Source organism: Macaca fascicularis, chromosome 12, assembly GCF_037993035.2.
Source record: "Macaca fascicularis isolate 582-1 chromosome 12, T2T-MFA8v1.1".
In the NCBI taxonomy this organism is placed as follows: Eukaryota; Metazoa; Chordata; class Mammalia; order Primates; family Cercopithecidae; genus Macaca; species Macaca fascicularis.
In genome coordinates, this window is record NC_088386.1 from 133,756,304 (window position 1) to 133,824,832 (window position 68,529).

At 52.1% G+C, this 68,529-nt stretch overlaps 1 protein-coding gene and 1 non-coding gene across 5 annotated transcripts; both read left to right on the plus strand.

Annotated features, from left to right (window-relative positions):
* Positions 1–2,405: 2,405 nt before the first annotated feature.
* Positions 2,406–57,743, plus strand: RAMP1 (receptor activity modifying protein 1). Of its 4 annotated transcripts, none has more exons than XM_065526343.2 (3): positions 2,406–2,447; positions 21,169–21,307; positions 57,160–57,743. In XM_065526343.2, the coding sequence occupies exons 2-3, from the start codon at positions 21,183–21,185 to the stop codon at positions 57,413–57,415; spliced, it is 381 nt and encodes a 126-aa protein (XP_065382415.1). In that variant the 5' UTR covers positions 2,406–2,447; positions 21,169–21,182; the 3' UTR covers positions 57,416–57,743. The 4 variants fall into 4 exon arrangements, with proteins under 4 accessions (XP_065382415.1, XP_073866716.1, XP_005574826.1 ...); XM_074010615.1 differs by lacking the exon at positions 2,406–2,447 and adding an exon at positions 2,943–3,047 and having other exon boundaries at positions 21,136–21,307; XM_005574769.4 differs by lacking the exon at positions 2,406–2,447 and adding an exon at positions 2,943–3,047.
* Positions 13,838–13,916, plus strand: LOC135966688 (small nucleolar RNA SNORD55/SNORD39). Its single transcript, XR_010580233.1, has one exon. It is a non-coding gene; the product is annotated as a small nucleolar RNA SNORD55/SNORD39 (small nucleolar RNA).
* Positions 57,744–68,529: the final 10,786 nt, after the last annotated feature.

Here is a 68,529-nt window from a genome sequence, read left to right on the forward strand (position 1 = left end):
TCCTGTTATTTCTTGCTTTTAAGTTTTGTTAGGCAGCACCAGAATAGCCTTTGTAATTTTTACTGACTACAGAGAGGGCCTTACCCTTCTAATTATGCTCTGATGTTCTGTGTATTTCAAGATTTTTCCACTATGGTTGGTGGGAACTGGAACTATTCCCAGTCAGGTGTGAGCTCTTAGGCTGTTTTCCCTTGGGTAGCGTCCTTAGATGTGTGGGCTGAGACTCAAGTGGGACCCTCTGTGATCTCTCACGTGCATTCTTTGCGCAGCTCTTTCCTCTCTGGTACTACGCCCTGCCAGCGTTAACTGCCTGGCTTCCCCAAACTCTCTTTGGGTTTCCTTTCTCTCTCTGTGGTCTGCAAACTCCAGGCAGTGAGCAGTTCTCGCACTCTATTTGTTACCCTGCTATCAGGGGTCCCTGCACTTCTTGTGGTCCACTGTGACAACCATTGTTTCATACATTTTATCCAGTTTTTTAGTTTAAGATGGGAAGGTAAGTCCAGTCCCTGTAACTTCATCTTGGCTGGAAGCAGGAGTCTTATGTTAATAGTGAATTTTTAGCAGTGTTGACCAGGCTTTGATTGTTATCTTTAGCCCTACTGTGTATGCAGTAAAGCATTTGGCCATTTTCTAATCTCTTCCGTTGTTTAACCTAATGTCCCTCTAGATTGAGGTACCCTGGGAGAGGAATGATTTTCCATGCTACCTATGACAAATTAGAAATACAGATACATTGAGGAATACAGATACATTGAGAAATACAGAACTTTTGAAAAAGGGAAGCCCATAGTAGTTGCTAAGGAATCTCTTACTTAGACCCAAGGTACAGACAGGAAAATCATGAGGAGAGAACCTGCCTCTAGGTGTGTGCCTCACTTCAGCATTCTCCAGAGAACCATGAATTTCTAAAGCACGTGAACTTGAGAAACAGGCTTTGTCTTCTTAGGAAAATGTATCCTTTAGGGAGTGTTGAGAAAATGGCGGTGGCCTCTGGCCCTGCCTCCTTGCAGTCAAGCTTCAAAGAGAAAACGTTGGGAAGACAGACTCCTGCTGAGCCTGATGAAAGAGGCGTCCCAGTTGCCAACCACAAACATGCAGCCGAAGTCCACAAGCTACAGTAGAAAGGGTGGCTCAAGCCAGAGAGTCCCTGGGTATGGAGTGCGGGTGATGGTTGCAGAAAGATGCAGGCTCTTCTCCCCCACTGTGACTGGCTGTCACCTAGTGCAGGATGCACGGTGGCCCTGTCCCAGGGCTGTGCTGGCATCCACCCTTCCCACTAGCTGTGCTGCTCTCACATGGCACGGCCTCTGGCTGCCAGGCCTGTGCTTGGGCCTGCATTCCCCTTGTGCACTTCTCTCCACCCAGCCCTCAGGACTGCCTGGGCTGTATTTTGTCCAGAGTCCTTTGTCTCCTTACTTGCACTGCAGCTGAGGCAAGTGTCCCTTGTTCTGTATGGCTCCTGTATTGTGGCGCTCATGTTATTGAGAGTTTTAGAGGTCACCCCTAGATTCACCAATTGAAGGGCAGGGCTTGTTGATCTAACACTGTCTTGCACATAGGGACACAAATGTCTGTTAAATGAAGAAAGTAGGGAGGCCAGGCCACCCAATGGGGTGTATCTCCTAGGGTTCAAGAAGAGGGGCTAATCAAGTCAAGAGAATGTGTGCCCTCCCCCACCATCTCACCCAGACCCCTCACTCTCAGAACACTTGGGGCCCCCGCGCAGGTGGTAGGCATGCTGGCCCTGAGTGCCCTCTCAGCCTGTGTTAGAAGAACCGGTGGATGACCTCGCTGTCGGCTGTCTCCCCTTCTCTGAGCTTACTGCAGGTGGCAGCAGCCTCTCAGCCACAGACTGTTCCCTTTCCTAGGAGGAAACGTTGGTCACTCAGCAATGCTGTGTGCTTGCAGCTTCCACCACAAAAGAGACAGCTGTGGCTGCAGCACCAGGGTGGTGATTCTTCCCCCTCCAAGGGCAATGGTGCATTCCTTAGCGCAAGTATAAATGTACTGTTGCTAAGAGTTATTGGAACAGGATAATACAAGAAGGAACCATTGCAAGTGAAATCCAGCCACCAGTAATGCCCTGAGAGGCCAGGCCTGTGCCTCCCAGAACCTGCTCCTCCCCAGGCTTCCCCAGCCCATCTCCAGAGCGCCCTTCTCTCACCACTTTACATAAACGAATGTACCCAAGATCCCCCATCAGTTCTCCATGCAGCTGCCAGAGTGACTGCCCCCAAAGCAAACCACGTCTCTAAGGACTCTGGCCAGGCCCTCACAGCCTCCTGCCAGCCTCTTGCTATCCATCAACAGCAAGACCCCTAGGCCATCTCAATCCCCGCAAACAGCTCTGTTCCCTCCAGCCCCACGGCTTCTGTTCACCTGCCGTGCTGTCCCCGCCTCTGCCCACCCACTCATCCTGCAGATCTGGAGCAGCATTCCAGGGCCTGGTAAGTGTGCGCCATTTTGGGTTACTACGAGTCTCGTCAGGCGCGGCGGCGAGTTTTGCCCCCACCGCTCCCCAGAGCCTGCACCTGGGCGGAGAGGTAGATACAGCTGGGAGATCTTAGCCTTTTGCAAGGCAAACACCAGGCAGGAATGCCGAGAACCTCGGAGGAGGAGGAGGGGAAGATCCCCAGGTGGAGACCAAGATGCTGCTCACGCTGAGTCGTCTAGGAGACCCTTCCTAGTTTAAAAAGTGTTTATTTGCTCGGAGAACATTTCAGCAGTCATCCCTCGGAGCCCAAGTGTGCCGCCCCCCGGGAGGGGCCTGGAGACGCCCGCGCGGCCCCCCTGCAAGGTTTTCCCAGCCCTGGGCGTCCCCAGCCCTGGCACCCACCCGGGGAGCCGCAGTGGGCCGGTCCGCGCGGCCGCCGCCTCCCACCGCTCCCGCGCCCGCTCCCGCCCCCGGCGCGTCTCCTCCTGGCCCGCGCGGCGGCGGGCTCAGTCCTCAGCGGGGCGCGTGGCGAGCGGACTCGGCTTGGCACCGCTGTGCACCATGGCCCGGGCCCTGTGCCGTCTCCCGCAGCGCGGCCTCTGGCTGCTCCTGGGTGAGTAGGGCCGGGGGTCCCGGTCGAGCTCCCTTCCCCCGGCCAGCCGGTGTCCTCTAGGGGAGAGGAGGGGAGCGGCGGGGGGACGGGGAGCGGCAGGGGGACGGGGAGCGGCAGGGGGGCGGGGAGGGCGGGCGCCGCGGGCGCACGGATCTGCTGCCCTTGAACGCGAGCCGCCCGGGTTCCAGGCTGGAGGCCCCAGGGCACAGGAGAGGCGGAGGGCGCGGACCGGGGTTGCGCTTCTCGCTGGGGAAGGGACGGCTTTGGGGACGTCGGGGAGCGGGCGTTCTGAAAAGCTTGGGGCAAGTCAGCCCTGCACACTGGAGAACTTGTTTTCAGAAGGAAAAAAAGGACGCGGGGTTCCCCAGCCCCGCTCCTCCGTTTCTCAGGCTGTGCGCCGCGGTGACCGCCAGCGCAGGCTCCCTTCCCTAGGGTCCCGCGTTGCAAAACCTGCAGGCAGGCACCTTGCAGAAGACGCAGTGTTTGGGAATCAGAACCACAGCCCGTTTGTATGGAAATTAGTCAACACTGACAATCTGTCGCATGCAGCAGTTGCTTGTTTGCAAATCATGTCTTTTCGGGACATTTCCATCGCTTTTTTTTCTTTTTTCTTTTGGTTTGCTTGTTAACTTGGCACTTTTGGCTAATAGAAATTTAAAGAAGGACGGGTCCCTTGGTGAAGTGGTGGAACATGTTTGGCTTTCCACTTGGAGGGAGAAGTGGAGATTATCAACAGCCCAATGGCCACAGGAACTGGCCAGACACTCAGCAAGAAACGGTCCTGTTCACTTCCCTTGTCTGTAACGTGTTTCTAAAATGCTAACTCAAGCCCCTTCTAAGCCGCTTTGGTTATTGCATTATTCCGTGTATTTAGCTCCCTTTTAATGGCAACAGAATAGGTTCTTGGCGTGGGAGAACCCAGTGCCCCTGGGAAGGCCGGAGCAGTTGTTTCTGGTATGTGTGGCCTTTCCCCAGAAACAGTGATGTTGGTCAGAGGCACCTGCCGCACAAGACTCCTTGGCACTGGCACTGAGCAAGCAGTGACCACCGGCGCTGTTTTTGTAGCTGGGGGAGCAGTTCGTGGCCCAGCAAGGAGAGGGGCCAGGGCTTCTTGGGAGCCATGGATTTCTGGTCCCTATTTGTAAACCTCTCCAAGGGGTGGCAGATCTGCATAGAATCCTCAGAGGCCAATATAATATAATCTGAAAGCGGGTCTTGCCACTTTAGAGTTTTGGCTGAAGTTGCGTGGAAAGCAAAATCTCAGAGTAATTTTATTCTCTCCATTTGGCTTGACATGGCCTTCACTGTTTTCGTTTCCTAAGAAACAAACATTTCTTTGTTAGCAAGGCAGAGAGCTGGCTTGTGGAATATTTTTTATATAAATAACCAGATAAATAAATGTTCTTTACTAGTGTCCAGAGGCTGCACCCTCTAAAGCTTGTGTAAATAAAACACTATGTCACGATCATATATAAAGACCTTACTTGTTTATCAAGAAAACTAGTCATGTTCTGCCGAAAGTCCAAAGTCCTGTAATTTTAACATTATTTTGAGTGGCCTGGCTAATGTTATGTCTTGGAAGAACAAGCACAACTTTATGAGGTTATCAGTAAATGAATGTCATTGGAGCCCAGCTGTAATTAGTAGAATTACTGAGCACAGGCTGTTTCCTTCCCAAGCTGCAGCACTAGCCAGATCTCCTTGGTGATGAAGATTTTGCTATCCAGAATGGCAACATGGAATTTTTTTTAAAGTACTCTAGTTTACAGGTTTGAGAACTTATCTGTGACAATTTTACAATCAAGTTATTTGTCTTAGGTAGTTATTAAGAATCTCACCATCTGACCAGGCATGGTGGCTCACGCCTGTAATCCTAGCACTTTGGGAGGCTGAGGTGGGTGAATCACCTGAGGTGAGGAATTCCAGACCAGCCTGGCCAACATGGTGAAACCCCGTCTCTACTAAAAATACAAAAAAATTAGCCAGGCGTGGTGGCGGGCGCCTCTAGTCCCAGCTACTTGGGAGGCTGAGGCAGGAGAATCACTTGAACTCAGAAGGCAGAGGTTGCAGTGAGCTGAGATGCCACTGCACTCCAGCCTAAGAGTGAAACTCCGTCTCAGAAAAAAAAAAAAAAAAAAAACTTAGGATCCATATATAGTTCTTTTCCCTCTGAGCATCCTGTGTACTCTTGTGTTTACAGGAGACTCTACATGCATTCTTAAAGGTTTGTGTATAGACACCGAAAAGCTGTTCGTTAATCAGGAAAGAAGGATGCGTCAGAAGCCCCTGGTTTTTTGAGTCCATCTTCACTCAGGGAGTGCTGGCTGGTGCTGTCACACATGAACTCAGTCATCTGTCCTGGGAAACGCATGCCCTCCTTGTCTGTCGTGTAGGAGCTAGGGGTTTTTTAATGGCTGCAACATTAATTGAAATATATGACTTTATATAAATACAAGTAGAATTGGAATGACGGGGACATCACAGGAAATGCTATGTGACTGCTTCAGATGCCATGTGGTTTTAAATCTGGACACAGTTCTCATGCCAAAGTCCAAATCTGAAGGATTCTTATTTGCTAATCAACCCAGTGTGTTTGTTTACCCTGTGTGTTTAGCTGCAGGAGGAAATTTCTGGATTTTTGTCTTCCTTCCATAGGCGCATGCCTGTCAGTGTGCTTATTGCCAGTCTGAGGCCGGGGCTGTTGAGAAACATTTCTATCCGCAGTGCGAATGGTAGATTCAGCTCCGGGAAGTGTTTGAGGTGGAATCTTTACTTAAGGCTAGTTGGAAAAGTCTGTCCTGATTTTTTTCCCCAGAATGCACCCATTTCTTAGCTTCTAATCAGTTACAACTGGCGTCTGGCTGACTGTGTGATGCAGGTGCCGTGTGTAGTGTGAATTCCAGGGGAAATGATGAGCCCAGAGAGTGAAGCCCCTCGGGCTTGCCCGCCAGTGCCCCCACCCCCAACTCAGGCCTAGAACCCCTCTTTCCTGATGGTCCTTGTGGTATGGTGGGCTGGCCCTCAGTGGGCCCTGAGCCAGGCCTGGCCATCCAGATGGTCCCAGGGAGGAGACTGGCCGCAGGCTGGACAGTCAGTGTTCTGCTGGAACCACGGGGAAAAACTGCGTCCTTCCTCCAGGCTGGATCTGAGTGGGGCTGCCACAGTCTACCCTGTGAGTCACGGGAGAGCACCTGTCCATGACACAGACAGAGCCCTCCTGACACCTTTTGAGCCCCTAGATCGAGCTCATGCGGTACACATTTCCATCATGTGACCCATAACGTTTGAGATGGGTGTCTGTCCCTTGCAGGGATGGTGTCTGGTAGACAGCAGGCTCAGGGGGCTCCCAGAATGGCGTACCTGGGGGACTGTGGGAATCCTGCCTAACAGCCTCCTCCTCCACTGGGGACCCAGGGGGGCCTCCTGAAGGAGGAGGCGCTGCAGCCAGGAAGACAGTGGGAGCTGGGAAGGGGACAGGGGAGCCTGGGCTGCAGTGGCCCTGGTGGCTCCAGCACTTGCTGGACCGTGTGCCCACTGCCCCTGCCCATCAGTTTCTTGGTGACAAATGAAGAGGCAGAGATGGTACTGCCAGGGCACTGTCCAGTTCCCAGCCTGCCATACCCCCTGCTTACCTCTGACACATCCCACAGCAGACACACGAAGCCCCGGAGGGATGTCCTTGTCCCCAGCCCTCTCCGCTCCGGAACAGGAGGACCCCCAGCTGGGTGATGTTCCTGGAGGACCTGTTTCTCCTTGTTGAGGAGGGTGCATCAACACGGCCACCATAGGAGAGCTCCCAGCCCAAACAAAATCGTGCTCACTTCACCGAATGATGTTCTTGTGTTCAGGAAAAATATTTTTTTCCTAAGATGTTTTATTTCAGTAATTTCTGCAGCATCCAAAAGGCATCATTTTAACCATCTTTTAAATCACGGGTTCTGGGTGGCTTTGTTGGAGCAGGGTCCACGGGGACACACTAGCCAGACGTGGCAGGGGTGCAGGGCTATGGGCCTGAGTCGCAGCCCCCGAGACGTGGCAGGGGTGCAGGGCTATGGGCCTGAGTCGCAGCCCTCTAGACGTGGCAGGGTGCAGGGCTATGGGCCTGAGTCGCAGCTCCACTGACTCTGCGTTCTCAGCTGTCTCAGTGACTCCTCACTGTGCTTCGAGAGTGCTTCACTGCCTCCCACAGGCAGTCACACGGTGGATTTTCTGGGACCAAGAACCAGAACCCCGAAACCCCAGGCCCTGGCCATCCACTCTGCCCTCCGCCAGGGTTAGCACCACCTCCATCCCTCACAGGGGCAATGCCCAGCCTCCCAGAACCCCCACCCCACCCACCACCCCAGGGACAGGGGGTCCTCCTCTGTGCCCCCAACAGACCCTCAGGGTACATTAGTGTCACCCCCATACATGCCATGTTCAGGCCCCCACGGCTTGGCTCCAAGGAAGCAGCTCCTGAATTAGCTGAGAGTTCTGGAAAACCATGGGGGAAGGAGGGGAGGCAGAGTGACCTGGCCCATGGCCTGGGCCAGCTCACTCCAGGGGGTGGGGTACAGCTGGCCCAGGAAGCCCTGCCCCCTGTTCTCCCGGACCACGTACCCCCACACGGGTCTCAGGAAGGACTGTCTTGAGTCTGACACCACCTGGGAGGAGAAAAGTCAGTGATTTGCCCAACCATGCAAGTGTTTGCCTCTTAAGGCCTGCCGCTGTCGGGTACCCTGGCCCCAGGCCGGGAGGGGAAGAGGCCTAGAAAGCACTGCCTCTTCAACAGACACTTGGTGACTGACAGCCGGCTGGGCTCTCTCTGCAGGGATTTTCTTGCCTCTGGAGGAGACAGTTGTGAGAGGGAAGCAGGAGAGATGGACAGATGAGGGAGTGCCAGGAAAGCGCTGCACCATTTCTCCTGGAAACACCCATCTGCCACCTCACACACGTGGGACGCACAGGGTCAGGACTCTCACACATGTGGGACACATGGGGTCAGGAGTCTCACACGCGTGGGATGCACAGGGTCAGGACTCACACACACATGGGATACGCAGGGTGAGGACTCTCACATGGGACGCACAGGTCAGTACTCAGAAGGGCAGAGGCCAGGGGTGCAGAGCAGCCTGCTACAGTAGGGTGTCCTACACACAACCCAGGGCAACCCCCCAGAGGATGATCCCACATCAAATGTCCACAGTGCCAAGGTGGGGCAGCCCTGCTGCGTGTCAACCATCTAGACATGTGGTGCCACTTAAATGCAGCAGGAAATAAACAGGAGACCATGGAGCAGAGCCCTGAGGAGCAGCAGCAGCAGCACAGTCCAAGCCCTGAGGAGCAGCAGCAGCACAGTCCAAGCCCTGAGGAGCAGCAGCAGCACAGTCCAGAGGGCAGAGGGCAAGGACAGTTGTGCAGAGGCCCTGCTTTTTGGAAGTTCCTAGAAGCCTTTTTGACTGAAGCATGGTGGGGAAGAGGGCTTTGAGCCGAAGCTGGTGCTGGAGGAAGGATCCATTCTCTAAGGATTCAGATCTCATTCCTAGGGCAGTGGGAAAACCTTGAAGGGCATTCAAGGGGGTGACAGGACTGAAGGTGTGGTTTAAAGGAACCCTCAGCTGTGGACCCCAGCATGGGCAGGAGGCCAGGCAAGGATAAGAGTGGGAGGGTTCCAGGGAGTCCCAGAGGCAAAAGCGATGGACTCCAGTCCCTGGGCCTGGATGCAGGAAGTGAGCACTGAGGAATGAAGAACAGCACTTGGCAGAGCTCCTGGGGGAGGAGGGAGGGCAGGGCAGGGGAGAAGAGAGGAGAGGAGGGGAGGGGAGATGACATCCCGGGCCACAGCCAGGGCTGCCAGGAAACATGGGAGCCCCAGGCAAACTGGAATTTCAGATAAATAAGGAGTATAAGCCTGTCTCATACAGTATCAGGGACATACATCAAAAACCACCGTTTCTCTGAGATGCAGATTTCACAAGGCATCCTATCATTTGCTGCACCTGGCAGACCCGTCCTCAGCAGCCACATGGGGTTCAGTGTTCCCCTTGGATGCTGAGGGATGATGGTACATAGGCAGGAGTCTGTGCAAATCTAGGGCTCAGAAAGAGGTATGGCCAAGATAGGTGTTTCTGGCAGCAGCAGGGCCTGGACGATGTCAAATCCTTGCTTGGAGGGATGGCCAGTAAGAGTGGGTGGAGACAGGCCCAGGCTCCTGGTGACTGGCCAGGGAGGACAGAGAAGGAAATGGGCCCCAGGCACCACTGGGTACCTTGACATGATTGGTGGTTGGGCGAGGCAGATGGCAGGGTCCTTTGGGTGGCTGGGCGAGGCAGATGGCAGGGTCCTTTGGGTGGCTGGGCGAGGCAGATGGCAGGGTCCTTTGCGGAAGAGGCAGCAGCAAAAGCTGCCCTTAGGAGGCAGCGAGGAGGTGAAACCAGAGAGCATGCCTGTGGAGGTTTCCTCCAGTGCCTTATGGTTTTAAATACGCAAACCTTTGATGCATCTGGAATTTACCTTCATTTCCTAGCAATTTTTCTCAATGGCTAAATATTTGGGGGATTTTCATGGTAGTTGCACTGAAAGTATTAACTGGTCAGGGAGAGTTAAATCAAGACCACCGGCTCAAGAAACAGCGGTCTGTTTTTCCACCCCCACATCTGCATCCAGGCCCTTCCAGAGATTTCGTTCTCCTGCAGATGACTCATTCAGTGTCTAGGAATCTGGTGCTTTTTGGCCATGACCGTGAGTGGGATATTTTCCCCCAGTTTATTTTCTAGCTGGTCGTCGCCAGCTAGGAGGAAGCTCCCCTTCTGCGTGTTTGTTTGGTGACTGTTGTTGCCCTCTGCCTGTTTTTTTTATTTCAGTTGTTTTGCTTCCTGCTTGGCTTTTTCAGGCTGGTCATAAGGTCGCCCGTAACCTAGGGTGGTCCTGCCGCCTCCTCACAATTTTCTGTGTTTTGTTCTTCAGTCTTACTGTGTTGGAGAGCAACTCACTGCCGAGTAGGGGAGTGACAGCAGCTGCCTTCCTTTGCTACTGGTGATGACAATACAAGTGACCCTTGAACAATGCAGAGGTGGGGCGCCAACCCCCCACATGGTCAGAAATTCGAGTGTAGCTCTTGACTCCCTGAAAGCTTAACTACTAATAGCCTACTATTGCACAGAAGCCTTACTGACAACATTGTCAGTCAATTAACCCATATTTTGTATGTTACAAGTATGTATACTGTATTCTTTTTTTTTTTTCTTTCTTTTTTTGAGACTGAGTCTCCCTGTTTTGCCCAGGCTGTAGCACAATGGTGCGATCTTGGCTCACCACAACCTCTGACTCCCGGGTTCAAGCAATTCTCCTACCTCAGCCTCTCCAGTAGCTCAGATTATAGGTGCCCGCTACCATGCCCGGCTAATTTTGTATTTTTGGTGGAGATGGGGTTTCACTATGTTGGCCAGGCTGGTCTCAAACTCCCAACCTCAAGTGATCCACCCGTCTTGGCTTCCCGAAGTGCTGGGATTACAGGCGTGAGCCACTGTGCCCGGCCTATACTGTATTCTTAGAATAAAGTAAGCTAAAGAAAAGAAAGTGTTATTAAGAAAATTAGACCCAGCATGGTGGCTCACGCCTGTAATCCTTGCACTTTGGGAGGCCAAGGTAGGAGGATTGCTTGAGCCCAGGGAGTGGAGGTTGCAATGAACCAAGATCACACCACTGCAATCAGCATGGGCGATAGAGTGAGATCCCATCTCAAAAAGGAAAAACCCACAGAAAATATATATACTTTTCATGAAGTGTAAGTGGATCATCATAAGGTCTTCATGTTGAGGAGGCCAAGAAGAAGGAGGAAGAGGAGGGGTTGGTCTTGCTGTCTCAGTGGCAGCAGAGGCAGAAGAGAAGCTTAATATAGGTGACCCACAGTTCAGAACCATGTGGTCAAGAGTTAACACCTTAAACCTTCTGTCTTTCTCCTTTGGGGCCAGATGCTTTTATTTTTATTTTATTTTTTTTTTTTTCCTGAGATGGTGTCTTGCTCTGTCACCCAGGCTGGAGTGCGATGGTGCAATCTCAGTTCACTGCAAGCTCCGCCTCCTGGGTTCTTGCCATTCTCCCGCCTCAGCCTCCCAAGTAACTGGGACTACAGGCATCCACCACCGCACCCAGCTAATTTTTTGTATTTTTTTTTTAGTAGAGACGGGGTTTCACCGTGTTAGCCAGGATGGTCTTGATCTCCTGACCTTGTGATCCGCCCACCTCAGCCTCCCAAAGAGCTGGGATTACGGGCGTGAGCCACCGCACCCAGCGGGCCAGATGCTTTTTCATTGTATTTTTGCAGGGGGAGGGGTGGGAGAGGGATGGAGAATGCGTCTTCTTCCCATGTATAAAGTAAGCTTCTGTCATGTGAAGGAAGAACCATTCGATGTGACACAGCAACCTGCCCAGCTGGGCATTGCCTCGGTGCTGGCAGGCCGCTGGCACTGGTGAGGCTGTGACACAGGAGAATTGGTCAGAGACTGCAAACCTACCGTGTTTCTGGGATGAATGGAGTGTTCCTTCATTCCTGTGCAGCCTTTCCGCAGCCTCGGGTGTCTGTTGGCCGCTGTTTGTTCTGAGTGTGGCTTCGTTCTTCCTGAGTGAGCTTGCTCTGTACTTTCCCTTGGGAGTTTTATTACCAGCTTTGGGTTTTCTTCCCAAGATATGGGTTGTGGACCTTTATTCTTTTCCTGTGTGCTAGGACAGTCAGGATGATGGAAATAAGCAGTTCCTTGAAGATCTAGAGGGTCTTCATTTTCACCTGCAAAACCACCGCGGCCAGGCTCCTTTTCATGGTATAGATAATTGGCAACCTTTTCAGAATCTTTCTGGTGTTATTGGTCCCTTTGGGTTTTCCTTTTTTTTTTTTTTTTTTTTTTTTTTTTTTGGACGGAGTCTTGCTCTGTCGCCCAGGCTGGAGTGCAGTGGTGTGATCTCGGCTCACTGCAACCTCCATCTCCCAAGTTCAAACGATTCTCCTGCCTCAGTCTCTCAGGTAGCTGGGATTACAGGTGCCTGCCACCACGCCCAGCTAATTTTTGTATTTTTAGTAGAGATAGGGTTTCGCCATGTTGGCCAGGCTGGTCTCAAACTCCTGATCTCAGGTGATCCACCTGCCTCGGCCTCCCAAAGTGCTGGGATTACAGGCGTGAGTCACCGCACCCGGCTAGGGTTTTCTGTGTCTTGTAGCAATGATGTTGTTTTACATTTTCCTCTGAAATTGTTCATTTTATCCAACATATCATTATGTGGACGATTATTTTTCTAATTCCCTCTACATCTGTGAACATTTGTCCTTTTCAGTGCAATTTTGTGACTTTGTATTTTCATGTTATTTCTTGATCAGAATGGACAGTGGTTCATCTGTGATTAGTCTCTTCCCCACTGATTCCTGCCCGCCTCCCCCGCAAAACAAAACCAGTTCTTGAGTTTACTTATCCTACACTTTCTTGAATGCCTAACACATTTGTTTCTGTTCTTTCTGGCGTGGGAATGAAACGTCATCAGTTCTCTGCTTGGCAGCTTGGCTGGATCCCTCGAGTTTTCCTCTGCCTTGTGCTCCGTGTTGATATTTTCTGGATTCTCTATATTTGTGGTTTCTGTCTCCTCTGTAGCACGTGAATTGTTTGGAAGCAAGTTTTGGCAAATCTCAGGGGCTCGGGCTTTTTGGTTTCTCTCCCGATACTCATTGCTGGTTTTATTGCACTGTGGTTGGGGCAGAACAGGAACCACAACCACAACTTAGTGTGCATTGCGGGTTCTTTCTTGTCTTGCAGATTTTTCCTGTTGTAAATTACCCATAAGCCCATGGGAGGACTGTGGTGTTTTTATGCATCCATCCCAGTCATCATATAAATTTAATACTTAGGGCCTCCGTATCCTTGTTTTCATCTTCCCCATCTGTGCACATTGTGTGAAAACCCTGCACTGTGTTCGTGATCCTGCCTGCTTTCCCTGGGCACATGTCGCTGCGTGTTCTGTGCAGGGGAGAAGATGGGGAATTCCATATGTGACCCTGACAGTCACAGCTTCGTAGTGACTTCTTATAGCCTAACCTCTGTCCCAGTCAGGCTTTGTTAATTGCAGTAAAGTATACACAACATAAAATGTACCATCTTACCTATTTTTAAGTGTACAGTTCTGTGCCACTAAGCACACTCATGTTGCTGTACAACCATCGCCACTATCCATCTCCAGAACTTTTCTCATTTTGCAAAACTGAGACTTGTCCCAGTTAAACCCTAACCTCCTGCTGATTTACCACCTCCCCCAGCCCCTGGACCCACGATTCTACTTTCTGTCTGTGAATCCGACTACTCTAGGAACCTGTATAAGTGGAATCATACAGCATTTGTTCCTTTGTAACTGGCTCATTTCACTTAGCCTGATGTCCTTAAAGTTCTTCTGTGTTGTAGTGTGAGTCGGAATTTCCTTCCTTTTGAAGGCCAAGTAATATTCCACTGTTATGGATAGACTACATTGTGTTTGTCCATTCATCTGTTATTCCACTGTTATGGATAGACCACATTGTGTTTGTGCATTCATCCATGGACACCTGGGTTACTCCCACCTCTGGCTGTTGTGAATCAGGCTGCTGTGAACATGGGTGTGCAGATATCTCTTTGAGATCCTGCTTCCAATTCCTTTGGGCATATGCCCAGAAGTGGGATTGCTGGATCATCAGGTGGTTCTGTGTTTAATGTTTTGAGGAGCTGCCACCGCGTTTCCCTCGTGGCTGTGGCATTGTGCGTTCCCACCAGCAGTGCACAAGGCTCTGGTTCTCAGGGGCTGTGTGAGGCTGCCTCTGCCACGCTGCCAGCTCCCTGACACGCGGTGGGGGAGCCAACCTTGGAGCGCCGAGCCGGCAAAGAAAAACCGTCTCCACAGCCTTGGCAAAGCTTGTGATTTTGTTTTCGATGGTGGCCGTTCTAACAGGAATGAAGAGCCATTCGTTACTTCATACGTGGACAGCGGCAGCTTTGTCAGGGACAACATGGTAGTTTCTCATTGTCTAGTCTTTTTTCTGTGTCATGTCCTGCCACCCATCTTTTGAATGTTCCCCTGAGTCACTTAGCTCTTTGACCTGGTTTAGCATCCGGTTTTCTTGTGGATTTTAGGGACACGTTAATGTTGTTTACCAAATCCCGGCGCCTGCCCTGAGGGCCTGGTGACCCTGGGCAGGCCGCTTCCTGTCCCGTGCAGCTCTGATCTACAGGACAGGGCGGTGTGGGAGCACCCATGTCCCGGCCTGAGGACTCTCCAGGCCTCGGTGGGGGTGGTGGCAGGGCCTGGCCCACGCGGCTCCCTGATGCTGCTCACCCGCCCTTCTGGATTTAAGAAGTGGAGCTCTTCTAACATCTTATTTTCCATTTTCTTTCCTTAATACTTACAGGGGCTTCCTAATTTTTCTCCAGGTCAGTATTTTCTTATTCTTCTCTGGTAATTTGAAAGGTAGACAGTATGTTTTTAGTTCAACCTGTGTTTTATTTTATGACTTAAAAAAAAAATGAGGATTTCTTGACTTCTCAACTTCAGAAATGAGGAGTGCCTGTTGACAATGCATAGAATTTTACTGAGTGGCAGTTGTGGACAGGACCAAGGCTGGGGAGGAGGATGGAGGGTGCTGTGTGCAGTCAGGGGTCTGCCACCAGGTTCCTGAGGTGAGGCTGGAGGCTGCCACAGTTATCCGAGTGAGGACTTGGAAGGGCCTGGGCATTCCCAGTAAGAGTGGGCAACACAGACCAAGACGGGGACAAAGAACTGTGCACAGCACCCCCATCCGGCACAAAGCAGGCACTTCGTGGGGGTACAGGCTCTGAGCCCAAGAGAGGGGACGGTGGGCTGGAATGCAGTGCTTTGCTGTCTTTGAGGCCCAAAATCAGGTGACAGGTGGAGGAGAATCTACTTGGTGGAGGCTTTGGTGGGGTAAGCAGCTGTGTGGGTGGGAGGGGAACGGCCCGGCCCTGGCCCACGGCCCCAAGGACCTTTCCTCTTCTGGCAACCGCCCCGGCACTGGATGCTCAGAGGTGTCCACGGATGGCGGGGAGTTTCTCAGCCTGGGCTTGAGAAGTTGGAATGAGAGGGTCTTGCTGGAGGAAGGAGAGTACCAAGGTGACCCCTGGAGAGACAGGACTTTAGACAGAGCAGGGCAGGGAGAGGGGGAGCTCAGACTGCTGAGTGCTTTCACTCTAGAGGATGTCAAGTTTGAGCCGGAGGGAAGCACTGGGGAGATATCCTGGCCACGCGGGAAATGCCAGGCTGTGATTGACACCTCACGCGGGCACTCGCATGCCTGAAACGGACCAGGCCATGCAGGGAGCAGACACTCACCAGGGGAAGAGGCCTCGCAACCCACCAGGGACAGATCGTGGCAACTGAAGGGGCCCTGTTCGGGAGAGCCAGCCATCAGGGAGCCAGGAGCAGGCGTTCCTGTGACATCAGGGACGCAGGAGCAGGCGTTCCTGTGGGCTGGGGAGCTCCGGGTTCCTCCACCACACCCCTGCCCCAACTCCCTTGGGCCCTGGGTACTTTCGCCCTTTGGAACAGTCGTCCCCAACTCTCTTGGTCCTGCCCCTGCCAGTAAAATAATCTGGACATGCTCCTCCAGGATTTGCTTATAAGTTAGACCCCTGTGCCACTGCGCTATGTGTTATAAAATATTTGCAAAAACAGGCCAGGAAGTCAAGGCTGCGGTGAGCCGAGAAAGCACCAGTGCACTCCAACCTGGGCAGCAGAATGACACCCTGTCTCAAAAAAAATAAAGAAAACCACTAGATATGGTGATGGTTGTGCAACTTCGTGAATTTACTAAAAATCATTGAATTGTCTATATAAAAGGGGTGAATCTGTGGTATATAAACTATACTTCAATAAAGGTGTGTTTTAGAAGAGAAAAAACATAGGCTTCTTTGAAAGGAGAGATGCTGAGAATAGTGTACTACAGTCATGACCATCTTTCCGCCCTCCTGCGAGGGTATCGTCCATGTCTTAAGGACGGTAGCGGTTCTTAGCAGGGGCTTCAGGATTGAGTGTGGATCGAGCCTGTGTTTAGATGGACGATGCCAGCCCCTCCGCCCAGGAGGTTCTCGCATGGGGAGGAGAGGCAGCTCGGCAGCCTGTTCTCAGCCTGCCCTGGTGCTGCCAGAGGCACCTCGTGCTCTCTTCAGTTCATGCCCCTTCGCAAAAGTCGCCCACTCAGTGGCGGTGACGATGGCCACACACCCACTCTCCCAGGGCCCCTGTACTGCTGGGCACTAGTGTGGAGTGGCCAGGTGACTGTCCAGGTCGTGGACTCACGCATGCCCAGTGAGAGCCCCCGAAGCCACTCCTGGGAAGCCTGAGGGAGGCAGACACCCTGAGGAAGCCCGCCTTCAGCCGGGGCTCCTGGCCCAGGGTCTCAGGGCCTCCACAGACATGGGTCACCCATAGCCTTTGGGGCTGCTGTTGGGGTCTCCGCAAGAGGTCACTGACCTCATCATGCCTCCCACGTGTTCTGAGATAAGCGTGCCAGGGATTGCATCTGGGCTCTACCATTCCTGGGCTGTGTGACTCTTAACCTGTCTGAGCCCCTCTGTCCCTGCCGTAAGGGTTATTTGCGAGGATTAAATAGGCTAATAGTGGCCGGGCACCGTGGCTCACACCTGTAATCCCAGCACTTTGTGAGACTGAGGTGGGACGATGCCCAGGAGTTCAAGACCAGCCTGGGCAACGTGGGGAAACCCCATCTCTACAAAAAATAGAAAAATTAGCCGGGTGTGGTGGCATGTGCCTCTGGTCCCAGCTACTCAGGAGGCTGAGGCAGAAGGATCGCCTAAGCCCAAGGAGGTCAAGACTGCAGTAAGCCATGATTGTGCTGCTGCACTCCAGCCTGGGCAACAGAGCAAGACCCTGTCTCAAAATAAATAGGCTAATGGATGTAAGGGACTTAGGCCAGGACGTGGCCTGTGAGCTGAAGCTATCAGCATCCTGGACTGGCTGCTGGGAGGGGAGCAGGCAGGCTTCAGGAATTTGCATGAACTTGTCCTAGAACCCGACCTGCACTCTCCATTTAGCCACCACCCCAGCTGGGAGGAGGACAGTGATGGGTTCTGAGCTTCTCTCTCTACAAATCTAAAATACACAGCTGCAGAACTGGCCTTTCCTGCCCCGTGTGGCACAGACCAAACACGGACGTCAAGTGCATTGGCTGAGTCTGAGACCCATCAGCTCTGTGCCCCTGGTCTCCTTTGTCCAAACATCTGATGAGCTGAGTCCAGGGGTCCCCTATGGGGGGCCCGGCTGCCCTGTAGTTCTGTCCCCACTCTCTCACTTTGCTTGAGGGGCCCTCACCTTTGGGGTGCCTGCTATGTATGCTCTTTTCAGGGACGCTGGCCTGCTATGGGGAGGGAGGCCATTGCTCTGAACTCCCCCAAGCAACACTGAGTTCCTAACTTATGCACAGCTCGAGGAAAGGTTCCTGTCTTAACACGCCGAGTGCGGAGTGAGGAATGCAGCCGTCTACCCAGCAACCTCTGCACACGGCTTTTTAAAGACATGATTTATGAATGATTACATTTGCAGTCACACAGAGGAATGGAAGCTATTTGGCCCTGAATGGCTTGTTTTAAAACTTTGGCAATTTATTCTGTTTTAAAACTTTGATGTTACCTCTCTCTCCAAGGAAAGAAACCACATCAGTCTCGTTTAAGAAAAACCCAAGCATTCTTCGCCTGTACCTAAAAAATGAAACAGGTTTCCAGATTTGCCTGAACGGCTGCCCCTGGCCTCATCCCAGCTGTGGGACTCTGGGCTCGCATAGGGCGGGAAAGAACGGGCAGCATTGGTCGGGGAGGGCTCTGTCCCTAAGGAGCAAGGGACATGGGCTGGGCATGGTAGCCCCGACCCTTGAGAGGCACAGTGGCTCTTTAAGAGAGGTGGGGGATGCATCCAGGAGAGACCAGCCCAGAGCCAGGCCAGGGTCAAGGCCACCGGACCAGCCCTGCAGCCAGACCAGGACAGGGGGCTGCATGGGTGGTGGAAGCTAGAACTGGCTGGGCTGCAGGACAGGAAGGCCCAGTAGGTTGGGGGCAGGCAGCTGCTCTGGACAGCCCAGGGGACTGCAGGAGACTGACCTGAATATGACAGGGAAGGACACCCTGTGGCCTGGGGTGAAGGGATCACTGTCATTGTTTCTGGCCCCTGCACCTGCACTCCTCTCGCCTGTTGGGGACCCCGCCAGAAGGAGCAGCTCGGCCTCCCCACGGGGACTGGCTCTGCAGGGCAATTGTGCAGACCCCACTTCCCAGACCCTCCTGGGGACTTGGGAGCCACCAGCGTCCCTTTACCAGATCCTCCACCGCTCACACCAGCCCCAGTTGGTTTCTGCTGCGTGCAGCCGAGGATCCTGACTGAGGCACAGACGTGTCTGTTCATCTTCATTCGTCCTAACAGCGGCTCTTCCAGAGGAGGAGGGGAGTCCGCAGTGGTTTGTGACCCTGGCACCCAATCTGTCCACTCCACGCAGGACAGCGTGAGGCACACTTGCTTCACTCCCAGGCAGAATGGCCACTGAGAAAGCCGGATATGGCTGTCTTACTTATTTGCTGCTTCATTTGACAAATATTAATGTGCAAAGCCACTGGGTGCCAGGGAGGATGTATGCATGAGTCAGAAAGGAGTGGGAGATGAGAGGGCGGCCAAGAGAGTTCTGAGAAAAGAAAGAGACCTTCCACCAGCCCTGAGAGAGGCTCTGAGGAAATGGGCTGGGGGACAGGGTGGGGGAATGGCTTCCCACAGGTAGGGTCAGCCGCGGGCCTCTTGGAGGACAGGGCAGTGGAGGAGGGCAGCGGAGGAGGACAGGGGCCTGGGATTCACCAGAGAAAGGCAGTGAAGCGGGGATGGGATGCCAGGAGCAGTGAGGGGTGGGGGACAAACAGAGGGACGATTCTCCAAGTGCAGCTGGACAGGCAGCCTGGAATTCTTTCCATGAGTTATCGAGTCAGTGTCTGAGTCCTCCTGAGCTCCTAGGAGCCCCTGGGGCATCACTGTCCCCATTAGGTGGGCTTTCCTAGGGGGCATTGTGATGGGGCAGGTGTCAGAAATAGCTCTTTCTCCAAGGCTGCCCTGACTGTGGGTGAAAGAAGCCCCCAGGGTGGGGGTGCATCCACAGTGGGACCAGCCGGCCCCAGGGTGCACTCACGGTGCTGGTGTGGACACCTGTGCTGTCAGGAAGCAGCATGCCCTCAGGTGGGTACAGAGACTCCTGAGGGGTCCCTGGGGTGCTGGGGGGAGACTGTTCTGCCCTCAGCTTTCCCAGGGGCAGGTGCAGCTCCCTCTGTGGCCACAAACTCCAGTGCTGGGCGCTCATGCCAGGGGTCAAGGGTGGGTGACCTGCTGGAGTGGGGGGTGGGGGGACTCCATCTTGCTTGCCAGCAGGTCCTGTCCTGAGCTCCTCCAAGGGGCTTTTTCCAATCCCAGCCTTTCATGCAGGCCCAACCACACCCACATTCCTCCCTGGCTTCCTGGGCTAAATGTCCCTGATCCAACACACCTGGCTCTTTGGGACCCACTCATGGCCTCGGCCCAAATGTCCCTGATCCAACACACCTGGCTCTTTGGGACCCACTCATGGCCTCGGCCCAGGCCAGGGCTCAGCCTCCCTGGTCAGCATTCTGCTCTCTCTAGCAGCTGTGGGCCAGGTCAGTGCCCAGGTGTGCAGTGTGTGGGATCTGTTCACCCTGACACCAGCCACTGGGCCTGGAGTGGTGCTCTGCGACAGCACCCCCGCCCCACCCCACCCTCGCATGGCCGCCTGCTCGCCCTCCCTCAGGTGCACCTCCAGGGACCTCAGGCCCTTCCCTGTGCTTCCCGCCTCCCACCTGGTGCCCAGACCACTTGGTCTGCTCTCTGGTCCACACCACTTCCGGCCATGGGACCTGGGGCCCGGTTCTGAACCCCAAAGCCTCAGTTCCCACATCTGTAAACTGCCGATCGCAGCCAGATCCACTCTGAGGTGGCTGCCGGTGAAGAGCTCCAGGGCACCCAGTGCATCAGGACAGCTCCAGCTCCTCTGCGTTCTACTCCGCAGCCTGAGGGGCCTCTCAAGCTCACACCCCTCCCTGGGCCACGTGCCAGAGACTGGTACTGCAGAACCCCCCCAATCTGCCTGCCCAAGGGCGGCCACCTCTCCTTGGGTGGGCTCCCTGGGCCCAAGGCCGCAAGGGGCAGTTTGGTGTCCTCACTCATGGGGCCCAGGGTGGGGCCAGGTGGCGGGCTGCAGGGGCTGGGTGCCCCCAGCGTCTCCCAGGGCAGCCCTGGCCTCCCAGCACCAAGCTCCTTCCAGGAATTGGGAAGGGCCAGGCCAGTAGGGGTGGGGCTGGGGGTCACCCCGGGCAGAGGATACGCAGCATGGCCTGGGGGGAAAAGGAGGGGGACCTGGGGACGGTGGGAGGGCCAGGAGCCAAGCTCTAAACAGGGAATGCAAAGCCCCTGCGCCCAGCTGCCCTACAGATTGGCCAAGAAAGCTGGGCTCAGCCTGAGGGGGAAGAAGAGGCCTGGTGGGTGGGGGACCAAGGTCCATGCTCTCCCCGCCCACCCCCAGCCAGTAGCAAGCTACAGGGTAAATGAGTGAATTCTGATTCTGTGCGCGGCACCACTGGGCAAGTCACTTTTGCTCTGGTGTATGGCTTGAGGCAGGAGGAGGGAGCACAGTTCGTGATTCCGTTTGTCAGCTCGGTTCATAGCCCGCAGATATTCAGACAGGAGACGTGTCTGCAGCTCCTGGGCTGGGGGGGCACAGCACAGCCCATGCCCAGGTACCAGCGGAACAGGGGCAGCCAGGCCCCTCTCATGCCGCCCATGCCTGGGGCAGCCCAGTGGCATTGTGGGATGGGAAGTGCCCTGGCCCAAGCTGGCATGGGCACTGAGGGCCAAGCCACCTTTAGCAGGCAGGGAGGGCCTTTGCCAGGTCACAGAACAATTGATGAAGAGTGTCCGCTTGGAGCCACAGTTGCTCTCTCCAGGGGTCTCTCAGAGGCACCATTCTCATGGAGCCTGGGCCGTGGGCAGCGGGTGGGCCAGCGGTGATGCCCTTAGGCCTCTGCTGCAGCCCATCACCTCTTCATGGTCATGTCTGTTACAGCCCATCACCTCTTCATGGCCACTGCCTGCCAGGAGGCTAACTACGGTGCCCTCCTCCAGGAGCTCTGCCTCACCCAGTTCCAGGTAGACATGGAGGCCGTCGGGGAGACGCTGTGGTGTGACTGGGGCAGGACCATCGGGTGAGTCCCATGGCCGCTGGTGGGCAGGACATGGTTGGGGAGGGAGGGGTGCAAGCGGGGGAGGGGTGGACCACATGGGGGCCATGGAGGATCCTCTCTAGACCCCAGAAGGGTTCTTCCCCGGGGGGTGCCGGGATGAAGACAGAGGAGGGGGCCGGTGGCAGGTGGATGTGAAGAGTGGCGGTGGGAGGAGGCCGCGGCCTCAATAATCTCCTCTGGGTGGATGGTGGAGCCCTAAGGCAGGGAACGCGGAGGGTTCAGACTGGGCCATGTCCAGCCAGAGATGCCCATGGCCTCTCCAACGGCAGGCACCTGGGGAATGACTGACAGTAGGGTCTCGTGCCCGGGTGGCCAGGTCTCTGACTGGAGCCTGGCTTCAGGGACATCCCTGCTGGTTCCCTCCGTCCCCGTGGTCAGGCCAAAGCTGTCCTTCCTGGCCCCACCCTGTCCAGGGCTAAGAGCTTCTGGTAATGGAGCAGGCTGTCACCACCCACAGCCCCCAGCAGGACGACTTCAGCCAAACCCTTCCCCACCTGGCCCGGTCCTCCTGCCCAAGGGCCCTTCTTCCCACTTGAGGGACTCCCTCATTGCCTCCCTCAGCCTCCTGGGTACTGGGCCCCCATCAGCAGGCCTGGGGGTTCTCCCCAGCAGGCCCAGGCTCCTCTGCCTCCAGAGCAGGGATCAGAACTCGGCATGTCCGCGATCAACTTTCAAGTCCTTGTTTCTGCCTCCGTGGGAGGTGCCGGGGTGTCCTGGGGCTGCAGTGGGTGAGTAGTGGGGTCCACAGAGGGTGTGTGGAGCTGACGGCCACCGCCTCCCTGCCACGCGAAATTCACATAGAAATCTGTCTATCGGTTCACAGCGCAGTGCAAGTCCTGGTGCCCCACTGATGACAAGCGCTTTCCCCAGTGCCTGAGAGAAAGGGAGCCCTGGGGACCAGTAGGGAGGGCCAGGGGCAGGGAGGAGGCCCTGGGGAGGGTCTTCACGGAGGAAAGGTTGCACCAAAGTCCCACACCAAGAGTACATGTGGCTGTGGTGTACCCTGAGGGTCCAGGACACACCTGGCACATGTCTGTGGGATTGAAGATCCCTGGTTGGGCTCATCACCCCTCCCCTGTGGGCTGCGGGCTGGTGTGAGCACAGGGAGAAAGCCCATGGCTGGGTAGCTCCCACTAACCCTCTGGGCCTGGGTTTGGGCCTCCCTGTACCCTCAGAGCCCCGCTGGCCACAGCCTGCCCTCTTCTCTCTGAGGCTGGCAGATGAGTGGCCTCTGTTTTCTCCCGTCGGCTGTGTGCCCTCTACCTGCTTCGTCCACCTCAGGGGACTCCTTTGGTCCCAGCAGAGTCCATGCTCAATGCACTGTTGTTGAGGCAACTCTCTACCTTGGGAGCCCAAACTTTTTAAAAAGTAGGAAGGCATGGGGTATATGCAGGTGTGCATCCTGGGATTTAAACAGCGGAAACTCCACAGCCTCTGCCCCGGTTCGGGTGGGAGAGTTGGCGCTCCCAAAGGTGGGAGGGCCGAAGTCACGGCTCCAGCCTCAGAGGCCCCTGATGAGACACAGTGAACCAGGGAGCCCACCCCAACCCTCTGGGGTCTCTGGGGGCCTGCCTGTGCCCTCAGCAGGGTCTCCTCACTCTGGGGTCTCTGGGGGCCTCCCTGTGCCCTCAGCAGGGTCTCCTCACTCTACTGTACTCAAGGCTTCTCCAAGATTTCAGGGTCTGCTTTTCTAAGCTGAAAAATGAGTTGAGCAGGGAGAGGTTGTTAAAAATCAGAACAGCCTGTTCTTTAGGCTAACTGGCTTTCTGCCACAGCTGAGTCATTTGTATTTAAATTAAGATTGCATTTTATTACGATCCAGGGAAGGCACAGTGGGGGGCCCCTGGAGAAAATCACTCTCCCCGGCCAGCTCTGTGGAAGTGATGGTTGATTTGTGTAGATTGATTGTGAACCAGAGGCCTGGCAGAAGACAGCAGGGTAACGCACGAGTGTTCTACAAGCAGCCGTGGTGGGGCGTCCTTAGAAATGGAAGCCACCACAGATGGCTTCCGACAGTGCCAGAGCGCAAACAGGAATAATTAGCCCTGAGGCCAGAGAGTTCGCCATCCTCGGAGGAGCCGAGTGGCAATAGCTGGAACTAGAGAAATTTTCTTTCTTTCTTTCTTTTTATTATTATTATACATGTGCACCCATAATGGGTGCAGCACACCAACATGGCATGTGTATACATATGTAACACACCTGCACGTTGTACACATGTACCCTAGAACTTAAAGTATAATAATAATTTTTTAAAAAATCTAGCCAGGCACTGTGGCTCACACCTGTGATCCCAGCGCTTTGGGAGGCCAAGGCAGGTGGATCAGCTGAGGTCAGGAGTTCCAGACCAGCCTGGCCAACATGGTGAAACCCCGTCTTTACTAAAAATATAAAAATTAGCTGGGCGTGGTGGCACACACCTGTAATCCCAGCTACTCGGGAGGCTGAGGCAGGAGAATTGCTTGAACCCAAGAGGTGGAGGTTGCAGTGACATGAGATCATGCCACTGCACTCCAGCCTGGGCGACAGTGAGACTCCATCTCAAAAAAAAAAGCTGGGCGTGGTGGCGAGCACCTGTAGTCCCAGCTACTGGGGAGGTTGAGGCAGGAGAATGGCGTGAACCTGGGAGGCGGAGCTTGCAGTGAGCCGAGATAGCGCCACTGCACTTCAGCCTGGGTGACAGAGCGAGACTCAGTCTAAAAAAAAAAAAATCAAGATATTTTAGGAACCAGGAAGGAAAAGTCCACATCACAACAGCATCTCAGCAGGTCGGCCCAGGCCTGCCAGCCCCTGGGGTCTGCATTTGGCAGAATGATGCCCCCCAGAGATGTCCATGCCTAATTCCTGGAACTGTGAGTGTGTCACATTACACAGCAAAGGGGAATGAAGGCACAGATGGAACTGGCGACACTAATCAGGTGGCTTTGAGATGCGAGAATTCGGATCGTCTGGGGGGCCCAGTGCTATCACAAGGCCCCTTAAGTTGGTCCCAGGCTTGGCTATTGGAGAGCCTTTTTTGTGTCTTTTTGACATTGCCCCTGGCTTTTTTTGAGCACTTTCTTTCTTCTGGTACCACAAGATGTTCCAGGCTTATCTTATACATTTTGTGCCCCAGCCCTGAAGTCAGTCATTTCTCCAAGAAACCCTAGTTCCTTTTGTTGGAGAATGGTATCTAGAGACCAAGCCATATATGTATATGTGTGGGTATACACACACACCAGGGATTTAGATGGAACCCATGGAACCATGTAGGTGCTAGAATAAAACATGGGTGAATCTCTGTTTAAGCCATGGTATTGAGAAAGGCTGGGTAAAACAATATTGTTTCAAAAAATTGGCTTGCCTGATCACGGGGCCCAGCAGGCCAGCAGGCTGGAGACTCTTGGGAGCTCATGCAGGATTCTTGAGGCAGAATTTCCGAACGTGCTGGTAAGGCCTTCCCGTTGGCTGGGCGAGGCCCCACCCCCAGCATCAAGGATTATCCCCTTAAAGACAGCTGATGATAGATGTTAACCACATCTCCCAAATACTCCCACAGTGACATCTAAATGTGTGTTTGACTGAGTCACTGGGTACTGTACTCTGGCCAAGTTGGCACATAAAGCTAATCATCACACTGGTTCCAGGGGCAGAGCTCTCTGCGCAAAGGTGTGTTCGGACAACTGGCACCATCCCTCCTCCTACTGCCCCTTCCCATTTCTCTCATTCCTTTCACCCTGTTCCCACCCAATTCCTGTGGGCAACTTATCTCATCAGTTTCTGGTCTCTCTTTCCTGTATATCTTTTGCACAAATGAGCAGATGCCTGCATTTTTTCTTATATCCCCTTCTTTCTTGTATAAAGGGTTGTATACTAATGACACTCCTTTGTACTTTGGTTTTTCTTCACTTAACAGCATAATCTGGAAATCTCTCCTTGTCAGTGCAGAGGGAGCCTCCTCCCTCATTTTTACAGCTGTATAGTACTCCACCGTGCAGAGTTTTTCAGCCATTTTCCTTTCAGCCGGGGCAGAAGCCAAGCGAGCGGAGGCACTTAGGTTGTGGCCAGTGTTTTCCCATTTCAGCATCGATGTGAGTGGCCTCGTGCATCCGTGTTTTCCCAGCACCAGAGCTGACTGTTCAGAATAGATACCAGAAGTGGAGTCGCAGGACCAGAGGTGAGAGCAGGAGGAACGTGTTAGGTTTTGCAGCATCCCTCTAGAAGGCTTATGCCAGTTTGCGTTCCCACCAGCAGCGTGTGGGGTGCCCGTTTCCCCAGACCCACCAACAGACTGTGTTGTCGTACAGTAGAAGTGTCGCTGTCTGATAAGTGAGGAACAATGTCTCAGCAGCATGTGAATTTGCATTTCTGTACTTAGGAGTGAATCTGAACATCTTTCGTATGTTTACAGGTCGTTCTTTTATCTTTTTGGCAAATTGTGTCTTTTCCTATTTTCTCTCAGGTCCTTCTTAAGGAGTTCTTTGGATGTGAGATGAGGGTTAGGCCCCTGCCCCTCATGTGCAGTAGATATTTTCTCCTAGTTTGTTGGTTGTCTTTCAACTTTGACTTTTGGTGTTTTTGTTGCCACACAATTTTTTTAATGTGGTCAAAACCATCCATCTTTGATCACCTCTGGAGTAGAGTCATAACGGAAAAGCCGCTCCCCACATTCAGGGGAAAGAGGAATTTGCCAGGTTGTCTCTATCCTGTGTGATCCCACTGCTTCCATCCAAATCTTTGGCCCGTCGGAGTTTATTCCAGTTTATTCTTGTGTATGGTGTGAACTGTGAATCAAATGTTACCTGTTTCTGGATGGGCTACCCACTTGTCCCATTTATGCAAACGTCCATCTGTGCTCCCGGTGACCTGAGATGACACCTTCGTCATGCACTAAGTTTCCCTGTGCACTTGGCCCGTGCCTTCTTAAATCGTCCCTTTCCCAAACCTTCCTCATCTCACCTGAATCTCATATTGATTTATTCTCCAAACTATCAGTGAGTCCTCACTGCCTGCTGAATGTTTACCTAATTATCCCTTAACTTATTCCAAGAAACACGTTTACTGTAGCTGGCGTTTATTACCACGTGCCGGGCTTTGTGTCGAGCACGTAACTTCCATTGACTTATTCAGGTCAGCAGCAGCCTGGCGGAGGCGGAGCTGTTGTGATTGCTGCCTCACCTGCCTAGGCTCGCACAGCTGGTACCCATGGCTCCCTCCTGGTTCCCAGCGGAGGTGGAGGGATGCCCTGCTGCCATATAACTGTGGCCTCCTGAGATGGGGATGCCAGCCTTCAGGTGCTGCCTCCACCCTGGCAACGTCCCCACCAACCTGGTACGGTCCATCACATTGAGACACCAAGCCTGGCAGTGGGCCAAGGGCAGCCTTCCAGGGGTCTCCTATAGCAGTGAGGGTCTGGGGTTCTAGGGTGGGCACATTTGTGCAAGTGATTGGTGGAGAAGAGGGCCCTGGAGAGAACACAAAGGCACAAATAGGGTGAGAGGCGCTAGGCTGCCTGCAGGCAGGCCATCACCAGGTGTGGGCCATCGCCAGGTGTGGGTAGGTGGCACTGTGTCTGCTGGATGAGCGGGACCCCAAAGTGAGGCCAACCGGCAGGCAGCCAGACAGCCGGCTGCTCTCAGGGGCTGCTCCTGACCGAGCAGGGTCCCAGCTGGTCTCAAGGACTGTGAGCCAGGCAAGTGACCTGATGGGGGACGTAGGCTCTGGGAAAGGCCCCTCTCTAAGCCAAGTGCAGTTGAGGCTTGGCAGCTGGGGCAGAAGGCAAGCAAGCAAAACCAGGCAATTATTAGGGTCTGGTATCCAAAACCAGGCTGACATAGAGGGCAGGGGACTCTGAAGGCAGGAGCCTCGGGGCCAGAGCCGCCACATGCCTGCTGCCCAAAGTCACAGCTGTCCCGGGGCCCTGGGCTGGGCCTGCAGGTATCTTGGTATATGGCAGAGGGAAGCTTCCAGACTCTTCTGAAATCAGAGATCTCATTTAACAACAACTGTGTGTCAAAGGGGACTCACCTTCCCATGAGTGACACAGACAAATGCGGCCGGCCAGCCTTTTGTGGGATACACACACAGTAGTAAGTGGGGACTGAGACATGCTCGTGCCAGCTCCTGGTGCCGGCCTGGCAGGCTTGCCTCCTCTATCAAAGCAGATGGGAAGGAGGGCCCCTGTGACCCCTGCTTTACTCGGGACATTGAATAGAAGTAAAAAATGAATAGGCCGGGCGCGGTGGCTCAAGCCTGTAATCCCAGCACTTTGGGAGGCCGAGACGGGCGGATCACGAGGTCAGGAGATCGAGACCATCCTGGCTAACACGGTGAAACCCCGTCTCTACTAAAAAAATACAAAAAACTAGCCGGGCGAGGTGGCGGGCGCCTGTAGTCCCAGCTACGTGGGAGGCTGAGGCAGGAGAATGGCGTGAACCCGGGAGGCGGAGCTTGCAGTGAGCTGAGATCCGGCCACTGAACTCCAGCCTGGGTGACAGAGCGAGACTCCGTCTCAAAAAAAAAAAAAAATGAATGGAAGACTCCTCATGGCCTGGTGCAGTGGCTCTCGCCTATAATCCCAACACTTTGGGAGGCCAAGGCAGAAGAATTACTTGAGCCCAGGAGTTTGGGAACAGCCTGGACAACAAAGTGAGACTCCATCTCTATAAAAAAAGTAAGGCCGGGCGCGGTGGCTCACGCCTGTAATCCCAGCACTTTGGGAGGCCGAGGCGGGCGGATCACAAGGTCAGGAGATCGAGACCATGGTGAAACCCCGTCTCTACTAAAAATACAAAAATTAGCCGGGTGCGGTTGTGGGCGCCTGTAGTCCCAGCTACTCGGGAGGCTGAGGCAGGAGAATGGCGTGAACCTGGGAGGCGGAGCTTGCAGTGAGCCGAGATCGCGCCACTGCACTCCAGCCTGGGCGACAGAGCGAGACTCCGTCTCAAAAAAAAAATAAAATAAATAAAATAAAAATTAGTTGTACATCTTGTTGCACACCTGTAGGCCCAGCTGCTTGGGAGGCTGAGGCAGGAGGATCACTCAAGCTTGGGAGGTCAAGGCTGCCGTGAGCCACGATGGCGCCACTGCACTCCAGCCTGGGTGACAGAACCAGACCAGAGCCTGTCGTGGGGTAGGGGGAGGGGGGAGGGATAGCATTAGGAGAGATACCTAATGTAAATGACGAGTTGATGGGTGCAGCACACCAACATGGCACATGTATACATATGTAACAAACCTGCAGGTTGTGCACATGTACCCTAGAACTAAAGTATAATTTAAAAAAAAAAGAGAGAGAGAGACTCCTCTGCACAGAGTCATTCTTGGGTCCCTGCCCTGGCTGTGGGTCTGCTTTTTTTTTTTTTTCCTCATTTAGGGTTTGTAGCCACCACACTTGCCCTTGGACCTTAGGTGCCCGGCGTGGGTCTGCACGCAGGTGCTTGCTGGGCTCTGACAGCCCTTGCCCTGACCGTGACCCCGCTCCTTTGCTCATCCTGTTGCTTTATTACCTGGTTGGTGGTTTTTGTCAGGTTGTTTGTTGTGAGCAAGGCTTGGGGGTGATTCCTGAGCCCTCTCTAACATGTGTGGGGTGTCTTCCACACAGCTGCATGAAACGGGTCCCTGAAAAGTGGCCGAATAAGCTCAGCGGGGCCAGGCTCCCTGCAAGCTGGTTGGTGTGTCATTTACCAGGGGTTATCATCTTATTAAGCTGCAGCCTTGGTTTGCTGATGGAGGCATGATGTGATTTAATGTATTAACTGGGGCTGCAATCTAATTTGAGGAGGTATGGAAAACATGACAAATGTGTCATCGGGAACTCTCAGTTCCAGAGACCTTCCTGTGGGTGCAGGGGAGGGAGAGAGAAGGCAGAACAGACAAGAGAAGAATCTGGAATGTGCTGGACTCAGCTATAAAACACGGGTTTTAAAAAGCCTCACATCAGATTTCCTCACCCAAACAAGAAATGCTGGTTGATTTAAGAGGGAAGTGGCCACACCTATCCCACCCCACCCAATACAGCTTCAGGGTCTGAGTGCCATCTTAGGCAGGGGAAAGGTGTCCTGGGGGAAGATGCCAGAGGGATGGGGCCACAGCCTGCCCTGCTAGGCTTCCGAGGTCACTGGGCCCCAGAGAACCAGACTTCACTTCCATACCAGCTGGGATGCCCCCATCCCTCTGCCCTAAAGCTTCCAGGTTTGTAAATACTGACCATGGCAGCCTCAGGTCACCTCAGCTTCGGTTACCTGAGGCTGCCACTGTGGATCCTGCCCTGCCCTGCCCTGCTGACCCCGTGCTGGGCAATGATGGGCCCTCCCCCAGCCCCAGGAGCTGCCCAGAGGATGGGGCTCCAGGCCCCTGGAAGTGGGGCTGCAGCCCGGCGTGGTAATTGCGGGACGGGAGACAAATGTCTGCTGTGGTACTGCGGCTCAGCATGGCCAGCGCCAGGCATGACATTCTGGGTCTACACGATGTTGACTTGGGCAGGGTGCACCAACATCTCGGGGTTCTTCCCAGCCTGCTGCATCTCCCTCCTGCTGCCTTCTTTGTGTCTCCTGCTAAAAGAGTCAAGTCAGGAAATTCTTCAGAACTCAGCAGCAACATGGGAACAGCTGCTTGTGTTTTGAATTTGAGCAGGAACTGAGACGCAGGCTTCTTCTGAAATCACGAGGGCTCTCTGGACCGAGGGCGTGGCGTCCTCCTGGATTCCTGCTGAGCTCGATACCCCACGAGGTCTCGGGATGGGCTGTTCACAGAGTCCTGCCCGCCGCCTGCCCCTGCCCCTGCCCCTGCCCGGCCTGGCACTGGAGCCCCCCCACCTCCCTGAGGCCTGTCTTGCGCATCAGGAGCTCCCAGCACAGCATGTGGGGCTGCCTCGGTGCCCTCGTGGGTTTGTTCATGGAGGTGTCCGCCCTGGAACTTGCTATGTGCCCACGAGCACTGGGGCTCCTCTGTGCTCTGCTGGTGGCTGTGGTGCTGTTGTCCCTGTGTGTGCTGATGGAATAGCGTGGGCTCCATGAAAGGCCCGCAGGCACGGACAGGACAAATGGCAGTGCCCAGCACAGCCAGGTCTCAGAGGATCCAAAGGTGAGCACTGCCCAGGCCGAGGCTGCCCTTCTTGCCCACCACCCTCCCTGCCCACCTCCACACCATCTCCTGCCGTGCCCCTCTCTGTGTGGTCTGCACTGGGCGTGAAGCCAGTTCTTGTGAGGAAAGGCCTGGCTGGATGCCTGTTCCCCCACCCTCTGCGCCCCCTGGGTGGGAGAATCTTTCCAGGCATCTCCAGAGCACACCCCAGGGACACACAAACCCGGCTGCTGACCCCTGACCTCCTGGGGCCTTCAGCGCTGACAGCCAGCCCAGCGGGAGGTGGAGGAGCAGGAAGAGCCCCTGGGAGCCGGGTCCTCGAAGACTCCAGGCTGTGGCTTATAGAGAAGGGGGCGGAGGAGGAGAGATGGAGGTGGCTGTGCCAGGAAAGCCATCCAGCTCGCACAGTCTGGCTCCCCTGAGGACGCCACTCCCGAGGCCTGCACAGGCATCAGCTGGGGTGCCCGGTCCCCATGGGGAAGGGCTGTAGACACAGCTGTCCAGAGCTGGGCAGGGTGGGGCAGTGGCTGGGGATATGCCGGCCCTGCTCAGGCCGCCCCTTGGGGGTGTCATTCCACCTTCCCCGAGTCTCCTTGGCACGAGTGGCCGCGGTTGTGCAGGGAGCACCTTCTGCTGGCTTTCAGCACTGGGGAAATAAACCAGGGCTCAGAGTCCTTGGCAGCCGCCCCTGGAATGTGTTCAGGTCAGGGTCGCCTCACTTAACATGTGTGCTCCGTGGCGGGTTCTGATGAGGATCCCCAGAGGATCTGATGACACCTGCCTGCTGGGCTGGGGGTCTCTGGGATGGGGAGGAGGAGCCCCGTTTCCCTTCTCGGAAAGCTCTGGGAGAAATGCATCTGTGAGGACCCACAGCAGAGGAGCCCTCATGTTGGGGGAGCTTGGAGGCTGCGGCTGGGGCGGGCGACTGCTGGCCTCACCCCTCCACACCCAGGGACCACTGTGTCGTCCTCAGCACCTTTTTATCTGAAGTCTTCTGGCCCTGGGGGGAGGCACAGATGGAGAGACCTTCTCCAGACCCTGGGGTGACTTAGTGCTGAGTGTGGCACTGAGCCCACCATGGCGTCTTTCCCATCAGGTGATTAACTGCCTGGTTTCACATCCTCCTGAGTTTGGGGATGAAATCAGGCCTGTGCGTCAACATGAAAGGTCAGACATGGGGTGACGCTAAGCAGATCCCGGCAGTGAGTGAAAGGGTGGGCAGGTGGAACGTGTCTGGTGGTGGGGGCTCGTTGCAGCTCAGCATCCACCCCTGCCTCCCCTGTGGACACTCCACTGCGGCAGCCATGCCCCCAGAAAGCCCTAGAACCATCCAGGCTGTGCAAACGGGACTTGGCTATCCTGGGACACAGGCCAGCTTGTGCACACGGGGCTTCACTGAACCCCAAAGGCAGCCTCCTGGGTTGCCCATGGGGAAGGGGTGGGAGTGGGGGAGAGAGGATGAAGATGTGCCCTTGTGTGCGATACCTCTGGCTGTGGGTCCTGTGTGGGGAGGGCAGCGGGTGGAGTATGGAGCAGATGCCCCTTCCTAATGCTGACCTTCACTCCAGCCCCCAGGCTGGGCCATGGCACCTCCCAGGATCTATCCATTCATCACTCAGATGGTAGACATCTCCCAGGCACAGGCAGGGCCAAAAACATTCTCGGTCCCCTGTGGGAGGGCCTCCAGGGAGCAGTGGCACCTCGCAGCCTTCCCCGTGCATAATTCAAGGACACTGAGTGTCTTGCGGGACCTAAGCACAGGGTGCCCTTTGGGCTGCGTCCTGGGACAGGCCTTGGGTCTGAGTCCACTCTTGTTTCAGCTTCTTGTCTCAATCAAAAAATGGAGCATGCACTTTCTGAAAAAGAGACTGAGTTTACCCTCAGTGCCCAGGCAGTGGAGGCCGCCTCCCTCCAGGGCAGGCCACACCGGCACGCTGTGGTTCCCTACTCCTACTCGAGTTAAAGCCATTTCCCGGTTCTTGCTGTTAGAAACTATGCAGCCAGGCGCAGTGGCTCGCACCTGCAATCCCAGCACTTTGGGAGGCCAAGGTATGTGGATCACTTGAGCCCAGGAGTTCAAGACCAGCCTGGGCAACATGGCGAAACCACGTAGCTACAGAAAATGTAAAAATTAGCTGAGTGTAATGGATGCACCTGTAGTCCTAGCTACTGAGGAGGCTGAAGTGGGAGGATTGCCTCAGCCCAGGAGGTTGAGGCTGCAGGAAGCCATGGTCATGCCACTGCATTCCAGCCCAGGTGACAGAGTGAGACCCTGTCTGAAATAAATAAAACACTATAAGAACTTGTGTACATATATCCTTTGTTTTTTTTTTTTAACATTAATTTTGTTGTTAAACATTCCTGGGAGAAATAATTCATGTAAGTGGGCTTACTGTAGCATGTACCATGAACATTCTGTGGTTTTGGGGGGTTTTTTTGAGATGGAGTCTCGCTCTGTCACCCAGGCTGGAGTGCAATGGCACAATCTCAGCTCACTGAAACCTCCGCCTCCTGGGTTCAAGCGATTCTCCTGCCTCAGCCTCCCGAGTAGCTGGGATTACAGGTGCCTGCCACCATGCCCGGCTAATTTTTTGTATTTTTAGTAGAGACAAGGTTTCACTATGTTGGCCAGGCTGGCCTCAAACTCCTGATCTCGGGTGATCCACCACCTCTGCCTCTCAAAATGCTGGGATTACAGGCGTGAGCCACCATGCCCGGCTCAAGAACCCATTGTGTGGTTCTTGATAGATTTTTGCCAGTTGTTCCTCTAAAGAATTTTACTAGTTTATAATTCTATCAGCAACATATGAAAATGCCTATTTCCTCATAGGTTCATGAGTATTGAGTTTGTAGAGATTTTGTTTTTGCAGGTCAAAAGGAGATTTCCTCTTTGGTTTTAATTTGCATGTCTTTGGCAATTAGGAAAGTTGAACTAGTCTCTGACAGTTATTTGGAATTTGTTTCTTCTCAAGTGCAAGTTACGTCACCATGACCTTTCCTGTTTGTCCTGTGAGTCACTGTGCTTTTTTCCCTTTTTTAAGACTTTATTTTTTAGAGCAGTTTAGGTTCACAGCAAAATTGAGAGGAAAGTACAGAGATTTCCCATATGCCCATTGGAGGTATTTTTAATCTTCTTTTACAAATTCTTTTTTTTTTTTTTTTTTGAGACGGAGTCTCCCTCTCTTGCCCAGGCTGGAATGCAGTGACAAAATCTTGGCTCACTGCAACCCCTGCCTCCCGGGTTCAAGTGATTCTCCTACCTCAGCCTCCTGAGTAGCTGGGACTACAGGCACCCGCCACCACGCCCGGCTAATTTTTTGTGTTTTTGGTAGAGACGGGGTTTCACCATGTTGGCCAGGATGGTCTCAAACTCCTGACCTCAAGTGATCTATCCGCCTCAGCCTCCCAAGTTTACAGGCATGAGCCACTTTGCCTGGCCACAGATTCTTGAAGAATATAAATATTAACTGTTTGCCATTGTGCTCTAAATATTTTCTTGTTTCATTGGTGTTTCTTTTGATGTTCATTTTCCACATTGTAGTTAATTAGCTAATCTGTGAACACATGGATGCTCCGATTCACCCCCATCAGTCAGTAGCTGTGTGATCTCTGCATAACTGTGACTGTCCGCAGACTCCATTGTCTCAGTTGTGAGAGTCATATGCCCACAAGATTATGTTCTGTGATTTTGTTCTGTGTTTTGAAATGATATTTATCTTCTTAACACAGTAGATGGACAGAAATGTATTTCCTTCCCACCTCAATTATCCTACCAGAATTTGTTAAATAATGTTGCCAACCTCCATTGTTTTGTGTTGCTTAATTTAACACATAATACCTTCCTATGTGCGTTAGAATCTATTTGAAATAATTTTTATTTACATTTTGGGGTCGTACCACGCCATTTAAATTACCACAACTTTACAATATTTCCTACAATTTAGAAGGCCTCTCCTACCGTGTTTCATTTTCATCATATTTTACATTATGTTTTGCATGCTTTGATATATTTTCTGCCTATTTTTCCAAAAGAACGTAAGAATCATGTTGCCTAACTCCATAAAAAGTCATTGCAGCCTCGACCTCCTGGGCTCAAGCAATCCTCCCACCTCAGCCTCCCAAATAGCTGGAACTACAGGCATGTGCCATGACACCCAGCTAATCTTTATTTTTTGTAGAGATGAGGTCTCCCTATGTTACCCAGGCTGGTCTTGAATTCTGGGCTAAAGCGATCCTCCTGCCTCAGCCTCCCAAAGTGCTGGGATTACAGTTTGATGGGTTGTTACCTGATACTGCTTTTTAGTGAATAGTAGGCAAGCTACCATGGACCGTGGGGACCAGGCATGCAGTGCCAAGTGGGGCCCGCCTGCAGGAACCCCGCTGGCTGCATCCCTCCTTCAGCGCTGTGAGCCTCTGTGGCCTCCCCAGTAAAACGGGTGTAGAAAGTGATGAATAAGGAAGCTCCGGATTTTCCTCTTTGTGTTTCCTTAATCAGGTTTTAGGGTTAGAATCATGTTTGCCTAATGGAATAGATATGCTAGCTGAGCATTAGAATCAAGAGTGGGAAATAATTTTTTTTTTTTTTTTTTGAGACATGGTCTCACTCTGTCGCCCAGGCTGGAGTCCATTGGTGTGATCTTGGCTCACTGCAACCTCTACCTCCTGGGTTCAAGTGATCCTCCTGCCTCAGCCTCCTGAGTAGCTGGGACTACAGGTGTGCACCACCACACCCGGCTAATTTTTGTATTTTTGGTAGAAATGGGGTTTCACTGTGTTGCCTAGGCTGGTCTCAAACTCCTGGGCTCAAGTGATGCACCCGCTTTGGCCTCCCAAAGTGCTGAGATCACAGGCGTGAGCTACTGCACCCAGCCAGAAATAATTTGTGATGTGAGAATTATTTATTCCTTAGAAGTTTGAATGAATTCATCACTAAGACCATCAAACCTCAGTAATTTGGGGGATTTCCTTCTCCAGTTACTTCCTCCACTGTTGATTTATTTTGCCTTTCTAGCTCTTGTTTTAACAGTTGTCTTCATCTGTGTTTATTTGGCCTGTGTCCTTCGGATTCCTCAGTTAACTGAAACATGATGTGTAGTATTTCTTTACATGTTTAATATCCCTTAGATTCAAGTTTATGCCTCCATTTTTGTTTTTTTCTGTTTTTCTTCTTTCCCCTTTTTTTCTTTGTTTACATGCTATTTCATTCATCAAAAGGAATCGAGGAGGCCCACTTTTTAATTAACCAAACATGCCCCTTTTTGTAGTCTTTAGAAAATAGGCTACATTTTGCATCACCTTGTCTTTTCTAAATTTTTTTTCTTTAACTTTTATCATTCACTTGCCCCCTTTTCCCTTTTTTGAAATTGCTTCTTTCCTAAGATATGATTTAAATCCTTAGTTCATCATTTTTCTCACTTTTCTTGAACATAATAAAGCATTCAAGGCTATGATGTTTTTCTCTAAGGACCTTCCTCATTCATCACTTTCTATAGATTTTGATATGTTAGCTTTTTTCATTGTATTCTTTTTTTTTTTTTTTTGAGACAGAGTCTCGCTCTGTCACCCAGGCTGGAGTGCAGTGGCGTGATCTCGGCTCACTGCAACCTCCGCCTCCTGGGTTCACGCCATTCTCCTGCCTCAGCCTCCCCAGTAGCTGGGACTACAGGCGCCCACCACCTTGCCCAGGTAATTTTTTGTGTTTTTAGTAGAGAGGGGGCTTCACCGTGTTAGCCAGGATGGTCTCAATCTCCTGACCTCGTGATCTGCCGGCCTCGGCCTCCCAAAGTGCTAGGATTACAGGTGTGAGCCACCATGCTTTGCCTATTGTATTTTCTGAATAGACAGCTATTGTCTTCTTGACTTTCTTCTTAAGACAATTTTTTCCTTAGGTAAGTATATTTTAAAATATACTATTTCTATTTCTGTTTGTTCTTTATCTCTTTTTTTGCCATAGGGAGGAAATGTAGCCTGAATCATTTCTGCTTTTGTATTTTTATGGAGATTTTATTTGAGACTAGTATATGATGACTTTTTGTGAACATACCATGAATACTTGAAAAATAATAAATTATCTGTTTATTCCATGTAATCCCCTCCAAAACAACCGTTAATGTTATCTTGCTTTGATCTTCAACTCCTTTATGTGTTGCTGAATTTCTTATGTAGTTGATAATGAAGTATTTTATTTTTGTAATCATATTTTTATCATTTCTACTTCCTTTTTCTTGGAGGTATTTGCATATATGTTTTGCTGTGTCTTTATGGCATTTAGATTCCATGTAATTATGCTGCCATCACCCATGCCTCTCATCCTGATACCTCTCCTTACCACATGTAATCATTTTTGCTCTAAATTATTTTTTGCTTCATATTAATATTGAAATCCCAGCGTTTCAACTACTTGAAGTTTACCGATAACTCTTTTTAGTCTTCCTATTTTGTTTTAATGACCTCTCTCGTCCACAGCTTATTGCTGGATTTCATTTTTTCTTCTGGAGAATGGCGAGCCTTTTAACAAAGGAAATTAAGTTGTATTTTTTCAGTCTTCAGGCACTCTAATTTTTGTCTTCTTAATTTTTATCTTTCCATGCTGATTATTTTTCTTTCCTCTCAATTGTTGAAACACCATGTGTTTTTTCTTTTCTTTTCTTTTCTTTTTTTTTTTGAGACAGGCTGGAGTGCAGTGGTGTGATCATGGTTTGCTGCAGCCTTAACCTCCTGGGCCCAAGTGATCCTCCCACCTCAGCCTCCCATGTAACTGGAACTACAGGCATGCACCACCTCATCTCGCAAATTGTTTCTATTTTTTGTAGAGATGGGGTCTCACTATGTTGCCCAGGCTGGTCTTGAACTCCTGGGCTCAAGCAATCCTTCCATGTTGGCCTCTCAAAGTGTTGGGATTACAGTGTGAGCCACCGTGCCCAGCCCGTGTTTTCTCTCTTATTATTATTGAAATATTGGCAAGCTATTTGTCATTCAACCAGCCATGAAATGTGAAGCAAACAGATGTTCTTATCTTGTATTTATTATCTTACACTGTCCAACCACACACTTTGGCCTCCCCTGTGTGAGAGAACAGGAATCTCTGGGTTTTGGGCTTTCTCTCTCTCTCTCTTTCTCTCTCTCTCTCTCTCTCTCTCTCTCTCTCTCCATCCTTCTCTCGCCTCCCCCACGTCTTCCTTCTCATTGATTGCAATTACTATTCTAAAACCTACTTTGTCCTTTCTATCTTCTATGTAATTTGGTTTTTAATTTTTATGCCATTTTTCTGACAGTTGCACTATTTGCATACTTTTGTCAGTAATAAGCCTTGCTCTGATAGGGCTCTTGTTTACTTATCTTTGCAAATAGGTTGTTAATTCAAGCATGTCTTATTTTTAGCATCATTCCCTTTTACATGTTACCTTTTAAATTCAGGCGATTATTTCAAGTGGGTCCTAGAAATAAGCCATGTGATTAATACATTCTCAGGATTCAACAGTTTCTAAGGAGCTCTCTGTCGTCTTTGCAACATGAATGACAGCTTGGCAAGATAATAAATCTCCAAGGAGCAACTTTGTTCTGTGAAGTTCCTGTAGCTGTTGTTCCATTGTCTCTGGGTGTTTGGGATGTCATCAGAGAAGGCAGAAGGGGTTGTGATTTATGTATATTTTTAAAATCTGACCTCCTCCTTCCTGGCGTGGTTGCTTGCAGTATTCTTTTTAGTTTGAACATTTTGTGAGAACTTGTTTTGCTGATGGCCTCGTTGAGCCTGCAGAGGCTTTGGTGTGCAGAGCGCAGTTTCCTCCTCGGACTCCTTTCTCCAGGACCGGACGCTGACATTCCCCGATAGCTGAGGTTTCCAAACCTGGTTCCTCCAGCCCCTCCTCTAGCCCCTCCGTGCTCCACTGGAATTATTTTTGCCTTCTTTCACTTCTTTGTCACGTCTTGCACTGTTTCTACCTGTACATGTTACATCCTCTTTCCGGATACATTTTTCCAGATAATCTGTTTTTATTTTCTGCAATGCAAATTCTGCTTTTTACTCTTTCTAAAGTAGTTTCGGCCAGGTGTGGTGGCTCACACCTGTAATCCCGGCACTTTGGAAGACCAAGGCAGGTGGATCACTTGAGGTCAGGAGTTTGAGACCAGCATGAGCAACATGGCAAAACCGTGTCTCCACTGAAAATACAAAAATCAGTTGAGCGTGGTGGCAGGCACCTGTAGTCCCAGCTACTCGGAGGCTGAGGCAAGATAATTGCTTGAACCTAGGAGGTGGAGGTTGCAGTGAGCCAAGATTGCGCCGCTGCACTCTATCCTGGGCGACAAGTGCAAGATTTTGTCTCAAAAAAATAAATAAAAATAAAAATAGCTTCTTTTCTTTTTTCTTTTTTGATTCAGTCTCCCTCTGTCACCCAGGCTGAAGTGCAGTGGCGTGATCTCAGCTCACTGCAACCTCTGCCTCCCAAGTTCACATGATTCTTGTGCCTCAGCCTCCCTAGAAGCTGGGACTACAGGTGCATGCCACAATGCCCAGCTAATTTTTTGTATTTTTAGTAGAGACAGGGTTTCGCCATGTTGCCCAGGCTGGTCTTGAACTCCTGATCTCACGTGATCGGCCCACCTTGGCCCTTCAAAGTCCTGGGATTACAGGCGTGAGCTGCTTCGCCCAGCCTAAAGTAGTTTTTAATTAGGATACCGTGATTGAAACTAATTATACGGCAGTGAATTAGAGTTTCCTTTATCCCCAAGCCTAATGGACATATTAACTCACTTCTTTACAGGGAGGCTGGATTTCTGCCATTGTGGGAAGGAGGCAGGAGGAGCCGGAGGCAGTGCTGGGGTGGGAGCTAGGCCAGGGAGCGGCTGTCTGTGGAAGGGCCCTTTGGGCAGCTCGCAGGCCATATGTCCTCAGACCTGGGGCAGCCAGGACCACCAGGGAATGTTGCTGACAGGCAGCACCAGCGCCTGAATCCCCCGCCCCAGCTGGGCCTGGCTGGGGGGTGAGAACCCCCTGCCACCCCTCCATCCCAGAAACCAGGCGGGCCTGAGGCTCTGTGGGTCCCCACCACACTTACTTCTTGGCATCTTCACCCTCCTGGTGCACTGTGGCAGTTCCAAGGCCCAGGCTGCCCAGGGCGGCTTTTGAATTGTGGAGAAGCCCCTGGATGGCTGGAACCTTCTCCCCTGCTTGGGTGAGGGTGGCTCCCCGTGGTGCACAAACACGTTCTGAGACTGAACAGAGGGCCACGTGTTCACAGGAGGTGAGACAAAGCGTTGCCAGCCCTGGGGAACAGGGGTGGCCTGTTCCTGCTCCTGTCTGGTTGTGGTTCTCCTTTGACAAGTGAGGTGAAGGCACGTTGGTAGCAGGGTACTCATCAGGACCCAGATACCTGACTCAGCTCAGCAGCCATTTGCTGAGGACTTAGCAGACACCTGGCAGTGGTGCCAGCCACTAAGGACCCAGTGCCACAGGACCTCCCCCTCCCTCCTGGAGCCACGGGCCCCCAGTACCATGGCCTCTGGAGCCCCTCACCCTCCCTTGAGGTCAGCCCTATGGTGGGGATTGTAGAGCGAGTCAGGAGCGAGACAGGAAGCCGCGTGTTGCCTGCCTGTGTGGGGCTCCCATCCAAAGACGGGGCAGTGCGAGTCACACGCCCGCCCCCTGCTGTGCAAAGCGGTCCTATGTGGAGTCATGGGCTCCCATCAGAGAGCGGCGTGGTCGTGGCCCTCTGAGGGGGTTCTCACCACGCTGCTGCTGGGAGCCAGGGATCACTGAACCCATTTTAAAAGTGAAAACACCGAGGCTCCGTAATTGCCAACTCCTCGAAGCCCCCACAGTGAACACCCCACGGTGGGACGTTTCCTGGCCTGGCCCTTTCCCCACATTCAGTGGTGCCCTGAGCTCCAAATGCGGCGAGATTGGGGCAGGAGGGCAGCAGCGGCAAGGCTGCCACCCGAATGGAGGCGGCCAGTTGGTGGGATGCCTGTATAGGGGCCAGCATGAGGCAGGGCGCCCCGTGGGTGCGCAGGGTGGATTGTTGAAGGCTCATGAAGCCTGGCGGGGGACCCTGCAGAGTCCAGTGGCATCAGGGAGAGAGTTTCTTGCGCGGGAGGGCGAGAGTGCTTTGGGCCAGCTGGTGCTGAGACCGGGGGTGGGTGGGAGGGCAGAGCCCGTCCAGCCTCCAGGCCAGTGTTGCTTCACAAGGACAATGCCCCCAGGGTGTTAGTGTCCAAATATAGCTTCCCGGCTGTCATGCTTAATCCTGAGACTCGGACACATGTCACACCCATGTCCCCATGAGGTGGGAACCCTGGGGCCTGGGCAGGCCTGAGTGTGGTCTCAGCCCCATCACACAGCTGGGCAGCTAGACCCGGGTGTCCCCACAGGGGTCCCAGGACACCTCCCAGGGATTGTAGTGAGCCCTTGGGGTCACATGCACCCAGCCCACAGTGGGCACAGCTCGGCAATCTCCCAGCATTCCCTGATCCTCGGACTCCGGGACGCAATGCACCCCCTGCTCAGGCCCAGATGCAGCCGGCATAGGACAGTCTGTGACTTTGCCTGGGACGCCCACTGCATCGTAAAATTGCACTTCATCTGGCAGCCCCGGAGCCAGGGAGCTGCCCAGGCCTGTTCTCAGAGGAGGCATTGTGCCCGTCTGCCCGCCCGCTGTGGCTGCTCTGTGGGGAGCCTGGCTTGGCAGCTCCCAGGCTGTGTCTGGTGCCAGACCTGGCTGTACATGGAGCCAGGGATGGATTTAGAAAACTCTCGCTTCCTCCCAGCATTGGCAGAGGCGCCCAGATTCCTTCCCAGCCTGGGGCCACCATAGCAGGAGAAGGGGAGGGAGGCAAGGAAGCCAGGCCCAGGGAGGACCCTGAGTGGAGGAGGCCAAGCAGTCCCCAGCAGACCTCTGGACCATTCCCCACTCGGCACTGCTGCCTTGGGGACCTCCCCACCACCTCAGCAAGCGCCCTTGTCCATAAGGAGGGGATAAGAACACCTGCCCTAGGGTCACACTCACCCGGGGAAACAGGTCTTAGTATTTTCTTAGACTTTTTTTGTTTTATTTTGTTTCGTTTTTAAGGCAGGGTCTCCCTCTGCCGCCTGGACCGGAATGCAGTTGCATGATCTTAGCTCACTGCAGCCTTGACTTCCTGGACTCAAGCAATCCTCCTGACTCAGCCTCCCAAGTAGCCAGGACTACAGGCACACACCACCACTCCTGGCTAACTTTTTAAATTTTGTGTAGAGACTTTCTGTGCTGCCCAGATTGGTCTGGAACTCCTGGGTTCAAGCGATCCTCCCACTTTGGCCTCTCAAAGTGCGGGGGTTGCAGGCGTGAGTCACTGCCCCCAGCCTCTTAGACTTTCGGACAGCAGAGGAGCCAGGCCTTTAAATGTCCTGGGGGTGTGGTGTGATGTCTGTGGGGATGGTGGGGTCACCCGCCCCAGCCTCAGTGGGTCCCTCTTTTACATGCCTGCAGCTCCCCGGATGCTCCGTGTGGCACTCTTAGCTATCACAGGGTGTCCATCAGTCCAGGCGGACCCCAGAGCCCAGCATGCAACCACAGGCCCCACCTGGGCCTCAGCCTCCATCCCAGGAATGGGAAAACCAGCTACACTTCAGGCCAGGAAAGAGGGAGACTGAAGCAGATGACATGGGGCAGGACAGAGCCTGAGGCCCAGACAGGCCATGAGCGAGGGGAGGTGAGAATGAGGCCACAGGTGGTCCCGTGTCTGCCTTCCCTGCTCAAAATGCAGAGAGGACTGGCCATTTTCTCTGGCTTTATTAGCATGCTCTACAGTCACTGCAAGTGTCACAGGAGGAATTGTGGCCTCCTCCACAGCAGTGAGAACACTGGGCCCATTTTCATCTGTCTTCCTCCTGTTTCCTCGAACCCTCCCAAGATTCTTTCTTCAGTGCGTTATTCACATTGTTCCTTTTCCTGCAAGAGAGAGGCCTTTGGCCTCCTTTTCAGCAAGGGCCTAGTCACTGGTGAAGTGCAGTACTCAGCTGGTGACAAAGGTGTGAAATGGAATGGCTTCCATGATTTGGCGAAGTATTTGCAAGAAGCCTGTGGTGGGGCTTCTTGTTTACAGATCCAAGAGTCTTAGTGGAAACCTCAGAAACACATGCTCACAGTTGCTGTCATCCTTTTGTTTTTGTTTTTTTTTTTTTTATTTTGTTTTGAGATGGAGTCTCGCTCTGTCTCCCAGGCTGGAGTGCAGTGGTGCAATCTCGGCTCACTGCAACCTCCACCTTCCGAGTTCAAGCGATTCTCCTGCCTCAGCCTCCTGAGTAGCTAAGATTACAGGCACGCGCCACCACACCCAGCTAATTTTTGTATTTTTAGTAGAGACGGGGTTTCACCATGTTGGTAAGGCTAGTCTCGAACTCCTGACCTCATGATCCACCTGCCTCGGCCTCCCAAAGTGCTGGGATTACAGGCATGAGCCACCATGCCCAGCCTTTTTTTTAAATTTTTTTTTCTTTTTGAGACTGAATCTCACTCTGTCTCCCAGGCTGGAGTGCAGTGGTGCAATTTCGGTTCACTGCAATCTCCACCTCCCCAGTTCAAGTCATTCTCTTGCCTCAGCCTCCCGAGTAGATGGGACCACAGGAGTGCGCCACCACACCCGGCTAATTTTTGTATTTTTAGTAGAGACAGGGTTTCACCATGTTGGCCAGACTGGTCTCGATCTGCTGACCTCAGGTGATCCACCCGCCTCAGCCTCCCACAGCGCTGGGATTATAGGTGGAACCATATGGCCGTGCCTGGCCAGATGCTGTAATTCTTTGGAGAGGGATGGAGTTAGCATTTCCCCTTGTGCTCTTGGGAAAATGGCTTTGCTAAGATGTCAGAAGTCCCTGTTAATACAACTTAAGTAGATAAACCATAGTCAGAACCTGGGGAAAATTCCTGTTTAACTTACTCATTTGCATGCAATGATGACACTTATTTCAAAGCATTCCTGTCTCCGCAGTGCGGTAGTTCAAATGTGTGGGCATCCCTGGGCTGGTACAGGTACATAGGACTTGTAACGCTTGGCCCTTTTCCCTAGTTTGATTATACTCTCTGACCAGTCTGATTTAGGAAGGGTTTGATAGTACAATATCTGCCTTTCCCGGCGTGTGCTGCAAGTCCCAGTAGGAGTTCCAGGTGTGCACAGCTGGCTCAGAGCCTGCTGGCCCAGCCCACATTTCCCAGGCCAGCGACAGTGTGCTGAAGTGTTTTTCATCAGACAGTTAACAAGACTTCCTTATACATTTCCCCAGTGTCAAGAAAAACAAAAGGTGCCCAGTTCTCTGCTGCCTCCAGCAGTGCTGGGCAGAAGTGAGACAGGAAGCCGGGCTCCCGACTCACACACGCAGACGTAGGTGGGAAGCTACAGCGCGTGGGCTTTCATATCCCCAGGGCCTGGGCTGAGGCCTCTTAAAGACAAGCCGGCCCTGCGCTTGCCCACGCCTGACGCAGGCCAGGCCACAGCGTGGCTCTCTGTCCACAGAGGAAGTGGCGCAGTAAGTGGCCAGCCCCTCCCTGCTTTGGAAAGGTCCCGCTATTCACGGAATCTTGGGTGGGAGCCCTGACACCAAAGGCAGAAACCACAAGGGAGAAGCCAGTCCCGGCCGCCTAAACGCGAAATAAGCCTGTTGCTGGATGCCATGAAAATGCCCCGCGTTCCAGTCCTAAATGGGATGCGTGCTATTGGTTTGAGAGAGAGACTTTTTTTTTTTTTTTTTGAGACAGGGTCACGCTCCGTTGCCCAGGCTGGAGTGCAGCGGCGCGATCTCGGCTCACTGCAACCTCTGCCTCCTGGGTTCAAGCAATTCTCCTGCCTCAGCCTACCGAGTAGCTGGGACTATAGGCACACGCCTCCACACCCGGCTAATTTTTTGTATTTTAGTACATACTGGGTTTCACCGTGTTGCCCAGGCTGGTCGCAAACTCCTGACCTCAGGTGACCCTCCCGCCTCGGCCTCCCAAAGTGCTAGGATTACAGGCGTGAGCCACCACGCCTGGCCAAGAGAGATTTTTATCACATTAAGAAAATAGTCTCTTTCTGTGTTTCCAGGGTTATGGCTTTTTTTAAAATCAGAAACGAATGTTGAGTTTTCTCAAATGCCTTCTCAATGTGTACGAAAATGATGGTGTGTTTTTTTCCCATGGCGTATTAAAGTGTGATTTTGTAGTAACAGGCTTAAAGCATTCCTGAGATTAGCCCTCCTTTAAATAAAATATGCTATGTGGCTAGATGAAACTTGTTAGCGTTGGATAGAGGACTTGAGTGCCTAGTCATAGGTAGAAGTGAAGGGCATCTGTTCTGTCCATGTGCGCATGCGCTGAGACACATGTCATGCCATCTTAAGAGGCGTGGGATCAGGGTTTCTTACCTTTTTTAAACGAACTGGGAAGCTCCACATCTTTTTCTTTCACATTAAGAATTTGCAGTGGCTCATGCCTCTCCCTCCTGTAATCCCAGCACTTTGGGAGGCTGAGGTGGCATCACTTGAGCCCAAGAGTTTGAGACCAGCCAGAGCAACATAGTGAGACCCTGTCTCAATTAAAAAGAAAAAAAAAAAGAATTTGAAAGAACTGCTTGGGATCTAGGACCTTTTGAGACAGCAATTCTTTAATAACACTTTCCATTTTTCTTCTTGGAATTCCTCCTTTTTAAGTCAATATTTGATAGTTTATAATTTCCCAAAAAGTATCCCAATTCACAGAGGATTTTCCAATTTTTAACAAACTTTTTTTACACATTAATCTCTTATAATTTTTCTTTTCTTTTCTTTTTTTATTTGTTTGTTTGTTTTTTTAGGACAGTGTCTGACTCTGTTGCCCAGGCTGGAGTGCAGTGGCACGATCTCGACTCACTGCATCCTCTGCCTCCTGGCTTCAAGGGATTCTTGTGCCTCAGCCACCCAAGTAACTGGGACTACAGGTGTGTGCCAGCACACCTGGCTAATTTTGGTATTTTCAGCAGAGATGGGGTTTCGCCATGCTGCCCTGGCTGGTCTTGAACTCCTGACCTCAAGTGATCTGCCCACCTTGGCCCCCCAAAGTGCTGGGATTACAGGCGTGAGCCACCGCACCTGGCCAATATTAGCTTTTAATAATTATTGATGGACAAATTATTTGCCATTTGGAGAGATTTATTTTGTTCTTTTTAAAAAATATCTTGCTTTGGATACTTATTTTGTTTATTTATTTTTGTTTAATAAGATAATTTACAACTGTTAATTTTTCTCAGAATCCACTTTTGCCCCATTCCATTCATTTGTACACATAGTATTTTGCCATTCTTGTTTCTTAATATTTTGTAATTGAATTTTTAACTTCTCGCATGACTTCAAAATTATGTAAACGATCTTTCGTTTCTAAGAATTCCGTTTTTTAAAATATATCCTTTTTTTAAAACTAATTTTTAGTTTTCAATATTGTAGCCTAAGAATATTGACTTATGATGTATTCTCTGGGGATTTGATGAGTAGAGTCTCTTTTTGCTGCCTAATATGGACCCAGGGGCCTTTGCAAAGCTGGCTGAGTCTCTAGAATGGAACCTTTATCAGTCACTGCATCAGTTTATTAACATTATTTTTCATAATCATTTTATGCTACTGTTTATCTACCTAGCCTTGGGAGGTGTGTTTAAGTGCCCCACGTTCTTGCGTTCCTGGCAGCTGCGGCCGTCTGTGCGCTGCGGCTATTCTGGGTGGAGTATCCCCAACAGCCCCACGGATGGCCCTTCTCACTGGCCTGGGCCGGGTCTGCTGGGAAGCCTGCACCCCTGCTCACCTTCTCTCTGCGTCTCCTGGGCACAGCCCTCTCTCGCTGTCTTCCTTTAGCCTTTGTTTCACTTTGCCTTGGAGGTGGCCGCTGTGAGCAGAGTAAGTGGGATTTTGGCTCTCACCCTCCCTGCCCTGGTGGTGTCTGCAGTCTGGTTGTTGAGACCAACAGTGATTCAATAATCACATGAATCCATGGACAGGCACAAAGTAACACACATCTAGGAAGGAAAACCCCACTTTGCTGGGGGAGCCAAATATGATGGAAGCATCCAGAAAGGCCTCTTTGAGGACATGACATTTAAGTGAAGGGTGAGCATAGGGTGAGCCTGTGAAGATGAGGCTAACAGCTTTCCAGGTAAAAGGAACAGCACGTGCAAAGGTCCCGAGGTAGAACGCTGGCCGCCGTGGCCAGAATGTGGCTAGCAAGAGGGAAGGGACCCAGGTGAGCGGGGAGTGTGGCTAGAATGTGGCCAGCAGGAGGGAGGGGTCCCAGTTGAGCAACCCACACAGAGGCTTCTGAATCCGGGACAGGTGCAATGGTGAGCCCTGAAGGCGTGAAGCAGGGGTGGGAAGGTGTGGACGGTGGGTTAGGGCAGGTGCCAGGTGTGGGATGTGGCCTGGAGAGCCCGTTGTGGCTGAGCCCAGCATGCAGAGTCGAGGGCGGTGGAGGTGTTTGATGGCTGCCCCTGACTAAACTGGAGGAGGCAGAAGAAGGGGTACATAGATGCCAGGCCCCCACATACTCACTCACTGCAGAAAGGTGGAAGCTGGTATGTGAGTTGTAATAATCCATCCACCAGGACAAGTCACTTCTGCCCCATCCTGGGCACAGTGATGGGGCCTCAGGAGGGGAGGGCAACCTTGAGGGAAAGGGGAGCCACGATAACTCAGGGGATAGGCATGGCATGGGGGCCCTGAGTCACACGTGTTCACAGCCAGAAGTGAATGGCCCAGGCTTCAGGTGGAGGAGGGAAAATGGGGAGCTCACAGGTGCAGCCTAAGGCCAAGAGAGAAGGAGCGCTTCGCGGGGGATGCCTCTCCTCCGGGGGCTGGGAAGGGCGGGGGGCTTAAGTCAGTGAGGATTCCCCACTGCCACCCGGAGCAAGGCTGGAGTGAGGATGAGGAGGGGCCTGGAGCAAGGACAAGGTGGAAGAGGAAGGGATTGGGAGAAGGAGGAGGTGCTGGGAGGAAGAAGAAGGGGCTGAGAGGAGGAGGGAGGGGCCAGGAGGAGAGCGGGATCAGGAGGAAGAGGAGGGGCCAGAAGGACAGGGAGATGGAGGAGGGAACAGGAGGACCAGGAGGATGCAGAGGTCCCTGCAGAGGGGGTGGGTGGGGGGGTTAGAGCAAGGAAGAAAGTGGGGTCCTGCCCCCGGGGCCCACCCTGCACCCCCACTCACCCTCCCACAGGGCCCCTTCCTGCCTCAGAGGTGGGTCCCGCAGGGCCCCCAATTCCACACAGGAGGCCACTGAGACTGGAGAGGCCCAATGCCCTGTCCCCACTCCCTGTCTGCACTGCACGCCTGCCCCGTGAGCCACTGTCACCAGAGGGTCCCAGCCCCACCTGCATATCAGAGCCCTCTGGTGGGAAGACCCAGGCTGCCCCAGACACCAGGCGTGGTAGCTGCACATGCAGTGACATCAACATCTAGTTTCCTGTGAGCCTTCCTGCTAAAATGAGCTGTTAAATATAATTATAAAAAGTATGTATGCTCAAAGTAGAAAACCCAGAAAATCCAAACAAGTTGAGAGAAAAGTCCTTTGTGTTATCACCATTCTGGTGGGGGTCACCCCTGAAACACTCTGGTGTGTCCCCTTCCCATGTGGACCATTTTACCCCAATCCAGGCTGTTTATGGTATCTGGTCTAACCTGCTGCTGCTTTTTAAAACTTTATTTAGCAGAGAGACTGGGTTTCACTATGTTGCCCAGGCTGGTCTTGAACTCCTGGCTTCAAGCGATCTTCCTGCCTCAGCCTCCCAAAGTGCTGGGATCACAGGCATGAGAGCTGTTCTTTTGCACAGCTTTAGAACATAAATATTTTTCTATATCTTAAAATTTTCTTCCTAAATATAATTTTAACAGCTACATAACAGAGCCGCTCATAAATAATTTCTGTGACCACTGTCCTGTTGTTTGCTGTTTTTCATAATTATAAATCTGCAGTGGACACCTTCTTAGATCACTGTTATCTATATTTCACATTATTAATTTAGGATAAATCCCAGTAATGGAATTATGGGGTCAAGAGGCATCTATGAGTTTGACATTATTGATACATATGCCACATTGTGTTTCAGAAAAATTGTACCAGTTTATCTTCTGTGAGGAATGCTGTGAGTGCCTGCCTCAGTGTCCTACACCTTCACTAGCATTCAGCATTCTTTTCTTTTTTTTGAGACAGGGTCTCACTCTGTTGCCCAGGCTGGAGTGCAGTGGCAGGAACACAGCTCACTGCAGCCTCAATCTCCCACCTCCCTGGGCTCATGTGATCCTCTGACCTAAGCCTCCCAACTAGCTGGGACTACAGGTGCATGCCATCACTGGCAAATTTTTGTATTTTTTTGTAGAGACAAGGTCTCACTGTGTTGCCCAGGCTGGTCTTAAACTCCTAGGCTCAAGCAATCCTCCGGCCTGGGCCTCCCACAGTGCCGGGGTTTCACGTGTGAGCCACCGCGCCCAGCCTAGCATTCTCATCTGTAAGAGGAGCGCCATCTGGATGTGCGGTCTTTCATTTCACATGCCTAGTAGTCATTTGTATTTCTAGAAGAAACTGTGATTTAAATGCCTCATGGGAATTCCTCTCTGTTTTGTAGCCACCCATACACCGCCCTATCTGAATCCCTACCCCATGTCTGCCTGGCATTGGGACAAGCTCCCCGAGCCGGCCTCAAGTGGGTCACCCACGCTGGCTGTCAGGATACATGGGGTGGCACCTCCCGCCCCAGCAGGCAATGAAAGCTGCTGGAAGCCACCAGGCTGAATCTTCCAGGGCAGAGGGAGGCAAATACTGATGCAGATAAAGTGAACTGAGGCCGGGTGTGGTGGCTCATGCCTGTAATCCCAGCACTTTGGGAGGCCAAGGCGGACAGGTCGCTTGAGCCCAGGAATTTGAGATCAGCGTGGCCAACATGGTGAAACCCTGTCTGTACTTAATAAATAAATAAATAAATAAATAAAAGTTTGCCAGTTGTGGTGGTGCACGCCTGTAATCCCAGCTATTCTGGAGGGTGAGGCAAGAGGATCACCTGAACCCAGGAGGCAGAGGTTGCAGTGAGCCAAGATCATGCCACACTGCACTCCAGCCCAAGCAACAGAGCAAAACCCTGTCTAAAATTAATAAATAAATAAATAAATTGTAAAAAGTGAATTTAAAGCCAAAAGTGCTTTCCCCTCAGATTTTCTGATGATTTAGACACACATTGCCTGGTCACCTTTTGCTTAAGTATAAACTCAAAAAGGACGAGAAATGTATACCTCATGAGCCAGTCAAGTGAGGACCTGTCTCTTCATCCTAATAGGAGACTAAGGCTTGAACAAGCAAATGAGGTCTCCAGGGTCACTCTGGGTAAGAAGTGGAGCTGGGATTTGAACCCAGGTCTGTGGGGGACAGGGCCCAGGCTCTCATATTTCATATTAGGGCCAGCCGGGGGTAGCTGGGGGACAACTGCAACCTCAGGGTGTCCCCAGCGTAGACGACTCACCTGTGAGCATTGGCGATCACACTTTTTTTTTTTTTTTTTTTTTTTTGGAAACGGAGTCTCCAGTCTCCCAGACTGGAGTACAGTGGCATGATCTTGGCTCACTGCAAGCTCCACCTCCCGGGTTCATGCCATTCTCCTGCCTCAGCCTCCCGAGTAGCTGGGACTACAGGCGCCCGCCACCACGCCCGGCTAATTTTTTGTATTTTTAGTAGAGACGGGGTTTCACCGTGTTAGCCAGGATGGTCTTGATCTCCTGATCTCGTGATCCACCCGCCTCGGCCTCCCAAAGTGCTGCGATTACAGGTGTGAGCCACCGCGCCTGGCCGGCAATCAGACTTTCTTACCAGCAAGTAAACCACCATGAACTGCGGTGCCGGGCCTTGACTTGGGACCCACATATGCTGGAAACTCCCACCAGAGGATTCAGGAACATTCCAAGCAAAGTTCGCTTCGAGCCCCAGAATGGAAAGTCCTAGCCAAAAAAGGATCATTGCTCAGTGACATGAGAACTGAAACTTTAGGGAGTTAGAGTCAGGGTGTATCTTTCATGACTATTTTGGGTCCTTCAGTCAGTTCTGTGTTGTGTTGGGCAGAAGAATGTCTGTACTCTGAGGGGAATATTTTTTATCGCATCCTCACTGACGGAGCTCACAACATTTATTGAAAGTTTCAGCTGTCACTTCTGTATAAATAAACAGGATGAAGTGGGCAGCCGACAGCACATTCGAGATATTTTTAGACGCGGGTGGCGCTGCAATCCAGAAGGCTAACGTATCAAGGAGAGAGTGCCTGGTCCCAGAATAGCCCACCCACACACGGCCCTATCTGCCTCAGCGTGGCCTCAGCGTGGGTTCTGTGGTGGTGTGGCTTCCTGCATCCGCTCCTTCCTGTTCTGTTTGGCCAGTGCAGAGATGGCAATAGCTCCTCCTAAAAATGCCACAGCTCCGCGCCTCAGGGGACGGGGGCAGTGTTGAGGATCACGTATCACTGGATCTGCAGAACACCAAAACCTAAACTGCCTGTGGGTTTGGAGGGTCTGAGATATGGGAGAGGATCATCATTCAAAGCAGCATTCATTGGTCAGATGCAGTGACTCACGCCTGTAATCCCAGCACTTTGGGAGGCCAAGGCAGGTGGATCACCTGAGGTCAGGAGTTCGAGACCAGCCTGGCCAACATAGTGAAACCCCGTCTCTACTAAAAGTACAAAAATTAGCCAGGTGTGGTGGACCGTGTCTGTAGTCCCAGCTACTCAAGAGGCTGAGGCAGGAGAATCGCTTGAACCAGGGAGGCGGAGGTTGCAGTGAGCTGAGATTACACCACTGCACTCCAGCCTAGGTGAGAGAGTGAGACCCCGTCAAAAAAAAAAAAAAAGAGGCAGCATTCTCACTGTTTAACCCTGTAGCTGAGAAGCCTAGACTTGGTTTTCAGCAACAATAACACGTCTAACATTTACCGTGGACCAGCCACATAACATGTACTCATTCGTTTTTTTCCCCACAATGAGACTCAGACTGTCCCGACTTCCTGTGGCTTTTTCCACTTCTGTTTTCTTCTTGAAACATGAGTCCTTGCTCACCTGGAAAGACCACACACCCCAGTGCCCACAGGCAGGGCACACCCTCTACTGCCTGTCCCTCCTCATGCCGCATCTACAGGGCCTCTTGCATGGGCTAAGGGAGGCGCTATGCACTCAGGGCAGTGACCTAGAGGGCGGCCAGGGAGGAAAAACAGTGACCGTATGACAGGGGCTGGGGTAGAGGGGCGCTGGGATGCTGGAGAGGCCCCTACTTTTTCTGTATAGCCTCTTAAAGCCCCCGAGGGTCTCCTCACATTTGATTTATGACCTCTGATCCATTTACTCACTTTCCAGATTAAGGAAAAATATCCTTCTATTATCTTCATTTTCACTGTTTTTGGAGCCCGTCATCTATTCATGTGGATCTCAAATTCTTTCTTATGACTGAAGAACTTTCTTTGACATTTCTTGTAGCACAGGTCTGCTGGCAATGAATTCTCTCAGCTTCTTTTTTCTCAAAAGGTTCTTATATCAACCTCTTTTTTTTTTTTCTTTTTTTTCAAGACAGAGTCTTGCTCTGTCACCCAGGCTGGAGTGTAATGGCATGATCTCAACTCACTGCAACCTCCGCCTCCCAGGTTCAAGTAATTCTCCTGCCTCAGCCTTCTGAGTAGCTGGGGTTACAGGTGTCCGCCACCACGCCCAGCTAATTTTTGTATTTTTAGTAGAGGCGAGGTTTCACCATGTTAGCCAGGCTGGTCTCTCACTCCTGACCTCAAGTGATCCGCTTGCCTCGGCCTCCCAAAGTGCTGGAATTACAGGTGTGAGCCAATGTGCCCAGCGTCAACCTCATTTTCAAAAGGTATTTTTTTCTAGGTATAGAATTCCTAGAATATAGAAAATTCCTAGGCATAGAAAACAAGAATGTGTTTCCCCTCCCCCCAACCCCTAATACTTTCAAAATGTTGCCCATTGTCTTCCCGCATGACAAGCCTGTGATAAGAAATTAAGAAATCTGCTATAACTCACTGTTCTTTTATATGTCTTTTTTCTTCTGACTTCAAGATTTTTTCCTTTTTCTTTGGTGTTCAGCAGTTGGACTTTGATGTGTCTACGTGGTTGTTTGCTATTGTAGCTGCTTTGTTTTCTGTCCTGTTTTAGATTCTCCAAGCTTCTTGGATCTGCAATTTTATGTCTTTCATTATTTTTTTAAAAGCCTCAGCCATTACCTCTTCAAATATTTCTTCTGCTCCATTCCCTCTCCTCCTTCAGGGACTCTCACATTATGAGTTGAGGTTGATGTCATTTACAGGATTGTCATGTTACACAGCTCTTGGATGCTCTAGTCTTCCCCAACTTTTTTTTTCTCTTTGTGTTCCAGTTTGGTTAATTTCTACTGACATATCTTCAATTTCTCTCTTTCCTCAGTTTTCGTGTCCACTGATGGGCCCACTGAAGGAATTCTCTCTGATGCTATGTCTTTTTATTTCTAGCAACCTGTCTTTGACTTTGAGTTTCCACCTCTCTGCTTAAATTCTCCATCTGTTCATGCATATTGTCTACCCTTTCCACTAGACCCATTATCATACTAGCCATTCTAACATACCTAATTCCATTCATTGTTCTGCCTCTTGGCAATGGATTGGTTGTTTTTTGTTGCTTCTCAGCAAAAAATATATATATATATATATAATTTTTATTGAATACTGAACATTCATGTATAGAACAGAGGTGACTACAGTCGATAGTATTTACATGTGGAAATGGGTAAGCCTCTTCTGTCAGACTGTTAGTGTGGGATTTGAGTCAATCTTGTTAGGAATTGAACTGGGTTTGGGATTTGTCATTGTTATGGTTATCTTCAATGTACCATAGGCCTCAAGTAACTCTAGCAATGAGCTGCCATTGCCTTGTGCCCAGGGTTGGGACTAGGGCACTGGAGGAGATTTCTCAGTGTGGTGCCCCACCCTCTGCTTTTAGCTTTCCCTTGCCTGCCTGTGCTGCAGCATGGATCTCGCCCCACTTTCTCTTGGCAGTAGACAGGTACTGCTTGTTATTCTACACCAAGGTTATGTTCAAAGGCTTGGGGAGGGTTCTCTGTGTCCTGATCCAGCCTCAGTTTAGACAGGCCCTTCCCTGTGCCCTTCGCCTCAGAATTCCTACCCCTTTTTCCTGTGGCAGACAAACCCTGCTGGGGTCTTGGGTGCGACTGTCCTGTCCCTTCCCCAGCGAGAAGAGATCACTGTTTTTTGTTGTTGTTTTGAGACAGAGTCTTAGTCTTGCTCTGTCACCCAGGCTCAAGTGCAGTGGCGTGATCTCAGCTCACTGCAACCTCCACCTCCCGGGTTCAAGCGATTCTCTTGCCTCAGTCTCCTGAGTAGCTGGGATTACAGGCACCCGCCACTGCACCCAGCTAATTTTTGTATTTTCACCATCTTGGCCAGGCTGGTCTCAAACTCCTGACCTTGTGATCCACTAGCCTCGGCCTCCCAAAGTGCTGGGATTACAGGCATAAGCCACCGTGCCCAGCCAAGGCCTCTGTTTTGTATGGTGCAGGATCCTAGGCCAGGAGGGTTTCCTGGTGCCCTTCCAAAGAAAAAGAGTTCCTTCCTATCCTTCCACCAGCCATGGTCTTTGTCTGTGCCCTGGGGGCGACAGGCTGTGCTGTTCCTCCCTCAGCAGCCTAAGACATCTGGTCCCAGGAGAGAAGAGTCTGGGATGGTGGAAAGGGCTTTGAGCCTGTTCCTACCCTGGCTGCAGCCCTGGTGGCACAACTGCCACGGCAAGCCTGGCATCACACTAGCATCGTGGATACGGGGGTGAAGGGGACTTGACAACTGCCCTAGAGGCACTCAGGCTGCCCCTGTGGGGCAAGGGCTCATTCAAGGCTTACTGGCTTATGGATGCCCACTGTGGCCTCAACCCCCAGTGAGTGCGACTTGGACCCAGACAAGGAAGTGTCCAAGCTGTGGCCAGATTTGGCCACCAAGGGCGAGGGACAGTGGTGAGGTGTGAGACCTGTGCAGTCACACCCTGGCCCTCTCACCCGGAAGCCCTCCAGCCTTCCCAAACCTCTGTTTCCCTGTCTATAAAACGATGGGTAACAGCGGTCCCCAAGCATAAGCGAGATCACACACAGGCCCTGCTGAGCCTGTGCCTATCATGCAGGGGCACCCAGTGGATCTGCATAACAGCAGTTATCATGGAATGGTGACAACAGTGAATGCCACCAAGACCCCTCAGGCAGTCAGTCCCTGAGAACAGGCTCTGAGCCCCATGCAACACCAGAGGGGCCTTTCTTCCTGAGTCTCAGGGCTGTTCTGTGAAGCAGGAGGTCACGGGGTTGGGGGAAATGCAGGGCTGGAGACAGAAGGAGCCGGCATGGTCTGGGTTCTACCCATGTCCAGTGCTGTCTCAGAGCCTCAGTTTCCTCTGCTGGAAGAGGCACTTGGCACCCACGTCCTGGGTTGGAAGATGACACAGAAAAGCACCGATGGCTAGGTCCACTTGGGTTTTGTCCACTTCATTTCAAAGGGCAGGCTGTGGCCTACAAACCCCTGTCTATGGAAAAAGTTGTTCAGAAACAGATGGTGTTTGCTCTCCCAGAGAACCCTGGGGGAGCAGAGTCCTGAGAGCACCTAAGGGGCAGGGTGGGAATGAGTTCATCTGCTGCGGCTTCGAGAGTTAGAATTCCTGGAGCAGAGGGGACTCTGCGTTGGCTGCTCTCCAAGCCAAGCCCAAGGAACACCCCAATGGCACACCCTCTGCCCGTGCCACCCAGGCCCCTGGCTCAGCACAGCCACCTCCACTCCCTTCCCTGTAGCCTGGTGGCAGCCATACCTGTGGGTAAAGGCACCTGCAGCCATGGCAGGATAGGGTCAGGGGCCCTGTGGTGAAGTCCACACACACAGTCACACACACAGAATAACACAGTCACACTGCACACACAGTCACACACACAGAATAACACAGTCACACCCGCACAGTCATACACACAGAATAACACAGTCACATCTGCACACACAGGTTCATACACAGAATAACACAGTCACACCACTCACAAATGACAGTTACACACACAGGGACACACACAGAGGATAATACAGTTACAAACCCACAGAAAATAACAAGTTACACTCACACACAGGGACACACACACACAGAGAATAACACAGTCACACACAGAGAATAGCACAGTAACAGTCACACAGAATAACAGTGTTACACAGTCACAGAGAATAACACACGCAATCACACACAGAGAATAACACAGTCATAGTCACACAGAATAACACAGTGTTACACAGTCACACATAGAATGTCTCACACACACACACAGAATAACAGTCACACACAGAGAATAACAGTCACACCCACAGTCACACACAGGATAACACAGTTATATATATATATAGTCACACACACAGTAACACAGAATTACAGTCACATGCAGAGAATAACAGTTACACAGTTACACACAGAATAACAGTCACACAGAATAGCACAGCTATTCACACACAGTCACACACAGGGAATAACAGTCACACACAGAATAACAGTAACACACAGTCACACACAGAAAATAGTCACACACAGTCATAGAAAACAGTCACACAATGTCACACAGTCACAAAGAGAACAGTCACACACAGAATAACGCAGTTACAGAATAACAGTCACATGCAGATAACAGTTACACAGTCACATAGTCACAGAGAATAACAGTAACACACACAGTCACATATAGAATATAACAGTCACACAGAGACAATGTCACACAGAGTCACAAAGAGAATAACAGTCACACACAGTCACACACAGAATATTATAGTTACACAGTCAGAGAATAAGTCACACAGTCACACACACAGAATAACACAGTCACCCACACACAGAATAACAGTCACACAGTCACACACACAGAATAGTCACACACACACAGTCACACAGAAAATAGTCACACACAGAATAACAGTCACACAGAATAACACTGTCACACAGTGAATAACAGTCACACACAGTCACACAGAATAACACTGTCATATAGTGAATAACAGTCACACACACAGTCACACAGAATAACACTGTCACAAAGTGAATAACAGTCACACACACAGTCACACAGAGAATAACAGTCATACAGTGAATAACACACAGTCACACAGAATAACACTCATGCAGTGAATAACAGTCACACACACAGTCACACAGAGAATAATACTCATGCAGTAAATAACAGTCACACACAGTCACACAGAGAATAACACTGTCATACAGTGAATAACAGTCACACAGTTGCACACAGAGAATAACAGTTACACATAGTCACACATAGTCACACACAAAGAACAATGGTTACAGTCACATACAGAATAACAGTCACACACAGACGCGACACCAGTCTGTGACCTTGCCCGGGGTAGCAGAAGGAGCTGGTGGCAGAGGAGCCAGTGGCAGAGGTGTGGGCCTCATTGGCCACCCAGCCTAGGTTGTCCTTCCGGTGCAGACAGAGCTGTGAGAGGCCCCACAGCCACGCCAGGGCTTCCTGCACCACGGGCCGCCATGCAGGTTGCCTGGGAGTCCCCCTGGAGCCGTTGGGGCCCTGCCCTCCTGGATCCAGGGCCACTGCCTTGGTGCCGGGCCTTTTCCAAGCCAAGCTCCAGGGCCGCGTGAGGGGCCACGGTGCAGCGCCCCCGGCTGGGGTCCCGCGTTGTTTCCCCTGCCTGCCCAGGGTCTCACCACCTCCTCTTCCATCCACAGGAGCTACAGGGAGCTGGCCGACTGCACCTGGCACATGGCGGAGAAGCTAGGCTGCTTCTGGCCCAACGCAGAGGTGGACAGGTTCTTCCTGGCAGTGCACGGGCACTACTTCAGGGCCTGCCCCATCTCAGGCAGGGCCGTGCGGGACCCGCCTGGCAGCGTCCTCTACCCCTTCATTGTGGTCCCCATCACGGTGACCCTGCTGGTGACGGCACTGGTGGTCTGGCAGAGCAAGCACACAGAGGGCATTGTGTAGGCAGGGCCCAGGCTGCCGTGCACCCAGGCTTCAGGGTGAGGCCAGGCAGGCCTGGGTGGGGGCAGCTTCTGGAGCCTTGGGACAGAGCAGGCCCGCAATACCCCCCCTTCTTCCAACCAAGAAGAGCTCACAGGAGTCCAAAGTAGTCGAGGCTCTGGCATTAACCTGGAAGCCCCCCCCTGGCTGGAGGCCACTTCCACCCTAGGAAGGGGACAGAGACGTGACCCCAACTTACCTCTGGAAAGGGTCCCAGCCCAGGCTGCTTACCCCATAGCCACATTTGTGGATGAGTGGTTTGTGATTAAAAGGATGTTCTTGAACTTGGAAAGAGTCATTACCTCTGAGTACCCATCACTGGGAGAAGGGTGGCAACCCAGGCCCTGTGGACTCTCTTTCCTCTAACAGGAGGAATCAGGGGCCTTTGCTCGGGGGTGACACTGGAGCCAGTGCTGAGTGCACTGAGGTGCTCCTGGGGATTCTGGGGCCCTTGCTGCCCCCGGTGACACAGAATAACACAGTCACACCCACACACAGTTACACACACAGAGTAACAGTGTCACACCTGCACAGTCACACACACACACACAGTCACACACAGAATAACAGTCACACCCACACACAGTCACACACATAGTCACACCCACACATACAGTCATATAGAGTAACAGTTACACCCACACACACAGTCACACACAGAATAACACAGTCACACCCACACACACAGTCACACACAGTCACACCCACACAGTCACACACACAGAATAACAGTCACACCCACACACACACACAGTAACACAGTCACACCCACACACACAGTCACACACATAGAATAACACAGTCACACCCGCACACACAGTCACACACACAGAATAACAGTCATACACAGTCACACACAGAGTAACACAGTCACACCCACACAGTCATACACACAGAATAACACAGTCACACCCATGCACACAGTCACACAGAATAACAGTCACACCTGTACACACAGTCACACACACAGAATAACACAGTCACACCACACACACACACAGAATAACACAGTCACACCCATGCACACAGTCACACAGAATAACAGTCACACCTGCACACACAGTCACACACACAGAATAACACAGTCACACCTGCACACACAGAATAACACAGTCACAGTCACACACACAGTCACACACACAGAATAACAGTCACACCCATGCACACACACAGAATAACACAGTCACACCTGCACACACAGTCACACACAGAATAACAGTCACACCTACACAGTCACACACACAGAATAACACAGTCATACCTGCACACACAGTAACACAGTCACACCTGCACAGTCACACACACAGAGTAACACAGTCAAACCTGCACACACACACAGAGTAACACAGTCACACCTGCACACACAGTCACACACACAGAGTAACACAGTCACACCTGCACAGTCACACAGAATAACACAGTCACACCTGCACACACAGTCATACTTGCATACACCAGGGCTGGATACACTGAGATCACAGACCAGGAAGGGCTGGGCCCCTCCCCACAGATACCTGGGGCCTCGGGTGCAAGCTCTTCCTGTCTGTCCCTGAGGCATCACCGGGCTTAGCCTTCTGTCCCTCACCTCCCTGCACCCCATCCACACTTCTGCCCATGTCCCCACCTGTAGCTGGGCTTCCAGAAGGTTCTGGCTCCCCAAAGGTGCCCCTCCATGGTCCCTCCTGGGTGTCCTCTGAGTTCAGACCCCGCCTCTCGGGCCTCTGCAGCCCCCAGGACCTGTCCCTTCTCCAGTGACTGAGAAGAGTGTCCACTCCCCCATCACCTTCGACTTGGCCTCTCCCTCTGCCCCACATGACAGCCCCATCCAAACACGGCAGCCAGTGCCGTGGCCTTGTAGTTTCAGCTTCAGCACACCACAGCCACGTGAGGCCACCCACCGCCCAGCCTGGGCTAAGCCCATCAGACGCCAGGCAGCTCATCACAGCAGCCTCCCCCCATAGAGCCCCTGAGCCTCCTCCTGGGTGTTGCAGTCCCCACGCCACCCCTACAAGGTACACCCAAACCTCCCCACCCAGCCAGTCCCAAGAGGCATCCCCAGCCTAAGAGACCAGAAGGAGCCCCAAGTGGCTTCTCAGCTTCTCCAGCAGAACCATGGCTGTGGTGTGGGCCCGTTTTCCCCAGAGGAGCAGGCGTGGCTGTGCCTTCCACTGGGTCAGGAGAGGAACCCAGGGTTGCTGACAGTGGGCGGTGGGTGGCCTCAGGGGCTGATCCTCATCTCTGTCTTGTTGGGAACCGCCAGGACTCCGCTGTCCATGACCCAGTCTCAGCCTTGGGCCCTCAGTGAGGATCTGGTCAGTCTGCTGCGCGAGGCCCCAGCTTCCTCCACTTCTAGGATGTGACCACCTGTGAGTGGAGAAGCCAAGGGTCCCCTAGGGCCAGTGGTTTGGGGCCACAAGGAAAGAATAAGTATGACAAGAACAGCAGTAGCGTTTGCGTGAGCCGGGCACTGCACTGTGAACTTGTATTTATGAAACTCTCAGAGAAGCCCCTTGAGGGAGGGCCTGTCCTTGTCCCCATTTCACAGAAGAGGAAAACAGAGTTCAAGTCACTTGCCCGAGTTCTCTCAGGAATCTGTCCAATAAGATTCCTTGAGATACTCCAATACACAGGACAGATGAAGGCAAAGAGGGGCCGGGATGCACCTCCCCCTTCTCTCCTCTATTCCCCCCTCAGCTCCTCCCCTACCTGCCCCCTGGGCCACAATGGGGCCCGGCCTTGCCCCTGTGCTCACAAGCTGGCCTTTCCTGAGAGGCCCCAGTGAGGGCGAGGAGACAGGAGGTGGGAGCTTCTCACACGATTTCGACCTGCGGTACTGCCGGCATCTCTCAGACAAACTGCAGCTGGGCCAACCTGGGTGGGGGTGCTGTGCTGGGACCTGAGTCAGGGACCACCGGAGGAGGTAGCCCTTGAGCCACCCTGGAGCCCGGGCCATGGCTGGGTCAGTCGGCTAGGCAGGCCTGGGAGCTTCGGATGGACTCCTCCCACATGGGACTGGGGAAAAGAGGGATTCATTGAAAATTACCACCAAAACAGCACCTACGGGGATGGCCCACAGGTCCATTCCAGGCACATTATCAGTGAAGCCAGGCTGGGGCTGTCCTCTTACCAGTAAGCATTTGTCACCTTAGTTGACCATGCTTTTTAAGACACTGTCCAGTCCACAGCATTCACTCTGCCATCTCCATTTCCAGAAATCTCACCCCTCCCTGGGATCCAGGGACCCCTGAGCCCTCAGCCAGTCGTAACCCACCCGTACTCTTATGTCACAAAGTGGTTGTGGTTATGAGAGCTGGAAGAAAATGGGACAAGTGTCTCGGCTCATCCCCCACTTCTCCCCCAGAAAGCCAGGGAGCCCTGAGGACCCTAGTGGCTAGCCCAAGGTCACACCACCAGTGGCAGAGCCCCAGGCCCTGGCTCGAACAGCCCCGCGGCCCCCGGGCCCCCAGGTGGGGGTGCAGAGCCCACTGCTTCACCCAGGGCTGAGCTGCACACGCAGAATCCTTCCAGAATCCGTTTTAGGGCTGTGGCATCTTCAAGGACAAGGACCCTCACCTTGCCATGTGCTTTGCCAGCCGTGTGTGTGTGCATGCATGCGTGCACATGTGTGTGCATGTGTGCGCATGTGCATGTGTGTGTGCATGTGTGTGCATGTGTGTGCGTGTACGTGTGTGTGCATGTGCATGCATGTGTATGTGTGAATGTGTGCATGTGTGCATGTGTGTGCGTGTGTAGAAACAGTAAACTTCGAGTGGCACTATCCCCTCCAAAGTTCTATTGTTTTATTCACTGGTCACGACATGGGCTTTTCGTTGGTTCCAGGCCTGCTGTTTGCTGCTGGTTGTGGTTGTGGAGGGGTGCGTTATACTTTGTGGACATGAATCTCCTGCCACACACCTTTCTAGGTGGCCACTCACAGTGCTACCACTTGCCTCAGATTAATAAGATTTGTTCTGATTAAGGAAAGTAACCTTTCCCAGGACACCAGGACACTGGCTGCTTTTCACATCACAGCACTGACAGACCCTCATGACCACTGCCCCATTATAGGGAAACAGACCAAGGGAAACGAGACACTGAAATTCAGAGGCTGGTTTTATGTAGAAGAAGGTGTTCCCAGAGCACTCGGATCAAAAAGGTCTGATCCAAAAGATTTCACCCAACTTCGTAAACTTCAGAGCGTCAGCTGTTCTGGAAGGACAGTATGCCTATTCTACCACTTGGAAAAGATGACAATAGACATCAGAAATCAATGTGACAAGCCGGGCATGGTGGCTCATGCCTGTAATCCCAGCACTTTGGGAGGCCAAGGTGGGCCGGCAGATCACTTGAGGTCAGGAGTTCGAGACCAGCCTGGCCAACATGGTGAAACCCCGTCTCTACTAAAACTACAAAAAATTAGCCAGGCATGGTGGCACACATCTGTAATCCCAGCTACTCAGGAGGCTGAGGCAGGAGAATCACTTGAACCCAGGAGGCAGAGGTTGCAGTGAGCTGAGATGGTGCTGTTGCACTCCAGGCTGAGCAAGAGAGTAAGACTCAAAAAGAAAAAAGAAAAGAAAAGAAAGGGGAGGGGAGGGGAGGGGAAGGAGAGGAGGGGAGGGGAGGGGAAACGCGACAGAAAAGACTGCGCTGAGACCAGGTCTTCCTTACTCTCCTGCCTCCACAACTCTCAACTCACGGGGACAATAACGGCTTCCGGCTTTCCTTCTTCCTTGTCAGGTCACAATGGGCAGCGGGTGAAGTCCACAGGCAAGGCCTGTCGTGGCTGGGATGGGCAAAACTCTGCCCTTACCAGGGTACCCTGTCTGATCAGGTTCCTGGTCAAGTATTTGCATGTCACAAGGCTGGGAACCAAGAACTGAATGCCAGCACGTAAGGTGGTAAAGGAGAGGTGGACTGGGCCTGGAAGCACTGTTCCTTCTCCAGCCTTCTCTGATGGGCCCAGGACAGGAGGCAGTGTTGACACAGGGAAGGCCTGGGGTCTCTGCTAAGCTGATTGGGAAACCAATGGCAGGTGTGTGTGTGTGTGTGTGTGTGTGTGTGTGTGTGTGTGTGTGATTTTTATTTGGGGTTTTTGGTGGTGGTGGTTCTTTTTTTTAATTAATTAATTTTTTTTTTTTTTGAGAAAGAGTCATACTCTGTCGCCCAGGCTAGAGTGCAGTGGCGTGATCTCGGCTCACTACAACCTCTACCTACCGAGTTCAAGCAATTCTCCTGCCTCAGCCTCCGGAGTAGCTAAAATTACAGGCGTGTGCCACCACGCCCAGCTAATTTTTGTATTTTTAGTAGAGACAGAGTTTTGCCATGTTGGCCAGGCTGGTCTCAAACTCTTGAGCTCAGGCAATCTGCCCACCTTGACCGCCCAAAGTGCTGGGATTACAGGTGTGAGCCACCGCACCTGGACTCCAAAGGCAATTCTAATTAAAAAAATAAGATTGAGTGGCTTTGTTGTGTCCTGAGCTGGAGAAACACTCCCTTACCCAGAGCTTGTCATAAAAATCCATGTCATAGAATGTCAGAAATCCATAGGAAAAAAAATGAATTGGAAGTCAAAAAAATCTTTAAAAAGCAAGGGAAAAATATGGAATTTAGCATGGGAAATGGAATTGCCCAACTACGTCACTGCTCCCAAAGTCGCTTGTCTTAATGAGCTCCCAGAAATAAAATTGCTCTGGGGACAGCATTTCTTGTAAACCAAGAAGCAGCTCTGGATTGGAAAAATCTTCAAAGAAAGGACATCCCTGTTGGATTTGCCACTAAGGAGGCCACAGACAGCCTGGGAACATAGGGGCGGAGGCAGCACCAGAATGCACAATGAGTCTGAGCCTGGGAACAGGTCATTCCTGCCGGAGAGAAAGCCCTGAGGCCTCTGGAGATGCGCTCTGCCTCTCGTTCATCAGAAATGAAAACTGGGCTGGGCATGGTGGCTCATGCCTGTAATCCCAGCGCTTTGGGAGGCTGAGGCGGGCGGATCACAAGGTCGAGACCATCCTGGCTAACACGGTGAAACCCCATCTCTACTAAAAAATACAAAAAACTAGTCGGGCGAGGTGGTGGGCGCCTGTAGTCCCAGCTACTCGGGAGGCTGAGGCAGGAGAATGGCGTAAACCCGGGAGGCGGAGCTTGCAGTGAGCTGAGATCCAGCCACTGCACTCCAGCCCGGGCAACAGAGCGAGACTCTGTCTCAAAAAAAAAAAAAAAAAGAAAAGAAAAGAAAAGAAAACTGGGCTGGACATGGTGACTCACGCCTGTAATCCCAGCACTTTGGGAGGCTGGGGGTGTTGGGGGGGATTATTTGAGGTCAGGAGTTCCACACCAGCCTAACTTGGTGAAACCCCCAATCTCTACTAAAATTCCAAAAAAATTAGCTGGGCATGGTGGCAGGCGCCTGTAATCCCAGCCACGCTGGAGGCTGAGGTAGGAGAATCACTTGAATCCGGGAGGTGGAGTTTGCTTTGAGCTGAGATCACACCACTGCACTCCAGCCTGGGAGACAGAGTGAGACTCCGTCTCATAGAGAGAGAGAGAGAGAGAGAGAGATAGACAGACAGACAGACAGATAGATAGATAGATAGATAGATAGATAGATAGATAGATAGATAGCGATAGATAGATAGATAGATAAATAGATAGCGATAGATAGATAGATAGATAGATAGATAGATAGATAGATAGATAGATAGATAGATGGATAGATAGATAGATAGATAATGGTACCATCCTTCTGGAGGCCAAGTTGGAAATATGTACCAAAAGTCTTGAAATGCTTATTCCCAGTAATTTCCCTTCTAAGAATGTATCCTAAGGACATAATTAAAGATATGCAAAAGGACTTGCAGGGAAAGATCTTCACCTGGAGTTATTTGTAAGAGCAAAGGGTGGAAACACCCTCAATGCCCAACACTGGAGGACTGTCAATCAGATTAAAACCCAGATGACAGGGAAAAACTGTTCAATCCAATCCAGATGACAGGGAAAATAGGTTCTTTTTTTTCTTTAGAGTCTCGCTCCGTCACCCAGGCTGGAGTGCAGTGGCACAATCTTGGTTCACTCACTGTCACCTCCACCTCCCGGGTTCAAACAATTCTCCTGTCTCAGTCTCCCAAGTAGCTGGGATTACAGGTGTGCACTACCACGCCTTGCTGTATTTTTGTATTTTTAGTAGAGACAGGGATTCCCCGTGCTGGCCAGGCTGGTCTGGAACTCCTGACCTCAAGTGATTCACCCACCTTGGCCTCCCAAAGTGCTGGGATTACAGGCGTGAGCCATCCACCATGCCTGGCCGGGAAAAACAAGTTCTTAAATTAAGTACATGGGAATTTTTTTTCATAGTGTAGAGTTAATTGGAAAAGGCAGATTATGAAAAAGGAGAGTGAACTGATCTCAGTTTTGGAGTGTGTGTGAACACATTCCCCAGGCCATATCCAAGTGGGGGAAGAGCACATATACAACTAGCAGAAACGGTAGCAACAGGGCTATGGTCTGGATCTAGGTGCCACATCCCCATTACTGGGCTGTCACTCTTTGGCATTAGATCAGATTTAGTAGGTTCTGAGCCCTTTTTTTTTTTTTTGAGACGGAGTCTCGCTCTGTCTCCCAGGCTGGAGTGCAGTGGCACGATCTCTGCTCACTGCAAGCTCCACCTCCCGGATTCAAGCAATTCTCCTGCCTCAGCCTCCCGAGTAGCTGGGATTACAGGCACCCGATACCATACCTGGCTAATTTTTACATTTTTAGTGGATATGGGGTTTCACCATGTTGGTCAGGCTGGTCTTGAACTCCTGACCTCAAGTAATCCACCCACCTCGACCTCCCAAAGTGCTGGGATTACAGATATGAGCCACGATGCCCAGCAGGTTCTGGGTCTTGACTGGACCCCTTTTTAGCTGTGTGACTTTGAGCAACCTCTTCATCTTTCGATAATTTTATGTGCATGGAAAAGATGCCTTAGCATTGGTCATATGCCCTGTTCCAAGGATGGTGTCTGAGCTCCAAAGAGCAGGCCACCTGCCAGAGGACCCGTATTTTGCGGGGACAGGGATGAGGATGGGATGCAAGAAGAGAGCACATGTAGGCTGAGAGCATTGAGAATGGGAGAGGAAAGAGGTTTCAAGACATTTTTCTCTAGATTGGGAACAAATTGCCCTTTGGTTCCCCCTAGAACAAATTTAAGAAGGACCTAAATTGCTTTTCAAGGCTATTTTAGGAGGTGAACTTGGATCTGACTTTGTTTTTTCTTCCTGGGCCTGTGCGAGGTGGGCCATGGGTGCCCGTCTTTATTTGGGTTACAAAAATGTGAAGGGGGTGCAGAGGAACAGCAGAAAGAGGGCAGCTCTCCAGAGCATCCCTTTCTGCCCCACACTAGTCACAATCCTTGGGCCTGGGAACAGCGCTCATGCCCCCAGGCGAATCCCTTCCCCACAGACACCCTGGCAGGAGGCTGGGGAAGTTTGCTCCCTGTCTGGGGGCAGGGCAGGAGGCAGACGGGGTGACTGGAGGTGTATGTCCATGACAGGTGGCAGCTGCTTTCCATCCCCAGTGCAGCCTGCCGTGACAGCACCTACATCCCAGCCCTGCCCCTGACACCTAAGGTCTCTTCTTACAAGAAGCAGTGCCACCTTTAAAACGTTTCAGATGGTCAGGCTGGGTGCAATGGCTCCCACCTGTAATCCCTGTACTTTGGGAGGCTGAGGAGGGCAGATTGCTTGAGCTCAGGAGTTCGAGACCAGCCTGGGCAACATGACAAAACCCCATCTCTACCAAAAATACAAAACCTTAGCCAGGTGTGGTGGCGCACACCTGTGTTCCCAGCTACTCTGGAGGCTGAGGTGGGAGGATCACTTAAGCCCAGAGGTGGGAGGCTGCAGCGAGCCGAGATTGTGCCACCGCACTTCAGCCTGGGTGACAGAGCAAGACCCCATCTCAAAAGAAAAAAGTTTCAGATGGTCATAGGTGTGAAAGTATATAATGTAAATAAAATGTTTTTAAAAACTAATTTTTTCAAAAGTTGTAGCGTAGAAGTGATGGCACCAAGCTGTCTGAGTTCAAACAAAATGCTGGCTGTGCCAATTAAAAATGGTGAGGCAGGCCGGGTGCAGTGGCTCACACCTGTCATCCCAGCACTTTGGGAGGCTGAGACTGAGGCTGGAGGATCACTTGAGCCCAGGAGTTTGAGACCAGCCTAGGCAACATAGTGAGACCCCATCTCTACAAAAAAAATGTAAAATTTAGCTGGGTGTGGTGGCATGTGCCTGAAGTCCCAGCTACTCAGGAGGCGGGGGGGGATCGCTTGAGCCGGGGAGGCAGTAAAGCCATGATCACACCACTGCACTCCAGCCTGGGTGACAGAATGAGACAGACGGAAAGAAGGAAGGAAGGAAGGAAGGAAGGAGGGAGGGAGGGAGGGAGGGAAGGAGGGAGGGAGGGGAAGGGAGGGGGGAGGGAGGGGAGGGGGGAGGGAGGGGAGGGGAGAGAAGGAGGGAGGGAAAGGCGAGGCAAGCTCCTCAACCCTCTGGGCTTCAGTGTCATTGCCTGCAGAGGGCTGGCCATGGACACTTCAGGGACTCACAATGAAGACAGCCCTTGGCCACGTGCCGGGCACATCACAAACGCTGCTAACCGGGGCCATAGTGATTCACTTTCACAGAAGGGCTGGGAGCTGTGGCTGCAGGTGCGCATGAACATACGTGGGTAAATGCTCCTGTCTCTCGGCGTTCCCAGCCCTTCTGCACAGAAGGTGCGGGTGAGTCAAAGAGAGAAAAATCGGTGATCATAATGATAGGAAACGATCAAGTTCGGGGATTCTCTCCTCCTCCCAGGGCTCGGCTGAGGATACAGCAGTGCAGTCAGGGTCTGCTCAAGCTGCTGCTGTAAGACTAGGGACTTAAACAACAGAAGTGCGTTTCTTGCAGCTGTGGAGGCTGGAAGGCTGAGATCAAGGGGTCGGCAGGGTTGGTTTCTTCTGATGCCTCTCTGCTCGGCTTGTCATTTCCTCCCTGCCTCACATGGTCGTCCTTCTGTGCCTGCATCCTAATCTCTCTCTTTTTTTTTTCTTTTGAGACGGGGTCTCACCCGGTCACCTAGGCTGGAGTGCAGTGGTGCAACCTCTGCTTGCTGCAGCCCCCACCTCCCGGGTTCAAGCAATTCTCCCACCTCAGCCTCCCAAGTAGCTGGAATTACAGCCGTGTGCCACCACGCCTGGCTAATTTTTGTATTTTTAGTAGAGACGGGGTTTCACCATGTTGGCCAGGCTGGTCTCGAACTCTTGACCACAGGTGATCCACCCATCTTGGTCTCCCAAAGTGCTGGGATTACAGGTGTGAGCCATCACAACTGGCCCTAACCTTCTCTCCTTATAAGGGCACAGTCACATTGGGTTAGGGACCACCCAGTGGCCTCATTTAACATTAGTCACCTCTGTAAAGACCCTGGGTCCAAACCCAGTCACACTCTGAGGTACTGCAGGTTAGGACTTTAAGATGTGAAGTCACATTCTGAGGCAGGTACACAACTTAGCCCAGGACAAGAGCCACCTCCGCAACCATAAAAGTGTCACCCACAGCAGTGGGGTTTTCTACCTGACCCAACACAGTCAATTTCAGGTGGGATGGAATTAAAGTGTTGTAATTCACGTGAAAAGGCATGGAAAACAGCACTGCAGTAAGGCCTTGGCTACAGAAACATCACAAGATTGAATAAAGACCTGTTTTGCATCAATGCACATCATGGCACATTCTCGTTGTGGGAAAATGTGGTTTAATGAGGGAGCCACGGGGAGGGGCAGCAAGACCTCAGGGAGATTCCAAAGAGGATTCCCAAGCAGGTGCATTCACGGGCACTGGTGGAAGGCAGCAGGGGCTTGTCATCCCACTTCTGAAAAATGGGCAACTCTCCTCTTCACTGATGCCCATGTTCCCCATGGGGGATGGCGGGGGCAGGGAGAGAGGGCAGGACCGACAAATCAACCTGCAGCAGGAGGTGGGGAAGGAGGGCAGGCGTGCAGCCTGGGCCTGCTTCCTGAGGCCAAGAGATGCCACCCCTGCAATCCCAGCACTTTG

What these genes read in the sequence shown, in the direction of transcription:
- RAMP1 (XM_074010615.1), top strand. Translation starts at nt 2,996, where the DNA reads ATGGCCCGGGCCCTGTGCCGTCTCCCGCAGCGCGGCCTCTGGCTGCTC. An exon ending in CGGCCTCTGGCTGCTCCTGG is followed by an intron (nt 3,048 to 21,135) that starts GTGAGTAGGGCC and finishes CCTCTGCTGCAG; the next exon opens with CCCATCACCTCTTCATGGTC. An exon ending in GACTGGGGCAGGACCATCGG is followed by an intron (nt 21,308 to 57,159) that starts GTGAGTCCCATG and finishes TTCCATCCACAG; the next exon opens with GAGCTACAGGGAGCTGGCCG.